The 58406-nt window shown below is 38.4% G+C and overlaps 3 protein-coding genes across 13 annotated transcripts; 1 reads left to right on the forward strand and 2 right to left on the reverse strand.

The window, feature by feature from the left end:
• The first annotated feature begins 2912 nt into the window (after positions 1–2912).
• Positions 2913–14466, forward strand: LOC107786944 (uncharacterized). Its single transcript, XM_075256462.1, has 3 exons — positions 2913–3279; positions 11660–11809; positions 13795–14466. The coding sequence occupies exons 1-3, from the start codon at positions 3049–3051 to the stop codon at positions 14104–14106; spliced, it is 693 nt and encodes a 230-aa protein (XP_075112563.1). The 5' UTR covers positions 2913–3048; the 3' UTR covers positions 14107–14466.
• A 417-nt stretch (positions 14467–14883) lies between these two features.
• On the reverse strand, positions 14884–25801 carry LOC107786943 (zinc finger protein BRUTUS). Of its 3 annotated transcripts, none has more exons than XR_012711126.1 (14): positions 25041–25801; positions 23442–23651; positions 21976–22170; positions 21439–21803; positions 20251–20479; positions 19749–19917; positions 18479–19654; positions 18175–18352; positions 17884–18076; positions 17653–17790; positions 16760–16994; positions 16578–16637; positions 15925–15996; positions 14884–15370 (listed from the first exon to the last, which is right to left on the reverse strand). XR_012711126.1 is itself a non-coding variant. In XM_016608458.2 (14 exons), exons 1-14 carry the CDS (start codon positions 25338–25340, stop codon positions 15209–15211), a joined length of 3699 nt encoding a protein of 1232 aa, XP_016463944.1. In that variant the 5' UTR covers positions 25341–25801; the 3' UTR covers positions 14884–15208. The 3 variants fall into 3 exon arrangements, 2 of the variants coding, with proteins under 2 accessions (XP_016463944.1, XP_016463943.1); XM_016608458.2 differs by having other exon boundaries at positions 17861–18076; positions 18175–18346; XM_016608457.2 differs by having other exon boundaries at positions 17861–18076.
• Positions 25802–27848: 2047 nt separating this feature from the next.
• Positions 27849–48269, reverse strand: LOC107810086 (uncharacterized). Of its 9 annotated transcripts, none has more exons than XM_075256464.1 (13): positions 48042–48269; positions 46781–46937; positions 46497–46621; positions 45470–45614; positions 44443–44684; positions 44186–44263; positions 30981–31306; positions 30794–30904; positions 30226–30713; positions 29022–29190; positions 28615–28854; positions 28370–28504; positions 27849–28200 (listed from the first exon to the last, which is right to left on the reverse strand). In XM_075256464.1, exons 3-13 carry the CDS (start codon positions 46600–46602, stop codon positions 28069–28071), a joined length of 2172 nt encoding a protein of 723 aa, XP_075112565.1. In that variant the 5' UTR covers positions 46603–46621; positions 46781–46937; positions 48042–48269; the 3' UTR covers positions 27849–28068. The 9 variants fall into 9 exon arrangements, with proteins under 9 accessions (XP_075112565.1, XP_075112570.1, XP_075112568.1 ...); XM_075256469.1 differs by having other exon boundaries at positions 44443–44664; positions 48042–48224; XM_075256467.1 differs by having other exon boundaries at positions 44443–44679; positions 48042–48224.
• Between the last annotated feature and the right edge of the window lie 10137 nt (positions 48270–58406).

Genomic DNA, 58406 nt, shown 5'->3' on the forward strand with positions numbered 1-58406 from the left:
AAGCTTGAGATGAGAATTCTCCAGCATTATCAAGGCGAATAGCCTTTATAGGATAATCTCGGAATTGTGCCCTTAATCGAATTATTTGGGCTAATAGCTTTGCAAACGCAAGGTTGCGAGATGATAGTAGACACACATGAGACCATCTTGAAGATGCATCTATTAGGACCATAAAATATCTAAACAACCCACTTGGTGGGTGAATAGGTCCACATATATCCCCATGTATACGCTCTAAAAAGGCAGGGGATTCAATATCAACCTTCATTGGTGATGGTCTAGTGATCATTTTTCCTTGATAACAAGCATCACAAGAAAATTCGTCATTTGTAAGAATCTTCAGGTTCTTTAATGGATGCCCACTCGAATTTTCAGTAATTCGTCTCATCATTATTGATCCAGGATGGCCCAAACGGCCATGCCAAAGCACAAAAGTATTTGAATCCGTAAACTTCTGGTTTACGATAGAGTGTGCTTCAATTGTACTAATTTTTGAATAGTATAAGCCAAAAGATAAAGTTGGTAACTTTTCTACAATGCATTTCTGGCCAGAAATATTCTTTGTAATACAAAGATATTCCCTGTTCATTTCATCTATTGTCTCTACATGATACCTATTTCGGCGGATATCTATAAAACTCAACAAGTTTCTTCGGGACTTGGAGGAGAACAATGTATTGTCTATAATAAGTTTTGTTCCCTTAGATAGAAATATTATGGCTCTTCCGGAGCCTTCAATCAAACTTATATTACCAGAAATTGTTGAAACATTTGCTTTTTCCTTATGCAAATAAGAAAAGTATTTCTGATCGTTGAATATGGCATGTGTTGTTCCACTATCAATAACACACATATCTTCATGATTTGTCTTTGATCCAAACATAATTTGAGGGTTATCCATATTCTTCAAAATAACATAAATAAAATATATTATAGTAAATATCATTATCAAAACATAACTTTTATTTATGTACAATAATTACATAACCATACTATTTATTACAAACAACACAAATTAAAATATTTACATTTCTACAGATTCACTACCGATTACATGACTTATTTCTCCTTCTGGGAGTGCAAAGTAATCAGCTACATCCAAATGCATGAAGTCTAAATTATCTTCAGAAATAAAATTTGCTTCAGCATTTTTCTCTGTCTTCTTCAGGGAGGCTTGATAAAGCTCAACCAGGTGCTTTGGCGTACGACAAGTACGTGATCAGTGCCCTTTTCCTCCACATCTATAGCATGCATTTTTTGCATTTGGCGCTTGCACCGCTTCATGCTTTTGTTCCTTCCTTTTCCACTGCTGGTGGTGAGGAGGCTTCTTTGGTGCATTATTATTACCATGATTGGGGTTTCTTCCCCGACCACGGCCATGACCACGACTGGGGCCACAACCTCTTCCACGCTTAACTTGGTGGAAGTTCGTCTCATTCACTTCAGGGAATGGACAAGAACCAATAGGTCGGCTTTCATGATTTTTCATTAATAGCCCATTATGTTGCTCTGCTATAAGAAGATGTGAGATAAGTTCAGAATACTTTTAAAATCCCATCTCTCGATATTGCTGCTGCAGGAGCATATTCGAGGCATGAAAAGTGGTGAAAGTTTTCTCCAACATATCATGATCAGTAATATTATCACCACATAATTTTAATTGGGAAATAATTCTGAACATAGCAGAATTATACTCACTGATAGATTTAAAATCTTGTAGCCTTAGATGAGTCCAATCATAACGTGCCTGTGGAAGAACGACCATCTTCAGGTGGTCATATCTATCTTTCAAATTATTCCACAGTATGACTGGATCTTTAATAGTGAGATATTCCATTTTCAGGCCCTCATCAAGGTGATGGCGTAGGAATATCATTGCTTTGGCACGGTCTTGGTTTGATGCCTGGTTTTTATCCTTGATGGTGTCTGCCAGACCCATCGCATCAAGATGAATTTCAGCATCAAGTACCCAAGACATGTAGCTTTTGCCCGATATATCCAGGGCTACAAATTCAAGTTTAGAAAGATTTGACATTATTTAGGAAAAGAAAGTTCTTACCTTAGATACTTTCAAAATATTTGCTCGAGATGGTAGAGCTTCGTGCTGATAACGTGTTATAAAATAAAGACTATAAAGTAAAGACAAGTATAGAGAGAAACTGATATATTATTCGAATTCAAACTGATGTACATAATGAACTGAAATCTCTTCTATTTATAGAAGAAAGGAAGCTGCTCCGTAAGCTGCTACTACAAGCTGCTGTGTAAGCTGCTACTACAAGCTGCAGTGTAAGCTACTATAAGCTGCTGTGTAAGCTGCTACTACAAGCTGCTGTGTAAGCTGCTACAAGCTGCTGTGTAAGCTGCTGCTATACCAGATATGGATAATCTTCTACTGAGAGCAATATTTATCCATAACGGAGTACTGAATGGATAAGCTTATTATATCCGGTATGGATAATCTTCTACCGGGGTAATGTTTATCCATAACCGGGTACTGAAAAGATAAGCTTATTATACCCGGTATGGATAAACTTCTACTGGGGGTAATGTTTATCCATAACCGGGTACCAAAGTGATAAGTTTCTTCAGAAAGCTTATTTCCAATATAGTACTAAATAGATAAACATATTTACGGTGGAGTTCCATATGGATAAGCTTCTTCAGGAAGCTTATTTACAACGGAGTACTAAATGAACATGCATAATATAATATATTTATAACAGAGTAATTTTACTCCATTTTAGAGAAGAAAATGGAGGAAAGGATCGGAGACGGCTAAAAGGGAAACTTTAATTTCTAGATAACTGGAATTTTGGGAAAGAGTGGTAAAAAAAGCATCGAGCTCAGTAAATTTTTCTGATTGGACACGCTTCACGGTTTCTTTCCTAAGGACAATTGCAGAAAAGCTTTATCAGTCACAGCTACCGTCTTTGACGAGTAGAAGGTGAAGCAGTGAAGAAAGAGAGAGAGAGTTATATTGTATTTTTTTGACAAGGTGAAGAAGAAAAGTATATATATAGAGAGAGAGAGAGGGGTAACATTGCAATGGAGAGAAAGCGAAAAACTGCGGTCGAACCAAGCCGTATAAGTAGTCGCCTAAAAGCCATAAGAGAAGAAAAAGGTATGAGTAAGCCGTTAGCCGTCATAGAAGAAAGACGTCGGAAGAGGAAGCCTAAATCAGCAAGGTATACTAAGCTCCCAAAAATCGCCGGGGAAAAAGGAACTGAAAGGAAGCCAAGAAAGATGACGAAGAAAAAGGCCATCACTGATAATGAGGTATATACTCTTTTTGCTAATTTTTATGCTTTTTTTTTGTTAATACATTGCACTAGCCAGTTCGGGTTCATGCCGGGGCGATCTACCACAGAAGCTATCCACCTTATTAGGAGGACGGTGGAACAATACAGGGATAAGAAGAAGGATCTCCACATGGTGTTTATCGATCTAGAGAAAGCGTACGACAGGGTTCCTAGGGAGGTCTTATGGAGATGCTTAGAGGCTAAAGGGGTCCCGGTTGCCTACATTAGGGCGATTAAGGACATGTATGATGGAGCTAAGACTCGGGTTAGGACAGCAGGGGGCGATTCCGATTATTTTCCGGTTATTACGGGGTTGCACCAAGGGTCTGCGTTCAGCCCTTTCCTATTTGCCCTGGTGATGGATGCTATAACGCATCATATTCAAGGGGAGGTGCCATGGTGCATGCTATTTGCTGATGACATAGTCCTAATCGACGAGACACGACATGGTGTCAGCGAGAGGTTAGAGGTTTGGAGACATACCGTTGAGTCCAAAGGTTTCAGGTTGAGCAGGACGAAGACGGAATACCTTGAGTGCAAATTTGGGGCAGAGCCGACGGAAGCGGGAGTGGAAGTGAGGCTTGATTCTCAAGTCATCCCTAAGAGGGGTAGTTTCAAGTACCTGGGGTCGTTTATTCAGGGGTCCGGGGAGATCGACGAGGATGTCACACACCGTATAGGGGTGGGGTGGATGAAATGGAGGTTAGCGTCGGGAGTCCTGTGTGACAAGAAAGTGCCACTGTTACTGAAAGGTAAATTTTATAGGGCAGTGGTTAGGCCTGCTATGTTGTATGGGACCGAGTGTTGGCCGGTGAAGATCTCACACATCTAGAGGATGAAAGTTGCAGAGATGAGGATGTTGAGGTGGATGTGCGGGCATACAAGGAAGAATAAGATTAGAAATGAAGATATTCGAGAGAAGGTGGGTGTGGCCCCCACGGAGGACAAGATGCGGGAAGCAAGACTCAGATGGTTCGGGCACATTCAGAGGAGGAACACTGATGCACCGGTACGAAGAGAGGTAGAGGGAGACCTAAGAAGTATTGGGGAGAGGTGATCAGGCAGGATATGACGCGACTTAGGGTTACTGAGGACATGGCCCTAAACAGGGAATTGTGGAGATCGAGCATTAAGGTTGTATGTTAGGGAAATTGTGATGTCTTTTTTACAGCGTACTAGAGTGAGACTAGCCAGTTGTGTATCTCTTATATTGCTGTTACTTTGTTTTTATGGTATTTATGTTATGTTATGGATTTAATGGTATTTTATGTTGTTTTATTATGAGTCTATTGATAGTACTAATATAGTGTCTCTTGTTGCCTCTTTGAGCCGAGGGTCTCCTGGAAACAGCCTCTCTGCCCCTCGAGTATAGGTAAGGTCTGCGTACTTATTACCCTCCCCAGACCCCACTTGTGGGATTACACTGGGTTGTTGTTGTTGTTGTTGTAGTGTTTGGCTAAGCTTATAAGCTCGTCAAATTACTTTATAAGCACTTTTTGGCTTATCTGCGCATTTGGTAAAATTAAAAGTGTTTATAAGTTCAGTGCTTATAAGCCAAAAGCCATAAGTTTGTCTACCCCAACTTATCAAATTTCAGCTTATAAGCACTTTAAGTTTGACCAAAATATTTATTATTTTATCCCTAAAATACTTCTTTTTAAAACAAACTCTTCGTATACCCAGTTCTTCAGTTGCATATTATTAATTTCAGCACTTTTATCCAAACACGTAACTGCTTATTTTTTAAATCAGTTTTAGCACTTAAAAAGTGCTTTTCAGCACCTAATGCTTATCGGCTACTCTAAATTAGCTAAGCCAAACGGGCTATAAGTATTGTGCATAAAGTTTAAGGGGTCGTTTGGTATGAGTGCCGGTATAAAAACTTAATACTCCCTTCGTTTCATATTAAACGAGGTAGTTTGACTCGGCACGAAGTTTAACAAAAAAGACTTTTGAAATTTGTGGTTTTAAAAGCTCAAGGAGTAAAAAGTTTGTGCGGCCATGACATTTGTGTGACTATAAAAGCTTCTCATTAAGGGGTAAATGGGTAAAATGAAAGAGTTTAAAGTTGAATTATTTCCAAATTTAGAAATGTGTCATTTGTTTTGGAACAGACTAAAAAGGAAAGTACCTCATGTAATATGAAACGGAAGGAGTACCATCTTAATACTTTGTTTGGTTAGCAAACCAGGTATAAGTTATCTCAGGATTAAAATTAACACCGGGATAACTTATACCTTATAGAGGTTGGGTAATTAGCACCAGTATAACTTATTGTTGGTGAAAATACAATTACAGTTGAAAACTAAAATGAAGAAAATAAAATATCTTCAGGCTGAGGCGCGGATATCTCGCTCTCTTTAAGGAGATTCAAGCCCACTGCAGCAAAGTCTTCACTTGTCCAGCAGTAATCCTCTTGACTTGTCTCCCCCAAAATACAACAGCCCGATCACGTCGTATGACTCGAACAAACTCTGGACAAGTTGTTGAGTCCAAAGCTCCACCAAGATGAACACCTTCCTTCAAAAAAGTAAAAACTCTCTTCTTCTTTTTCACAACTTTAACCTCACTTTATTGAAACACTCTCAATTATTTTTCACATACCACAATATGGAAGAAAGACTCCTATTTATAGGTGTAGAAATTCTTCCTTGAATTAAATTGGAAGAAAGTGGGGTAGTAAGTTATGAAATCATGGAGAACATGGGATAATTAGTGTGTATAGAGGTAGAACATGGGAGAAGAGTTACAAAAAAGTTATGGCCATTTTCTACATCATGGATAGTGGGAGTTATGTAAGTTATGGCTATTTTCTACATTATGGAGTAGTGGGAGTTATGACATATTTTATTTTAATATTAAAATGCTAAAATACTAACATTCCCCCACTCATTTTAATATTAAAATATATAAGAGAGTTTACTAGTTGAAAGGAAGACTATTATGCATAATGAAGGTGTGCTCTGCATTGAACCTCCACTTAGCAAAACAACGATCTTTACTCCAGAGTCAGTAGTGGTCTCAGACTTGAACTATGACTGCTTTAGGAAAATAAATTAACATTGCTTACACATAATAATCAAGGTGTTGACATGAGCTTTATTAGCCAGCACATTACGGCCTTGTGCTATCCCGATTTTCATGAGTGTTTTTGAGAACAAGCTCAATTCTCATAGGAAGCGGCCTACTTCCACACTCACATAGGTGAAATCTGTCAAGGGTGCTCCTGTAACTCTAACACCCCACTCATACGAGCTATAAATTTTCTTTAAGAGTTAATAAAACTCAACCTCGCAAATCATTACAGGATAAATGCACTCACACCATAGGGATGGAACAATAAAAAACAGTGCATTTCAAACCAAGCCATCAATGATTCATTCTTCCCATTGAACCTGGTTATAGAATCTCTAGTCCCCAGGTTGGGTTTCCTCTTATATGATTTATGAGCTTGTGGGCTTCAACCCCATCCCCGTCGATGTGCTCCAGACCCTTTCTCTTGCTAAGGCCTTAGTCAATGGATCTGCAAGATTATCACAAGATTTAACATAATCAACATTAATGGTACCACTTGTCAAATATGATCTCATAGTACTATGTTTTCTCCTTATAGGTCTGAATTTACCGTTGTAATAACGGTTTTGTACTCTACTAATAACATGCAGTGCTATCACAATGAATCAAAATAGGAGGAATTGGTTTTTTCAAAATAAGGAATTTGAAATAATAAATCTCTTAACCAATTCGCTTCCTCACTAGTTGAAGCTAAAGCAATTAGCTCAACCTCCATGGTAGAGTTAGCAATTATTGTTTGCTTTTTCGATTTCCAACAAATAACACCACCTTCCAAAGTAAAAATATAACCTGAAGTAGAACATGAATCACCAGATAAACTGTTCCAATCTACATTAGAAAAGCCTTCGAATACAGCTGGATATTTTTTATAAAATAAGCAATAGGTTTTTGTACCAAGTAAATACCTCATAACTCTTGTTATGACATGCCAATGTTCACTACTTGGCTTACTTGTAAACCTGCTAAGTACTCCTACTCCATATGCAATATCAGGCCAAGTACAATCAGTCACATATCTCAAGCTTCCGATTAAGCTAGCATATTACTTTTGATTTATCACATCATTGTCATTTTGTACAGAAAATAAGTGAACACTTGAATCAAAAAAGGTTACAACATGCTTGCAATCAATAAATTATATTTTTTCAAAATTTTCTCAACATAATGTGACTGGTCAAGGAAAATTCCATCACATGTTCTAGTAATTTTCATTCCAAGAATGAAATTTGCCTCACCCAAATCTTTCATGTCAAAATGGCTACTAAGCATGCTTTTAGTTTCTCCAATAACATTTATGTTAGAGCCAAATATTAACAAATCATCGACATAGAGGCAAACAATTACACGTGAATTATTTCAAGACTTAAGATAGGTGCACTTATCACACTTATTTGATTTAAAACCATTTTCAATCATGCAACCAAACTTTTCATGCCATTGCTTAGGTGCCTGTTTCAAGCCATATAGGGATTTAGTAAGTTTACACATTTTACTTTCTTGGCCTGCTTCTATAAAACCCTCAGGTTGATCCATATAAATTTCTTCATTTAGATCCCCATTTAAAAAAGCAATTTTTACATCCATTTGATAAATATGCAAATCAATATTGCAGAAGTTGCAATTAAAAGTCTAATAGATGTAATTCTAGTTACCGGAGAAAAAGTATCAAAAAATTCTAGGCAATCTAGTTGCTTAAAACCTTTAGCAACTAACCTAGCTTTATACTTATTAACAGATCCATCCGGTTTTAATTTTTTTCTTAGGACCCATTTGCACCCAATTGTTTTACAACGTGATGGTAAATCAACCAACTTCCAAGTTTTATTAGAAATTAGTGACTCCATTTCATCATTTACAGCCTCTTTCCAAAAAATAGCATCAGGTGACAATAAAGCTTCTTGTAAAGTAAGAGGGTCATTTTCAATATTAAAAACATAAAAATCAGGACCAAAATCTTTTTCTATTCTAGCTATTTTACTTCTTCTCAACTCAAAAGCATTATTTTCTTCATTTTGCAAAATTGAAGTAAAAGAACTAGGCAGAGACAAAAAATTATATTTATCTCTTTGACCCCCACTATTTTTAGACTCAAATGGAAATTTATTTTCAAGAAAAATAGCACCACCTGATTCTATAATAATATTCTCTTCAAGATTTAAAAATTTATAGGCTGTACTATTAGAAGCATAACCAAGAAAAGCACAAGTGGTAACTTTTTTACCAATTTTAGGATCCGTTAGCCTAACCTAGTATAAACAACCCCAAACTCTCAAATAACCCAAATTTGGCTTGTGATTTTTCCACAACTCAAATGGTGTCAATTTTGTTTTCTTATGAGGAACCCTATTCAACACATAACATGCAGTCAAAATAGCTTCACGCGACAAATTTAAAGGTGCATTTGACTCAATAAGCATGACATTAGTTGACTCTACCAAAGTTCTATTTTTTCTTTCAGCCACGCCATTTGATGCAGGAGAATAAGGTGAAGTAGTTTCATGAATTATTCTCAATGATCTAACAAAAGAATTAAATTCATTAGACTCATATTCACGGCCTCTATCACTTCTAATTCTTTTTATTTTTCTACCGAATTGATTTTCAACCTCATAGAGATAATTTTTAACATTTCAAATGCATCATTTTTATTTTTCATCAAGTAAACATATGTGTACTTAGAGAAATCATCAATAAAAGTGATATTATCTATTTCCTCCACGAGTTAAAATTCCTCCAAGTTCACAAATATCAGTGTGAACTAATTCTAACAATTCAGTTTTTCTTTCAACTTGAAGATGAGGCCTTTTAGTTATTTTAGCTTTACTACAAGCCTCACATTTTTTAAAATTCTTTTTAATCATTGGGATTAATCCTAAACTACTCATGATTCCCACATAACGATTATTAATATGACACAAACGAGCATGCCAAAAATTAGTAGAAGAAGGCATATAAACAGAACTAGAAGAAGTTTTATTCATCTCAACATCCAACTTAAACATCCCATTACATACATACCCCTTACCCACAAAAATACCCTTTTTCACTATTACATATTGATCACTCTCAATAATTTGTTTGAAGCCTGCATTGTCAAGAAGAAAACTAGACATCAAATTTTTTTCATTGAAGGAGTAAAGTACGTCTTTCAACGTTAATACTCTTCCTGCAGTAAACTTCAACTCGACCTCTCCCTTTCCAAGTACTTGGGTTGTGTGAGAATCACTAAGCATGATGGTTTTGGGCTCCTCAAATGGAGTATACACTTTAAACCAATCTCTATCATAGCAAACATGACGGTTTGCTCCAGAATCAGCCCACCATCCATCACCCATTTTCTACCATGTTAATGTCTGTTATCACCGCCACAAGTGGCTCTTCGGTAACGTTTGCCTGTGGTGTAGGACCACGTTTCCGAAATTTGCAAAATCGAGCAATATGCCCACTCTTGTCACAGATAAAGCATGGTTTCACAATTTGAACTTATTGATTCCGTGCTTGGTTGTTTGAACCATTATTCTTCTTGAGAGGTCTACCATAATTTTTCTTAAAAGTCTTCTTCTTCGGCTTCAAATAAGTATTTTTGTGAGTTTCAGGAGTAATATTATTTGAAGTAATTAAATTTACCTTTGTAGTGACGGGTTGTAGAGTGCTCTCTTCCGATTGCATAAGTGCATCTTGGCCTCTTGCCTCTTCTTCCATCCGAATCCGCATTATCAACGTCTCAAGTGAAGTTTTCTTTTGTTTGTGGCGTATAGTTTTTTGAAATTCCCTCCAAGAAGGTGGTAGTTTATCTATTATGTCACAAACAATAAGATTGTCTCCAATTTTAATATCCTCGAACCTGAGCTCTCCAACGATCATTATGAAGTCTTTAACTTGGTCTACTACAGATTTATTGTCCACCATTTGAAAACGAAAAAATATGCCTGCCTCCTCGGTATCATACTTACCCTGCAATGCTTTCCAAATTTTCTTTGCAGTAGAGTAAGTTCTATCATAATAATTATAAAAATTATCAGATAGACAATTAGGAAGATAATACCGACACTTGTATGATCATCGCTATATTTTTCAATTTTTTCTTGAAAGGCAATTAGCTCATCATCATTCATGGAGGAGTTGTCTACTTTGCTTGGATTCTTCTCAGTTAAAACGTAAGAAACATTGAGAAGACTCAAGTAAAAAAATATTTTACCCTTCCATCTCTTGAAATGAGTACCATTGAAACGGAATGGCTTGTTGAGATCTCCCACCTTGATATCCGCGGATTTTTCAACTGTAGCCATTTGAATCTCCTTAAAATTGTTGGTGAAAAATATAATTACAGTTGAAAACTAAAATGAAGAAAATAAAATATCTTCAGGCTGAGGCGCGGATATCTCGCTCTCTTTAAGGAGATTCAAGCCCACTGCAGCAAAGTCTTCACTTGTCCAGCAGTAATCCTCTTGACTTGTCTCCCCCAAGATACAACAGCCCGATCACGTCGTATGACTCGAACAAACTTTGGACAAGTTGTTGAGTCCAAAGCTCCACCAAGATGAACACCTTCCTTCAAAATAGTAAAAACTCTCTTCTTATTTTTCACAACTTTAACCTCACTTTATTGAAACACTCTCAATTATTTTTCACGTACCACATTATGGAATAAAGACTCCTATTTATAGGTGTAGAAATTCTTCCTTGAATTAAATTGGAAGAAAGTGGGGTAGTAAGTTATGAAATCATGGAGAACATGGGATAATTAGTGTGTAATTAGAGGTAGAACAGGGGAGAAGAGTTACAAAAAAGTTATGGCCATTTTCTACATCATGGAGTAGTGGGAGTTATGACTATTTTTTACATTATGGAGTAGTGAGAGTTATGACATATTTTATTTTAATATTAAAATACTAAAATACTAACACTTATACATTCTTCTTGCAAATTATGCAATTGTTATATTTAATACAACATACCAAACAATAGATAAAAAATAATCCCAGCATAACTTATCCCGGCATAAGCCGTATTTAAACCAAACGACCCGTAAGTCTTTCACGGCGCTTTAATATTGTTATTTAAATGGTTATTACTATTCTTTAGACCGTAGCAAAGTTTTCTTTATTTATTCCGTTTATTTCGTTTAATGAACAGGCCGTGAACATTCTGCTTTTTGTACCTTGACTTGACTAGTTGACTTACTAGAAATGCCCTATTCATATTCTCAAGCTGATATTTACTCTGTTTAAAAAAAGGCTATAAAGTTTGATCTTTTGATGTTTTCTCATTCATATTCACAGGTTAATGGTGTAGAAATTTCCTTGTTGACTGGTGACAGTAATGAGGCTTTGAGGGAGCAAAACTTCAAACTAGCATTGGATTTGAGTTACTTGCGCGGCAAAGTTGACTCAGTGAGTGAGTCCAGCTACTTGCGTGGTAAACTTGATGCAGTAAGTGATATTTCCACATCCTAGATGTTCTTACTTACACTGTTTATTTCCAGGGTTAAAATTACTCTCACCTTGTTAATGACCATTGCTTTTCTTGGTTTGGCATACTACCAGTATTAGTGTTTTAGTAAAAGGCTGACTTGTGCATACTAAGATTTTCGGTGAAACTTCTAGAATAACATTTAACAGATAGCGGGTGTCATAGTTCCGTCTTGATCTTATTGACCTAGTTGTTTGAAATAATTGCTTGTTGCATGCTTTCTCAAATCTGACCTTCTTACTTTGCTCTTGGATTTTCAATTTCCCTATTGAATATATTACTGGTTTCATCACAATTATATGTATGATCTTTCTGTCTCAACTCCTCGTGGTTGGAACCAGTGTTTTAAAAGGCGTTTCCGGGGCGAGGTGCACCAAAAACGCTCTGAGAAGATGGTGTGGGGGAAAAGTCTCAAGAGGCGTATGCCCAGCAATTCGGAGCGTATGCGCGTTCGGGGCGAAAGTCTCAAGAGGCGTATGCCCAGCAATTCGGGGTGTACGCCCGGGCGTTTGAGGCGCGTTTTTTTAGTGAGGCGCAAGCCCCAGACTTTTTCAAATTAAAACAAAATTTGTTGAATAAGTCCTTTGTATAATACCCAAATTCTCAAAATTCAGCTTACTAATTATTTAAAAGGGAACTGAAATGTATTAAATTTAAAAGTCGAGACCTTTTTTATTGATTGAAGCCGTAATTCATGGTCTTTCTCAATTCTTTATCTTGTCCGCTGGCATGCTAATATCTCCCAAAAGCAATGAATATTCAAATTTTTTTTACAAATACAAAGAGAACTCTATTCTCCTTCATAGCAGCAAGTTTAAAGTTCAAATTGCAGGTTAGTCATCCTTTTTGTTCCTCCACGTAGAAAACTTTATTCTTTTCGACTCAAGTTACTTGTGCTTCTAAGTGGCGTATAATAGATTGAATTGACTAGATTTTTGTGGGGATGGAACACACACACATATACATACATATATATATATACATACATATATATATACATACATATACATATATATATACATACATATACATATATATATACATACATATACATATATATATACATACATATACATATATATATACATACATATACATATATATATATATATATATATATATATATATATATATATATATATCACATATTTATAGTTTTCTTCAATTTTTATGCAATTTTACCTGTTTATAAATATTTACTATAATTATATTATTTTATAAAATATTAAAAATTAAATACCTATGGGGCTTACGCCTCGCTAAGTCATATGTAAAATGCCTCGCCTTGCGCCCACGCCTTTTAAAACACTGGTTGGAACTTGGAAATTGTTCAAATCCTTTCTTAGCTTGTTATTGCAAAACAGTAATGTTGGCTAGTTCTACTATCTGAAGATTAGCCGTTATGGCTTGTAATGTGCACATTTCCATTACTAGATGGGATGTGGTATGACTGTAGCTTTTCCTTTTAGGATATGATATACTGATTTATAGCAGTGTTTTTCTACCCTTTGTTGAAAGGAGACAAGTCATATTTCATTGTCATCTGATCCTTTCAGATATCTGGCTTTTGCTGAGTAAATTTAAGCATTTCTTGGATTTTGGTGTTTTAGCGGTGTGAGATTAATGTCCGGCATGTATTACTATGAGTCCTCATATATTCCTTTCTGAAGCTCAAGCTGTTGTGGTATTAGTCCGTCTATCTAAATGACTACCATCCATTTTCAACAGGCTAAAACCTTTATTATTTTGTTGAATATGTTGGACTATTGTTTCAAATTCTTGGGAGAGAGATGCTCTATTCCGAGGTTACATGTGAGCGTATAACTGTAATACGCTGTTCTTCAACCCTTCCCTGTCACAGCGCATTCTTGGAAAAGAAAAGGCATAAATTGTTAGGTAATGTTTCTTTTGCAAGATGTGAGGACCAACAATCTTACTTTTGCAGTATGAGTGTATGATGGGAAATGTGAAGCGGCATGCAGTTACAACATTTAACTTATCTGATCAAGCAGCTCCAGAAGCTCCTGCTTCTGCTCCTCCTGCTCCTGCTCTGGTAGCTGACCCTGCAGCTGAACCATTTATTGTTAATAGAAAGAAGCATGTCAGAAGGATGAAGGCAGTTACAGCATTTAACTTTTCTGATCAAGCTGCTCCAGAAGCTCCTGCCCCTGCCCCTGCTCCTGCTAGTGACCCTGAAGCTGAACCATCTATTGGTAATAGAAAGAAGCGTGTCAGAAGGATGAAGAAGAACTCATAGGAAGTGTGCTTCTCAGGTTTGGAATGGCTTCTCAGTCAGGCCTGAAGATCTTAGTCTATCCATTCTTTTTTGGTGTTGGTAATGTGTAACATTTGGCTAACATTAGCTACACTAATATGTATAGTCCTCGTGTTTCCTTTTCCCATGTTTTATCCTCTGAGTTCAAATGCAATCTAAAATGCATGTGAACATGGAAGTAGTCTACAACCCTTTTTGCGAAGAAGCTGCTTCTTAGTAAACCTTTATGGACCCCCTGACAGCAAAGACAGGGAGGCAAATTGTAAATGAAGTTAACTGACTGTATATTAGTACTCTTCCCCCCCCCCCCCAAATGATGATGCAACAGTTCTTGAATCTTCCAAGCCCATTCCCCCATGGTACGTTCTCGTCGATGCAGAGGCACCATGTAAAACTGAAAACAGTGGTGCTTAGCAAAAAGAAATATAAGATGCTTTGAAGATGATGTCAACTCCATACTCAAGATAAAATCCAGATGTATACTTTTTTATCCATGGGGTCAATTGATAACATGTAAATGAATGATACTGAATCAGTTCTACGGATGTTACAAGCCCTAGGTGGTATTCGCCTTCCTTCCACCCTCCAGTTTTTGGTAATCGAGCATCTTGTTTATATTCGGATGATTTAATACTATTACAATGTAACCCATTTTTAAATCTTCTGAAAGAAGCAAACTTGTTTGACAATGAAAAAATAGTAAAAAGAATAACATTGATTAGAGGTCGTTAAAGCAATTGAAACAAACGCGAGAATTACTTTTGGAGTAAAAATTATCATTGCAACTTTAAACGATAACTATTGAAACAAATTTATAGACTATACATTAGGTATATTAAAGTCAATCTAAGGCTCTAGGGTTAAACTCAAGACCACCTATGAATTTCCTGCCAAATCTAGCCACCGCTGAACTTAAGCTGGTAATAGATCCAATAGCTGTTAGCAAAACAGCTGCATGATAATATCCATTCCCTGAGAACTATGGCCTCCTCTTTGCCTACTAATATCGACACTAGGGGAAAAAGCTTAGTTCTCTATACATTATTTACAGGTGCAAAAGCTCATCGAACAGTGGAGAGAGTGCTCATTCCTCACTCCTCACTCCACCATTTGAGGTAGGGCAGCCAGAATATGTCGCAGGCGCTTTAACGACTCTGGTGTTGTAAGATCCGCAGGACCCACACTTATGATATAACCAATGGAAGCGCGCCCTGCTTTTCTGTTCACAGTCATTGCAAAGAATATCCTGAATTTGAAATATCATCATATTAGATGGAAGATTAAGGAAAAATACAGATACACCCCCAATGTATGATCACGCTATACAAATTCTAACATAGCACCTAGTACCAAATTATATAATGTCCTAATTAGAACAATTACCAAGCAGATCATCAAAATCAAGTACTATAATTTATGATTTTTTCCAAAATGACTACATTGCTGATATCGAGATCGAGACAGCTAGAAGACTCATAACAACTGCGGCAACAACAGCATCCATTTCTAGTAGAAAACAACACCACTCCTCTGGTTGCCAGTCTCTTCCGTTCATCCTAAACCTTTTTAAGTTTAACGGAGTAAACGGACGGAATAACTTGAAAAGATGACCAAATTATCATGCTATATATGTTTTCCATCTCACCAACATGCCAAAAAATCATGCTATATGTGTTCTCCATCCATCAACATTTTTAATCTTTTAACAGCCAACAATTTCTGATCGTTGTGGTACCAAAGATACCAATGCAAGTGCAGAAATGAAAGTAAAATGCACATAAAAGTTAATTTAGGCAAAACCTGCCAACGATTCTGGTACTCCTCTGGAAGAACCTCATTAGCCAGCAGAGCATCCAGCATTCCAAAATAAACCTGGCAAGTGTAATATTTATAGAAACTTTAGGGTACCACTCAAATGAGCAGTTAAAGTATCAAAATCTCTGAGAAGTCCGTAGCACCATATACCCTCTCAAGGACAACTTTATGAATTGCAACAGCAAAATGAATAGGAACACCCCCCAAAAAAAAAAAAAAAAAAAGAAAGAAAACACAACCCCCCAAGAAGGCACCTGAACTACCCTCCCAGGAAAGTCAAGAACAAGGAAAAGGAGAAATAGATACAATGAGGAGAGGCACCTCCCACAAATCAAAAAAATAATAATTGAATTTTAAAAAGGTGGAAACTCTTCATAACCGCTGTGTAATTAAATGTCAAAAAGTGATGGCCAACATGTCACTCGACAAAGAACAAAAAACGTCACAAATTTGTATGAAAGTATTGCTTATAGGGTAACATGGGGGCGAAAAAAGTACAGAGAGTGATGGGGTTTCTCTCGCTTTTGGCATAGCAGCTTCACCATCTTAAGTGCTTGAAGGCAGCAGCAGACTAAATTTTAAGTGCATAGTGCAGCCTAAAAGAATTAATATAAAAGGAGATCACTAGGAATTCTTACCGCCATATTACCCATAGATTTGCTGCATATCGGACAAACGTAGTTACTGCAAGCATATGCCTGGTAGAGAGAGCATGGTTCAAATTTTGGTGAGCTTAAATCAAATAAATCAGTTCCTCAAAATTCTTTAGAAGTCCAAGGATATATACGCCAGAGCACAAAGTACAAGATTGATTTTTCACCTGAAAGCAAGCTGAGTGCATGTAATGCCCACAACGCAGAGGTCTAACTGTAGCACTTGAAGTAAACAAAAACTCACAGCAGATGGGACAATTTATTTCTAAAGCCTTCTCCAAGCACTTGTGCTCTTTCAAACTTATTCCCAGACAGCAATTGCATTTCATGCAATGATAAAAATCAATTCCGAGGCCATTTCCAACACGACACAAGTTGCAAGAGGGGCAGTGATATACAGGCCTGATACAGAAAATAGGCATTCAGTAGAGGAAAACTGCCTATTCTCATACAAGTTTCACAGAGAAATGAAAAATTCAATCTCACTTTTCGCTCGAGAGAGTGGAAAAGGTGTTGTTAAGGTAGTTTGGTTCACATACTAGTTATTGTTGGAATTATAAGGCCATGATTGTATATGCATAGAATAATATTGAAGGTATTTTTATGCGGTGAATAATAATGTAGGTATTGGGTAAATAATAATACATAGAATGTTAGGATGGAATTACTTACTTTAAGAGCATCTGGGTCTTTAAATAGCTCATATTTATATTGCTAATACATGTATCCTTATTCCTCTTTCTATCACGCATAAAATAATAACTCCCGCATAACTTACTGCAGATATTATATAGTATTACCAACCAAAAAATGCATTAATTGTGCAGGGATCATATTTTTCTTAATGACATATGTAAGAGAAAAAATGTATCATCAGGTGATATTGTCGAAAACTACTATGGATCTAAGGTCATTAGCCGACATAAAAAGACCATGTCATTATTTATCCAGTAATTCAAGTACACTTAAATGATGCACTCAAATGGATAAACACGCAAAATAGGATGTAAACAACACATTTATGTCAATCTCTAACAAGAAGCTAAGTTGACTCGTCTACCTGTCATCGTCAAAGAATTTGCATATACTGCAAAAGTACTTTGACATGGAAAATCCATTGCATGAGGGTGTCGTGCAGCTAGGTCCAATTGCTTGAACTTTCAAACAACGCATGCACATCATCTCTACTGTTGCTTTCCTGAAAAAAAGGTAGACATGAGATGTAAAGAACCCAACTGCAACCTTAGGTATTTCTAGCTAAGATTTACCTATCCATTGAATGGTCGCTCACTTCATCATGGCAGAATCTGCATGTAAACAATTTTCCACAGCAAGCTGCACGAAGTTTGCAGTTTCTTTTGTAGTGCTCACATCCAAAAATCTGCTTCTCTGGATCTCGAAAGGACGGTGAACACCCAACATCTTCACTACAAGAAACTTCTTCTGTTGATGCTTGTGATTTCTGCTGAGAGGCTATCCAACGGCTGAGTACATAGAAAAACCATCCAGATGCGGTTTACTGTTTATTCATTTACAGAGTTTGCAACAGATAAAAAGAGCAAAAAGAAGCACTAAGACAAACCTAGTCATCAGATTTTGAATTAAATAAGATTTCCTTCTTGGATCAAGAGTTGAATCCCTGTTAACTTTTCTAATCTCCGACTCAAGTTCTGTTTGATTCATACGGAAAATGTCTTTCCAGCCGGGTTTGAACATATGGTCACTCTGGTCCAAGCCTTCATGAGAATCAACAACTGAACCTAGTATTTTTCAAGGAACAAATGTTACCTCCATTGAATGCATTAACGGTCAAGGCATAAATTAAGCTCTAAACTGCAGTTCCAAGAGCGAGATACACAAAGAAAAAGTGAGGGCATAACATTAACCTCGGTTTGTATTGCTAGTTTGCAAGGTTTCAGGCTGTGCAGATATTTCAGGAGTTCGTCTCCAACACTCGTTGAGCCATTCGCTGAACATGGTGTTTTTAGTAGCCTGCTTTAATGTGTCCATCATCTTATTCTGCTCATCCTGAGTAAGAGCAGAAGTTACCCAGGGCAACATTGATTGAAGTACTTCAGCTCCTGTGCTTCCAATTATACGACCAACAATGATGTCTTGCTCCTCCACAGAAAAATGTTTGCCAAACAGTGGCCACAACTCAAGTTCTTCTCTAAATATATGTTGATCCAGGCTTACTCTGATTGATTTACACATTCCTTGAACCTTTGTGGCAAGCTCATTGTATTTCCTTATGTGATCCCTATCACTTAAGCCCATAGGGCCATCCTTCAGCCCTTCATGAAGAGTCGAAAGATCATTGAGGGCAGATGAAATGTCTTCAAACAATTTTTCCTCCTGCTTATGGTCTAAGGTATAGGAGTGAGACACATTGTGGAGTGCTTCTTTAGATTCAAGTGCAGGGAAAACGATTTCATCCTCAGCATTGCTGTGGGCTCTGTACAAACCCCAAAGCAACCGGAATCTTCCAATGAACTGCCGAAGAAAAGCTTCATCACAGTCACTAAGCTTACTAGATTCAACATCAAGATACTCCAAATCTTTTCGTATCGCCTTGTGAAATTTGAATATTGTGTCAATAGGATGCACTTTATGGTTGGGTTGAGAAGAGATACAATCTGTCTCCCATATAAAGAGGCATGAATCAAGAGAAGGAGCGGTAGAGCTGAAGGTCAGCGAACGAAGAGATTTTGGAGTGGATATAATAGTTCGTCCGAGATTATTATCACTGACTCCCAATCCTGGAACACAGCATGGCTGATCATTGCAAGATATATTACAAGCATTTACACCCTTAGATGAGTTCGATGTATTTTCTTTTGTGCAAATTACGGCAAGGTTTCTTTTGGAAGGCCTCTTAGAATCATCAGTATCGACTGAGAGTAAACATAGACAAGGTGCTCGAATATAAGATTCTTCAATGTCAGTAAATCTTTTAACAGGGCAGCAACCAGTGACACTAGAAGACAAACATACACCATCCGTACGTCCTTTACATGCCCAACCAACAAATAAGGTTACCAAAGCAGAATCATGTGCTGAAGCTGCAAGGGCAGAATTCAATTCCATAATTCAGTAAAAAACACAGAAGTGCAGGCATATCAACTGCTCTAGCAACAAAACTATTTGGCTGAATACCTGCCAGCTGCAAATTTTTTAAGAAATTTCTGGCTTCATCTTCAGACAGTGATCCAACTAGCCAGGGTAGGACTCGCTCTATCAACTTCAATGGCATTAAACACAAGCTTTGGTACAACAGTTTCCTCTGTCTGTCCGGGGTAAAATGCTTCCGAGCAAGCGGAAGGACCTGGAGATGGAGGACAAGACAAATATGCTTTAGCTTTGAAGGACATTTTCGCAGGCATCGGTAGAAGTCATGCAATAGCTCTTAACAAAATTATACTAGAAAGTAGGCGTGACTCCAAGAGAAATCCATCAACAGTAAGCAGATCAAGATTCTGGAGCTTATTGAACCAACAGAGACAGTTCATACTTTTGGGGCTTACACCTTGCAATTTTATTCACCTTTGGCCATGGTAACGTACAATGAGACACATAAAAACTCTTTTTATCGGTAATGAGACACATAATAATTTTAATAATTTCAACAAGAACAATAAATTTATAATGAATCCCACACCTGAACTTCTTCATTGTAAAAGTGCCATTTGATTGTCTCAATAATTAAGTCCGCTTGCGAACATAATTTGGAGAAAAACTCAGCAGCTGAAGTGGAACTGATTTCTGTACTTTGAACGCTCTCAATCAGACAACGAAGCTCATTAAATTGACTTTCTTCTTCAGCATGCTCTTGGAAAAAGGAGAGTCCTCCATCTACAGCAGGAAATATGACCTTGTCCTCGGCAACACTGCCATAAGGTAAATCTAAAGGTTAAAGTTTCAGTTTGAAACAGGAACATAAAGCCCGCTTTTGATGTTGTGGATGTGAATTCTTATGTCAGCAACAGTAATTGCCCACATTACAGTTTCTAACATTAAGCACGATTAATAGTGCGGGATTTATAACTCAAGTAGAATGCTATGCAACTGTTGGACAGGATCCAAAATGTCAGAGAGGATCAAGATTAGCTCCATTAACTTATTCAAAAGAAGAAGGTCAAAAAGAATTACTTTACCAATATCTGGCAACCACCTTATTTTTTTAATTCTTGTTTTGCAACTAATGGATTGTGCTTTCACTTTTTTTGGGATAAATAACTAAAGATCTCTAATATTTAACAATCTGTTAAGAAACTTTCAGAAATCAGCAATTTTCTTGTCCCACTACCTCAGCAATATAGCATACAGAAGACATCCAAAGGGCAGTTTGTGACCAGCATCTAAACTCTTTAAGACTATTTCAGTGACACATCAACCATCAGTTTGACCCATTATACACAAGTAAATTTATGTCTTCATAGGCAACAAACAATTTCTTTTCTTTTCCCAAAATCTCTACTTTGCAGTCATAAAAAATAATAAACCATATTAGAATTTTATGACTAAATCCATTCAAGGAGAGTGTCAATGATATAGTTGCTTCAAGAAGCAACAAATAGGTGATCTGGTATAAGCCAAAAAGTATAGAAAAAGAGAGAAGTCAGTTTGCAGCATATATGATTTGATGAAATAGAGATCATCATGAAAGGACCAGAAGACTCATCTATTACATATCTATGCCTTTTCATTAAAAAGAGATTAAAATAAAAACGACAGCATGGAATACATAGAATCTTCAGTGAAATTTTAAAATTGCCTTTTTAATTTCATAATCTTTGTCGAATTTCTATATTTTAACTAATGAAACAAATTTTTCATAGACCAATACCTGTGAAATATGCAGACTTCAGCGATAAACTGAAGTTTCACATAGAAAGGTGCCAAATTAGAAAATTCTCCAGCTAACTCAATTCTTCTAGCCTCTGCTGCTATCTCCTCTAGCTCTCTCTTAATAGCATTATGCCAATGCAATACTTCATCTATTGGGTTTCCACGATCAGTATCACAAGTATCACCTTTTAGCCCGAATTTCCTTTTCCCAGTGCTGGAAGATTCACATGCACACTTTACCTTTCCTGACGCACAAGGGACTGTGACAGAGTTAAAATCCATAGAACATTCCAGCTCAGCATCGATATCATGCCCACTAACTGCAGTGACACACTTTCCACCTTCCATCCAGGTGAAAATTACCTTCAAAAGAAAGAAGCATAGCAAACAACACTTTCAGAGGGAAAATCAGAGAAAGACAAACGCGCACACCCACAGAGAGAGAGAGAGAGAGAGAGCAAAAATGTGGTTAGCATCTACACATTAACACGCACACAAACACACACGCAAAAAAAAAAAAAAAAAAAAAAAAAACCTGCTGGAGAAGCTTCTCTTTTGGAATAATCATAGACAAGCACTTGTGCATATTCTTGAGCTCATCAAGAGATATAGAAGCTGAAAGCCAAGGAAGGAACTTTTTCATCATATTGACAGGAATGCTACAAAGGAACTGCCAAACAAGTGATGCCTGCTCATCATTTGAGAACTTCTCAATGAGCAAAGGAAATACCTGTCAGGAACATTTGTTTTGAGTCAATAAACATGTAAACTATATGGATTTTCAAGGTTGCTTCTGATTTAATGAGATCAAAACTGACATCACACAGGACACAAGAACTATGCTACTTTGAAGCCCAAAAGAACCTAATAACCCAACGACTGACCAGTCATGTTACACAAGCTATATCTAGACACGTGTACTCTAGGGAAAACCCAACCCTTCTGTACGCAACCAAGCAATGAAAAAACAAGAAGAAACTAGGCTAACCAGTCCACAATGTCATCAATCCTTTCAGGCCAGTGACATGTCAAAAGAGTAACAGTCCCACACAAAACATACATATCTACCTGTTCTGAGAAGCAACAAAGCTCACTATCTGCAAACTTGACTTAATTAAGTGCAACGAAGCAATTTAAGGCATATCAGTGGAGAACAATACAGATCTCGTACGAAGTTTAGTAACTCTAAGTGTAAAAGGAAGCACACAGAGATGTTCATCCAAGTTCAGACTTGATATAGTAATAAAACTGTTCTAGGAATTTGTCTTAATTAGATTCTTTTTAGATGGAAAAACTCAAAGAAATAAAGTAAAAAGCTCATGACGAAAAGTCAACAGCAGGAGATCTATTTGAAACCTCAACAAATATCAGGCAACTATGACAAAAAATAGGTACTCCGGCCTTTTTGTTTGTCTGTCTCGTTCTTCATCTTCACCGGTCAAAATGGAGACTTGGAGTACCAAATTTGTACCATATGGAATATTTAAGGAGATCTTTTTCACCTCAACTTACTTTTAAGACTGAGGGGAAGAACCAACAATAAAAGGAGTATAGAATTCGTGTAGGTTACGCATGGGTTGCCCCAACTCCAACTCATTTTGAAAATGAGTTGTGCCCTTGTGCTGATGATCCACTAGTTGATTCAAAATTTAGGTGACCAACCCTATTAAACTACTGCTGAAACCGGTCAGGTGTCCAAAGCACCAGCACAAGACAAGCCATCACACCTCCGAAGGCTACACAAGTTGGGATTTGCCTTCTTTATGGTAGAATTCTGATAACTAAGATTGCTTCTCCGCTCAAGTCATCTCGCGGCTAATACAGATTAGGACATGGAAGAAATTGCATACTAGGAGAGTAAATATACTGTAACATCACTCACAGGAAAACAAATATAGTTTCTGATTTTGGAACAAATAACAGGCGTAACAACTGAGATGGTCCATGAAAGATGTGGAATCCTTAAACATGAAACTTAAGCAATGTTTCCTAGGAGAATACCTGTTCTTCCTCTTTCGACATGTGCTGACAAACAGAGGTTTGCAATGCCCCAGTACAAGATGCCAGCTCTCGTGGAAAACTTTCATAGTTATGCTTCTCAGAATTTAAGAGCTCAAAAAGGTGGTCGAAAAGATCACTTTCACCTTTATGCTCTAAGGAGTATGTTTGTGCTACATTCTTCACACGTATATCAAGAGCTGGAAAGATCACCTGCAATTGTTATAATCATGCTATCATTTGTAGCAAAGGAACACACGAGGAGACATTTATAAAAGTAGAACAAACTATGAAACTAAGAAACATGTCAACTGCAATATTATGAAAACTAAAGTTTCAACAGCTTATCAGGCATGACAAAAGAAATTCAATCATCCACGGTAGTCCTTTTTTATAATCTACAATGACTTCGTCACATGTTACACCAAGATGATGTCAACTTTACAAAGAAGTATGCCATTAAGTATCCAGAAAATCACCCAACTGTCTATAGAAAATGGAACATTTACTCCAGAAGTACAGTCGAAACAAAAGACCTCGTTCAATTTTTATGTTGGTCTTCCTACTCGTTCAAAAGTCTTCATTTTCTTTCTTGCCAAATGATCCAAAATGCACAAAGAGTGTTGTCTTCCAAATCGCGTCCTTCCTAATCTCTATTCTCTCTTCCCTCCAAATTTCCATAACTTCCCCAACTTCTTTTAGAATGTACAAGCCATATTAAACAAAGACTACAAATGACCAGACAAATACTTTGGAAATTAAACAGTATGGGGTGAGTGTCATATAGATGGAATCTACATATCTAAACAGGACTTTGACATTAACCTCAATATACCAAGCCAATATTGCTTAATCTTTAAAAAAAAAAAGAATCAAACAGACTACCAAATGGAAGTACACAAAATTGGCAATAACTAGCACCCAGGTTCACTATTTTAACCATTAGAAAATCATGGCATACAACATATAAACTAGGTCAATCTATCCCAACAAGATGTCAACCCTTAATTTTCAGTAGAAGAAGTATGGAATTTATATTCTAATTGCCATATTGGCCTGATAAAGGGATTGCTTTAATGTAAAAACAGTCTGTTGGGCTTGTTGAAGATTCTTTTCCTCATGAAACAAGGTACAACATACTTAGCATTAGCTATAATCAGATTGCTCAAAAAAGAACTTTCATGAAATGCAGCTAAGACCGTCATAAGAAGTGCCAAGAATTAACATCAACTCATATCTTAACAGTTCATTCGGGAAATGGAGTGATAAGTATTGATTACATTAAGATGATAGTGTTTGCCAAGTAGAAAACAGATAGACATTAATAGAAAAACACGTAACCAGAGGACTAGTCATAGGGAGACGCATAGAGCAGGGCAACAAATAACATGAAGCTCTCTAAAAATTCAACAGCAACAAAGAAGCACACCACCGGAAAATGAAAAGAGATTATAACAACTAGCAATTAGCTTAATATAATGACTTAATTAGCAATTCCGTATACAGAGAAGACAATGTCACAAGCTACAACTACGTTTGAGCAGCGAAAAAAATTAAATGCTAGTGGAACTGACAAAAAAAATAGAGATGTTAAAGTCGGACCTCATCCTCAGCATGGGAATGGTGCTTGTAAACTGATCTAAGAAAACGGTAACGCTTGAGCAACGGCTGTATGTCGGCCAATTGTCCAGTAGCATATGCTAAAGCCGAACGGTGAAGTGCGTCAAGCTCCAGCCGAATTGCCTTGTGAAAGAAGAGAAAAAACAGAATAGGAAAATCCTGCTTTGTACTCTCCTTGTCCAAAACTCCGCTGGAAGCCGACGTAGAAGAATCCACGGCATTGACTGCACCACCACATAAAACCGCTACTCCTCCACCTCCTTCCCTTCCCTGAGCCGCCATTCTCTACAGTTCCTAACCCTAATTTCTTCAAAATTCTCAACAATTCTCTGTCTCTCTACGTCTAAATGTGCAAAAAAAATGACTCTTTCTGCTTTCTCTTTTTATCCTTATGGTCCTCCGCAGGGAGAAAAAAAAAAGCAACAAAACACACACACACACACACTAAATTTTCTCTCCTCTTTCTGTGTGAATTCAGAGATTCTGTTGCAAGTTATTTTCTACTATGGAAGAAATTTGCATCCTTTTCCAGAAATCTCTACGTGCTTGACTATACGTGCATATATATACGTAGTTAATTTTTGTTTATCTATATACGTAATTAATTACTTACTATAAATATTTGTACACATAAATAAGAATGGAATTAGTAGAAGAAATTACATTAATTATTTATGATAAATAATAGTAGGTGTAATGGAATTAGATGGAGATTTGGTTCGACGGTGAAAGGAAGGATTCCTAGTTGTGGATGAGAACTGGTGGAGTACTTTTCAGCAGAGTTGACCCGGACCCACGTGGCGAAAGATATAGCCACGTTGGATTTACTTTGTTTGAAATAATGGCGTTTAAAGGTTAAAAAGGAGGGCTGATTTTGTCGTTTTATAGCAGGCCGTCAGATAATACCCACAAAATTAGAAAAGTATTATGTCATGAAAAAAGACGAGTGTAGAAAGATGTGTGGACGAGGAACAAAAAAGCTTTTTAATGGATGAGAATTTATTGCTGATTACTTTTATTTGGGGCATTTGCATCTATAACCGTTTTTTGTGTTACGTTTTAACTTGTGTCCATTTTGCAAAAAAAATTACAAGCGTACCCGCTTTTTCGCATAACTTCAGTATACGAGGCTGAAGTAGCAAAGGCAATCACGCAAAACTTCAGCATTCTAGTAGCCGGGCCTGAAGTTCAGCTCTAGAGCTGAAGTTTTTGTTTTGTAACTGCCGAAAGTTTTTGTTTGTTGCTTCAGCTCTAGAGCTGAAGTTTTTGTGTTGTAACTTGGAAACTTCAGCTCTAGAGCTGAAGTTTTTGTGTTGTAACTGGAAAACTTCAGTTCTAGAGCTGAAGTTTTTTATTATAACTGGGAAACTAATCACTACTGTTTTTGGTGTTTCGCGGTTGATCAACTAGAAAGAAAAGAGAACTAATAACTTCAGCTCTAGAGCTGAAGTTTTTGTTTTGTAACTGTCGAAGCTGAAGTTATTTAGTTCTCTTTTCTTTCTAGTGCTTGTGTGTTCCAGGTCTTTTCTTTCTTCTTCAGCTTCTGCTTTGTTGTCTTTCGTTTTGTAATTTTAAACTCCAGTTATTTCTTGCTTACTGAATTATTAATACTCTTGAATTCAAATTTTATTTTAAACAAGTTCCCTTCTAAACCTACTTGATAAATATAAAGAACTATCAATATATAAGTGTATTTAGCATAAATTCTTATTATGAGTAAAACAACAACTTTAAAGGTATTATATTACAGAATACATATGTACATTTAAAGCAAACATAAATTGTTTCAATGTGTGCTGAGTACCAAAAATAAATACGTACTACATAAAAGGTAAAAGTTAGAAGGAGGAGGAGAAAGGGGGCTAAAGTTATTTAAAAAGTTGGTACAAGTTGAAAGTTTAAAAAAAATGGGTATAAATTAAATGGGGGCAACCAAATAGGACACCCCGTACAATTTTTACCTTTTATTTTAATTAGGGAATATACTTTAGCAGTTTTTGAGGTTTGTTTACTGTTAATTGCATCATTTTAAACCATTTGACCTTAAATTTTGCAGAGTTGAGAGCACTCGTCGGTATGAACTCTTTTGTGCTAATTTAGTTAAATGGACAGTCCAGTGCACAAAACATCCCCAATATTCATACAGGATTCGGAGAAGGATCGCACCCTTTGAGGTATGATGCAAACAGTTTATCTTAATGGAAGCATTAATGATTGTTTTTACAACTATAAGTCACATGAAAACAATTTTACCATTATTTCAAGTTTCCATTTTATTTTGTGCTAATTTAGTTGGTTTTAATTTTATTTTATTTTAAAAGTTGTCGTTAGCAAACGACAAAAATAAACAAAAGAAATTCGAACAAATAAAACTTTCCATTTGGTCTGAAGAATGCATCTCATTTACCAAATGTATTCAACTCTCTTGGTCCCAAAACTGCCCAAACAAACGGGTTATTATCTGGCGAAATACGGAACTAGTAAATTACTAAAAAAAGCGCACCAAGTCAACATTGGAATCGATATAAGTCAGCAGTCCACTTAAATTACCAATTTCCTATGGTATTCAAGAGGCTAGAAGGACAATCAATATCCTTTTTTTTAATCTCTGAATTGAAAATAACACTTCTCTCTTTGGAAAAATTAATTTATAATTTAAGGCACGCAAAAAGCTTGTGCAGAGAGTGTGGAACGGAATAGAATGACCTACCAGCCTCTGTCTAAACAAAGTTATACACGTTCTCAAATATTAAAACTTGTCCAAAACGCATACGATACTTGTGCACCTAATTAGAAAGAAAGAATCAAAGTTGTCCCTTTCACAAGCACTGCGTTTACAATTTTCCGAGTAAATTATACATAAATAAATACATTAAGAAAGAAACTAAATATCAAGAAAAGGAATCCTATCAGAATAACTGTAATGTACATGTAAAGATTGACCAGCCCCAAAGAGAAAAAGGAGGTACCCGTCACTTTACAAGCTCTCATTCTGGTATTGGAAGTTTCTTTATTCCTTCTTCCCTATAATTCTAGTCACCAGACCAAGAGCAACGGTTCTTCCAGATGACCTGAGGGACACCCTTCCGAGAGCTTTACAATTAGAATGCTCGTCGATGCAAACCATCCCTTGCAAAACGACCTAAATCATCACAAACAAGCTTATCGAGATGAGTAATCTTTTTACTGTTAAACTAATGAGCCGATTTTCAACTTACACATGGAGGCAGAAGCACATACCTGCTTCAACCCACCCAAAGAAAAGAAAAGGAAATACACAAAATAAGCATGATAGTTTTTTTGTCAAAAACCTCAATGATAGCATTCTGCTTTGCCAGAAGACATCGAGGTGATTTCTTGGTCTCCTTTCCGGTCTTTGGATCAAGCAATGACAAAATCCTCACAACTCTTGCAGCCTCCTTAGCATGGTGTACAAGAAATTCCAACTGCACAGTTCCAGATATCAAGTTCTCTATAATCATTGACTATACATTAGACATGGCACAGAAATCTCTGAAAATTTTCACTGCAGCAATCCATTAAAGGATGGTAGTACCTGAGAGCCAATTAAAATTGGAATGGAATTGTCCAGGATGAGAACCTTCAGTTCCAAATGATTTGCAACTGGAACAGGAAATTCAGGGTGGCACAAGACACCCCCCTCCATCACGTGATTTGCATCAATACCTTGTAGGTTGATAGTGACACTGTCTCCTGCTTTTGCACTGTTACAAACCTGAGAATCACATTCCAAAGAACGCACTGTTGCCATTTCTCTCGATGGCATAACTAAAACCTGGACATGTTCACAACTCGGTGTTAAATACATAGATATTAGTCTGTCAAGTAAGTCAAAACAAATTTGCAAACATAAACCATTAGGTAAGAAATGACACCCAAAAGCATCTGTTACCTAGAGGAAGAAAGGGTACAAGAAAGGAATTTTTTACTAGTCTCCAGTACCTTATTCCCAGTTTGAAGAGCTCCCCTCTCCAACTTACCGCATATTGACACTTGTCCCTGAGACTGTGCCCTTACAACATCACAAATCGGCAATAAGAATGGCTTCGAGTAATCTCTTTGAGGAAGTTGGAGAGAGTCTATTGCATCCAATAGGCAAGGACCTTGGAACCTGCAAGTTTTGAAAGTCTTGTTCATACTTTATGAGTTTGTCAAGAATCAAGACAACAAGGGTACCTCGACTAATTTGTGTTAAGCCAACTAAATTTTTTCGATAAGCCAATATCAGTCAACTGCACCTCAATCCCAAATTAATTGGATTCAGACAATTGAATCCTCCATTTCCATTCCGCTCTATTCAAGTCTATTTCATTTCAATTCTAAATAATATCGGAAGCAGATTGGAGATTCTTAAAATTAAAAGTTCTCTAAATCTCAAACTTATCTATACAAGGGATAAAGTTTTCTGACCAAATAACACACTCTTGAAACGCATTAATCTAATGTAAGCATAATACAAGTATTATCCAAAAAAAAAAAAAAAAATGCAAGCACAATACAACTAAGCATTAATCTCAACTAGTTGGTATTGCCTAAATGGATCTATTATTTTCAATGTATTCCTTTCTTAGCTAAATCGGCACTGATTCTAGAGGTTGTAGGTTCTTTAAGACAATCCCTCATCATTTTATGTCTGCCTCATCCCCTTTCATCATCTTCAATCATTATCTTGCGCAACCTACTAACTGGTGCACATGGAGGTCTATGCAGGATATGGGGAATAATCTCACACGATATTCTATCATTTTGTTCTCTATGTGTTCTCTAGTGTTATTTGTCGAATGTGTCATCTGTAATCTGAATTACTGTATATACCAACAAGATTCATCTTATGGATTATGTTGGATTTTATTGGTCCAATATTCACTTCCATATACATTGTAGAACTACAATTACTAAGCAAAATTTAACTCATTGCACAATCATCATCTTAACAAGTAAATTAGACCTTTAGGTTATTTATATCTAGAAGAATTTCGCTATTTTAAATTTCAGCTACCTGTTATTTAAGAACTCTTTGTTATGCGTGATAAAGTTGAGAGATGTGACTAACATTAATTATACTAGTAAGGTTGTGCTTTCGTAGACCCACACACCCGTACCACAAAAACAGAGGGAAAAGGAGGATGTTGGCTAGTAGGCTAACCAGGATGACAACTGCGCTTCTGCTGGACCTGTCACCAAATTTTGGTTTTCCATGGCACTTACGGGAATCCATGCTACTGAAGAATCTTTAAACTTACAAGCACGGAGAAATGTGCCTAATTGTTTCTTAATTGCATTAAATCGTTCTTTGGAGTATCCCACTGCGTCCATTTTGTTAACAGCAATTATAATCTGATCCACCCCAAAGCTTTTGATAAGTTGTGCATGCTCCCTCGTCTGACCTCCAGTAGCATCAATACCTGCTTCAAATGCACCTACTGAAGCATCAATTACAAGAATTGCTGCATCTGCTTGTGTTGCCCCTGATATCATATTTGGGACAAAGTCCCTGTGACCTGGGGAATCAAGCAGAACAACACGGTAACATTTTGTGTTGAAGTAGGCAACGCCCACTGTCATAGTTATTCCCCTCTCTCTTTCTTCAGCACTCTCATCCAATGCCCAAGCGTAAGCAAACGACCCTTTTCCCTGATTAAATAGACAATAGACTTGTCAATAAACTTGTAAAAATTTGGAAATATCATACAAAAAGGATGAAGAATATTCACTTGTAGCTTGGCCTCTTTTTCATATTTGTGCATTTCTTTCTGGGATATCCGCCCCAAAAGATGTAGCAACCTTCCTGACAGCGTTGACTTCCCAGAATCCACATGGCCAACCTACATATTGAAAATTTTGCAACTAAAAAGCAGTGTAATATATATTAAATCAAGAAAATGTAAACGAAGGACTTACAATTGCAAGATTTAGCTGGTTGAAGTTATCTTTTATTCGAGGAGGTTGTACACTTTTCTGAGGCTTATTCTTTGAGCTTGATGTTGCACTGTCACTCTTTCCAGTATCCACACTGCAAGGCTTTGATGATATAGACATGTTCAAGCTGCTTGTAACACCATCATTTCCCCTAGTTTTCGAGGAAGAATCACTATTCTTCAAATCATCTTTTGCTAATGATGTGTATGAGCTTGGATGCGCTTCAGCAGCCAAATCTTTTTTAACTTCAGTACTTAGTTCTTTGCTATTTGATGGGACATTTAACTGTAAGACCTTGTCAGTATCAACTGAAAGGAGAGCAAGAAAGCAAATAACAGATGTCAAACTCTCCAAAAAAAGAAAAAAGATACAAAACGCATAAGAAACAGTTACACAACTTAGTATTCAATACAAACCTAGAAAAGGGTATTTGTGAACCCCAACCTAAGTTATCCAGGGAAAAGAAAAGGGGGAAAAAAGGTTTCATGAAAAGCACTAAATTAACAATTCCACGGATATACCTAAATGAATTCTAAGACTCATATTGGGTTTACAAGAAATTTAGGCTAATCATACTGAGTTTACTTGGCAAACCACAAGAAAAAACTTAAAACGCCATGTATTTACTCACTCTTCCAAGGAGAAGAGTAAGAAGATAGTGGTGGACAAAAAAAGTAAGGAGTATTTTGTGCAACCTGGAGGGAAGGAGCAGTAAATAATTGAAAAAACATGATTCACATCACTGTCCAGTTGCAATTCAGAGGGAACAACCAGACACCTTTGCTCTCTCACATAAATTCTCAAAAAAGAGAGATATCTTTTCGACTAGGAGGTCACTTGTAGGGAACCCTCCATCAAGGCTCCATCTTCGTCAATCAGGCCAATGGAATAATGGTTGCTGCATTAATTTATTGATAGGTTTTCAATGTCTTTGACTTATGTTTTGATGATCTAACAAACTTTGTCAAGGACCAGATGGGGAACCTGACACACTTGGGCTACACTGCAAGTTAATGGATTCCAGCTAAATGTGAACTGCTATAGCTTCAGGGGATAGAGAATCAAACAAGGACCTGATACCCTTGTGGTTCCCTCATAGCAGTACGAAGTCAATGGGACACAGCTAGAAGCGGCGTGACTGCCTGCACTATTTCTGCCTGCACTGCACTGTTTCCGGTGGTCACTTATTCTTTGACCAACTAAAGTGCTTACATCATTTCAAGTGATGTCATCAACGTGTATCAACAATGAGTTATATCAAAACATCACTTGAACACTTCAGTTTCTCATTCAAGCCTTTTGGAAAACAGAGAAATTAATTCTCACGAGCTTGAAGAACAAAGTTAAACGCTACTACGGACCAGTTCCTAAAGTTAGTATTTTGTTGTCCTTAGTTGTGTTGTAACTTTGTGATTGTTCTTATTGTATCTCCTAAGTTGCTTAGCAAGAAGCGTTGATTAGGAACCCTATTGTAAAATCCGTAAACTCTCTGTGTTTTTGTTGTGACTAGGTTTAGTCATAAGTTAAATTCTTTGTAATTAGAGAGTGACAAAGTGGCTTGTCGTAAGAGTATCACAAGTTAGTTAAGTTGAATTCTTTATAATGGAGTCATTACAAAGTGGCTTGTAATAGGTGTTTACAAGTTAGTGAAGTTGAAAGCCTACAGGTGTAGGTTGTGGTTTTTGTCCCTTGAGTTGGGATTTTTCCACGTAAAAATCTCGTGTCTTATTTACTTACTGTTTTATTAGCATTCTCAGTACAACCTCATAGAGGACCAGGTACTCTACTGTTTGGTAGACTCATACAAACTAACAATTGGTATCAGAGCGGGTTTCTCCTATCAGGCTAACACTTAGGAAGGAACCTTATGGCTGCTCCACCAAATTTTGAAGAAGGTCAATCTACATGCCGACCACCCAGATTTAATGGACAATACTATGGGTGGTGGAAAACAAGAATGCATGATTTTATCATGGCTGAGGATTCTGAGTTATGGGATGTCATATGTAACGGTACTTATGTTCCAACAAAGGTACTGGAAGAACTTCATTTTCAATGCCAAAAACCAGTAAAGAATACACCGACGCGAACAGGAAAGCTGTGGAGAAGAATGCCAAGAAGATTCTGGTATTTGGAATAGGACCTGAAGAATACAATAGAATCTTCGTCTGTGACACTGCTGATAATAGGCTAGATTTATATAATTTGGCGATTGTTTTTACCCCAGCTTTATCATGTTTCAATGTTATAATATAGTTAAATGATGAAAAATGGGCTATAATTGTGAATTTCACATGTTTCAGGAGTGAGGAGCTTGGATGAGGCTTTATAGCTGTGATTGGAGTTACATTGAAGCAAGAACAAAACCCCTTGGAGCTGAGCACGCGAGAAGACGAGGAAAAGAACAGATGAAATGCAGGCCTAGACTAGAGCGTCCACTAGCGCGACTGCGCTAGCCCAGATGGTCGAGGCAGAATGTTAGTCCACTAGCGCGGCCGCGCTAGTCCAGTTCCGGAAGACTAATTTTCAGGGGTAAACTTGGAAGTCTGGGGGGAAATTCACTTAACCTATAGAAGGTCAAGCTCGCCCAATGAGGTATTATGCAGCTTTTGATAGCTTAGTGCAAGAAAAGGAGAGGCAAGAGGCAAGGAGGAGGATTCAACATCAAGTTCTTCATTTCTTCCTTTTGTTTTTATGATTTGTGATGAATTTGATTATTGTAGTGATGAACACTAGTATGAGTAGCTAAATATTTATTCTAAGGTTTGATGGAACCTATTGAAGTATGAAGTTCTTGATTGTGTTAATATAGTTTGTCATTTTAATCTCTATTTGTTCAACTACATGCTTGTTGTAGTTAATTGACAGGATCATCAATTAGCTGTGCCTATTTAATGTGCATAACTCGGGAGAGAGTGCATATTTAGGTAATTGTTGAACAACACCACTCCCAAAATATATGAGGGATCAATAATTGTGGGTTTAAAGGCGGGATTAGGAATAATGAAGCCTTGGGTGCAATCTAAAGTGAGTTGTAATAAACAAAGCCCGCTAGCGTATCTCGGGAGAGTGCGTCTGGTAAATTATCGTGATTACTCGGGAGAGATTTACGGTAAGAGGAGTGCTCATGATTGATAGAGATGATTTGGTGATTCTATATTAAGCATAACCTGAAGGGATTCCATCAATAGGGGAAATTATAGCCTTAGAACCTTCTCTTAATTGTTACAACTAAATCATAGTTATTTTTAAGCTGTTTAATTACATTCATTCTTAGTTAGTAGAGATACCATCAATTGTTATTGACAATGTTTGGGAAGTTGATTCCGTAGAGTTTAGTACATCTAACGAAAGTAATTGATAGGTTAATTCCTTGTGGGTTCGACTTTGGGCTAAATACCCAGATTGTATTTGCAACGTCCGCGTATCCTTTTTATAAGGCATAGTTGGGCGTGACCAACTGCCACGGAGATATGGGAAGCTTTGCAAACAGCTCATGAGGGAACCACCCAAGTAAAACAATCTAAGATTGATATGCTTACTACCGAGTATGAACTCTTCAGGATGAAGGACGATGAATCTATTCAAGATATGCACACAAGATTCACTTCCATCATAAATGAGTTACACTCACTTGGTGAAACCATTCCTAGGAACAAGCTAGTGAGGAAAATCCTCAGTATTCTGCCTAGTCCATGGGAAAGCAAGGTGAATGTTATTACTGAGTCAAAGGACTTGCAGGAGCTGACCACAGAAGAGCTGGTTGGAAATCTGAAGACCTACGAGATGAAGAGGAAGATAGACAGTGAAAGAAGAGAATCAAAGAAAGAAAAGAACCTGGTAATCAAAGCTAATAGCACTCAAGTGAGGAAGACGGTGACATGGCTTACTTAACCAAAAGATTTCAGAAGATGGTCAGAAGAAATGGAGAAATGCTAAAAAGGGGCAGCTCTAGCAAACCAAAAAACTATGATCTCTGTCATAAGTGTGGAAAGCCTGGACACTTCATCAAAGATTGTCCTCTCTTGAAGCAAGATTTCTCCAAGTACAACCCTGAGAAAGCAGCTAAGAGGAACCCGGTTCCTCTCAAGAACTTCAAAAGAAAGAGATCTGCTGACCATGGGATGAAACAGGCTCTTGCTGCATGGTGGGATTCCTCTAGTGAGTCAGAAGATGAAACTGATGCTAGCGATAGTTCCATGATGGCAGTTGAAAGCGAGGAAAATGAATATGACTCAACTTTTGCTTTGATGGCCCAATCAGATGATGATGAAGACGATGACGACAAAGAGGTAAATTTCAGGGATGTTCAGAGAAATCTGAAATCCTACTCTCCTAAGAAACTTATGTCTTTAGCTAATGTATTGATTGATGCCTATCATAACCTTGTGGAGGATAAGGATGACCTGATCTTAGAACTAGGGGAAGCTGATAAAACAAGAGATGATCTCTTGGTAGAAATTGCAGACCTTAGGGAAACAATGGAAGGACTAGGAACTAAGTCTAAACCTGGAAATACTGGAAAAGAAAAAGAGATAGCCAGTGAGGAACACATTAGGCTTGAAAATGAGTTGAAAGCTGTGAGAACTAGGATGTGTGTTGAAACTGAGAAAAACAAGCACCTCCAAACTGAACTGGAAAGAGTAAAAATTGATCTTGAAAAGTCCCTAAAGTGGACCTGGCCCTCAGAAGCTATAACTGCCATGTACACTAATAATGGTGGAAACAGGAAGGGAATAGGGTTCCAAAGGGAGAAAACTCCTTACAATCCTCACACCAATTACGTCACTGTTCCTGATAACTGGCTTTGTACCCACTGTGGGAACAATGGGCACTTCAAAGAAAATTGTCAGGCCAGGGTTCAATCTGTTCAGAAAAACAAAGTGTTTGCTGAAAAAGTGACTACAAAAGAGGGACCAGGTTCCACTCAAAAAACGCATATTACCCGCATGGACTAAAAGAGCTCTTATTCATCCTCTTTCTTACTACAAGGGACCCAAACTTGCTTGGGTTCCTAAAACTAACTCTTGATCTTTTTGTGCAGGGAAAAGTGAAAGAAAGCGGTCAACAATGGTTCATGGATAGTGGGTGTTCAAAGCACATGACTGGGAACACCATGGACTTTCTTTCACTAAAAGCCTTGCAAGGAGGGAGTGTATACTTTGGCAATGGGAAAAAGAGGTACATTCTTGGAGTTGGAAAAGTCGGAAAGTCACTCACTCATTCTATTGAAAATGTGTACTATGTCAACGGCCTTAAGTGCAGTCTCTTGAGTGTCTCCCAGATCTGTGATAAAGGAAACAAGGTGGAATTCTTGTCCAAGATATGTACAGTTACTGATCTGGTAACCGGTGAAGTGGTACTTGTGGCCAAGAGATACAAGAACATCTATGTTGATGATTTCGAATCCTTACAAAGTGGTAATCTGAGTTGTCTAAAAGCTGTTGATGATGATGTTGAACTGTGGCACAGAAAATTGGGGCACGCAAGCTTTTCTCTTCTGAACAAACTAATTCAGAAGGACCTGGTCCATGGTCTGCCCATGTCAAAGTTCAAGGTGCAAAAAGTTTGTGATGCCTGTGCCAGAGGAAAACATGTGAAGTCCTCTTTTAAGTCTAAAAGGGATGTGAGCCCCTCAAAGCCACTCGAGCTTCTGCATATGGACCTATGTGGTCCTATGAGAGTGCAAAGCAGGGCAGGAAAAAGATACATTTTCGTGATAGTGGATGACTACTCCAGATTCACATGGACTTTGTTTCTCAAAACTAAAGATGAAACATTTGAGGTGTTTGTGGCATTTGTGAAGAAAATATAGGTGAAGATGGAGCTTGGAGTCGCATGCATTAGATTAGATCATGGAACAGAATTTGACAATGCCAAATTTGATTATTTCTGCAATGAAAATGGCATCACTCACAACTTCTCAGCTCCCAGAACTCCCCAGCAAAATGGAGTAGTGGAAAGGAAGAACAGAACTGGCAAGAACAATGTTAATCGACAGTGGAATTGCAAAGAACTTCTGGGCTGAAGCGGTCAACACTGCCTGCTACTTGGTGAACAGGTGCATGATCAGACCACTCCTGAACAAAACCTCATATGAGTTGTTGAATGGAAGGAAACCCAAGTTGACTCACCTAAGAATATTTGGGTGCAAATGCAATGTTCTCAATAATGGAAAGGAACAGCTTAGTAAATTTGATGCCAAAAGCGATGAAGGAATATTTTTGGGCTACTCTTCTCAAAGCAAAGCGTACAAGATATACAATAAGCGGACTCAATGTGTTGAGGAAAGTGTTCATGTTATTTTTGATGAGTCTTATCCATCCTGTGAGAAAAGTGCGGAAGAAGATTAAGATGGAGAACCCTTACTAGTCCCTGGTGAAGTCATTGACATGACAAATGGAAAGGCAGATATGATGAGCCAAGTAAAAGAGCTGAGTAAAGACAATGCTGCCTCATCTTCAATGGAACCAGCTACTTCAATTACAACCACTGAAGCTGAAGAAAGAATGGTTGACGCAGTTCAGGGTACTCCACTAGCATCTGAGAGAAGAACACAGGAAAACCAGTCAAATGTACCACATTCTCTACAAACGAACCCCAGACGTCTAACTGGAGACACAAAAGCTCTCATCCTCTTGACAACATAATCACCCCTCTAGATTCCAGAGTACAAACCAGGTCAAATGCCAGAAATTCACTTGCCTTCTCAGCCTTTCTCTCCCAAATAGAACCCGTGAATATCAAGGAAGCCTTGAAAGATGCGGATTGGATTACAGCCATGCAAGATGAGTTACATCAATTTGAAAGGAACAATGATCGAACCATTATAGGAACCAGGTGGGTGTTCAGGAACAAGCTTGATGAACATGGAAATATCACAAGGAACAAGGTCAGGCTAGTGGTTCAAGGCTAGAATCAGGAGGAAGGGATTGATTATGATGAAACGTTTGCTCCGGTCGCTCGCATGAAAGCTATTAGAATTCTAATAGCTTTCGCATCTCACATGGAATTCACCTTATTCCAAATGGATGTCAAAAGTACTTTTCTGAATAGACTTCTTAAGGAAGAAGTCTATGTGAAGCAACCTCCGGGGTTTAAATGTCATGAACACCCTGATTATGTGTTTAAACCGGACAAAGCATTGCATGGGTTGAAGCAGGCTCTTAGAGCATGGTATGAAAGGCTGTCAAAGTTCCTCTTGGAAAATGGTTTTAAAAGAGGGAAAATTGACAACACACTGTTCCTAAAGAAACGGGGAAGGAACCTGCTCATTGCTCAGGTCTATGTTGATGATATCATTTTTGGGGCAACAGCTGAGTCTCTGTGTGAAGAATTTGCAAAACTCATGGAAAGTGAGTTTGAAATGAGCATGATGGGGGAACTAAACTTCTTGGGTCTTCAAGTAAAACAGTCCTCAAAGGGTACATTCATTTGTCAGCAAAAATACATCAGGGAGCTCTTGAAGAGGTTTGACATGGAGGCATCAAAGGTAGGGGTGTCAATGGTTCGGTTCAGCCGGTTATTTTATAAAATTTGTACCATACCAATTTTTCGGTTATTCTATTATGTATAACCAAAATTAGACTTTTCGAAACCGTCCCAATCATGTCGGTTTCTCTTCGGTATCGGTACGGTTCGGTTAATTTTCGGTATTTTTTTTAATCATGTAAAATTCACCGGTAGAAGTAGAATGCAATAACATACACTATTTTATTGGACTTAGCAAAACTATCTAGACATTTTTACTGTTTAAAGGGTGATGAATTAAAAAAAAAAGATGGCTAGAGTATAGATCCATCAACTATTCTACAATAGCGTAAAAGAAATCAAACAAAGGCAAAGAAAATATAAATCACACGAGTTGAAAGAAATACCAAGCTGGGACTCAAGAATAAAATCTATAGAAGATTAAATATTCAAAAAGATAAATCCAAATTATATGAAAGGAAACATATTCAATACATTGTAGTTTGCTACTCATAATCGCTAGAATACTTTGTGTCTTGCTAATAAAGATACTTGAAATAACTTAGTTTAAGTAGAAGTAGCATAATAGGTTTTAAGAATTAGTATTTTGAGTTTAATTACTTGTTGGCTTGTAATAGTTTTCATAATTCCAAGGCCCAAAGAAAATTTAATGCATTATTACTTTTAAACTTACTAAATAAATATATTTTCTACATGTAAAATTTATTCGGTACGGTTCGGTATTTTTTCGGTTTATTTTTATAAAATAAAAAACCTACCCTAATTATCGGTGCGGTTACAGATTTATATAAAAACCTACGATTTCTTAAAAAGAAACTCAAAAATCGGTTCGGTGCGGTACGGTTTGGTCGGTTTAGTCGGTTTTCGAATATCCATTGACACCCCTAATCAAAGGTGATAGATACTCCCATTGTGACAGCCACTCGACTGGACATGGATGAAACTGGATCTCCTGTGAATCAAACCATGTATAGAGGCATCATTGGGTCTCTTCTCTATCTTACTGCCAGCAGACCTGATATTGTCTTCAGTGTGGGGCTATGTGCAAGGTTTCAATCAAATCCCAAGGAATCTCATTTGAAAGCTGCCAAAAGAATTCTGAGATACCTTAAAGAAACACAAGACATGGTTCTTTATTATTCCTCATGCGACAAGTTTAATCTCATTGGATATGTTGATGCAGACTATGTAGGTTATCTTGTGGACAGGAAAAGCACTTCTAGAATGGCTCACTTTCTAGGATCATGTCTCATCTCCTGGGGAACTAGGAAGCAAAATTCAGTAGCTCTTTCAACAGCTGAAGCAGAATATGTAGCTGCAGCATCCTGCTGTGCTCAACTCCTATGGATTAAGCAGCAACTGGAAGATTTTGGGGTACACACTGAGAGTGTGCCCCTTCTATGTGACAACATCAGTGCACTCAACATGGCCAAGAATCTAGTTCAACACAAAAGGACCAAGCATATTGATGTGAGGCATCACTTTCTGAGGGACAATGTGGAGAAAGGGTTGATCTGTATGAAATTCTGTAGAACAGAAGACCAAATTGCAGATATCTTCACCAAAGCATTAAGTAGGGAACATTTTGAAAGAAACAGAGTGAAGCTGGGGATGCTAAAGCCCAATTGAGGACCTGATTCCTCATCATTTGGCTATGAAAATCACCTTCAGGTAAAACTAGCTAAAAGTGTTTTCTGGTCAAGTCTAACTCACTTCAATATCGTTGCAGGTAAACACGCATAATGAGTATAGAAGCTGTAAATACAGTGCATGGACGATAAAAGAGGATTGATACTTTCAAATAATAGGTCAAGAACCTGGTTCTTGTACCTAAGGTGAGTAGTTCTGTGCATTCTTTAATACACATCTTAAAAAGGTACAAAAAACATCTGCCATGTCATCCACCTTTTCAGATCCTGCTATCACGTCTCTTCACTTCAAATCGTTCCATCTACCTCTGAAACGTTGCACTTCTTCATGCACAACCGCCGTTTCAGAACCGGTCCCTATCTCTCTCTTCATAATTATCCATCCTTAATAAAACCCTCTTCTTTTCTCCACAAACCATAAGTTTTCCATTAGAACTTCCTAGAGTACCTTCACTCCATCTTTTCAATGGCTGATACAAACTCCGACATCCCTGCCTCAGTCATCCCTGGTACTGAAAATCCTATGGAGTCTTCCGTCCCCTCTAAGTCTTTTATAACCACTCCTACTCTCCCCGCTGAAATCACTCCTCACCCAGATTCCCCGTCTCTCTCCATTTCAGAAACCCCTAAAATTGTTGATTCATCCTCTCTATCTTCTGAGGTTCCCACTAATCAAAGAACAAGGTCAAAGCAATGAGGTCGCAGAGGGTTCCGCTATTGTTACTGCAGATTCCGTAGTGGCAGTGGTGCCGATTGAGGAAGAAAATGATGGAACTATCTTTGTGGTATCTGTTGACGGTGTCCTTCATGAGATAATTTCTCAGAAAAACGAGGTACAAGGTATGGGGGAAGAAGGAGCCATAGCGACTGTTGAGGACGCTGCACTAGCAGAAACTACTAGGCCCTCACATGAGGCACCTGATCCCTCTCCATAGGACCCAGGTCAGGGGTCTCATTCCCAGGACAGTTCTGCTCTTGCATTTGCTGTTGCGCCTCTAGACATTCAAGCTCCTAAGATGAGGTCCAGTGATGAGGAGGATTTAGACAACCCGACTCTTGATGCGTTCATAATTAAGTGAAGGGTGGTGTCCACTCCTAAGTCTTCCACCAAGCGACCTACTACCACGTTGCAAGCTAAAGTGGCCTACGACTCTGCCCTTCAAAAGAGCCAAAAAAGTAGTAAGAAGCAAAGGAGGAGGTTGATGAAAGATAATGTGCCCATATGTGTTAAAGCAGTCCTTGTGGTAGAAGTGGAAGAGGAAACACCAGAAGAACCTGGTTCATTGGTGAGACGGTCCCAGAAGAAGCAGCAGCCTGCTTCAGTAGAGAGAGTTTCAACCCCCAGTTCCAAGTTGAAGGATGTTGTGAGTGAGTCCTCGATGTCTGATGAGGATGTGTTAATCAAGCCTAAGGGAAAAGAGAAATCAAGTGGTGGGAAGTCCGGCAAATGCAAGTCTGAAACTATTCATCAACCTGGTTCTGTGAAGAGACTGAGGAGTGAAGGCAGTTCCGTTTCAGAACGCCTAAGGCATCAAAAGGTTATGTTGGGTCGTACGTTTGACCCAGCAATCTCTGAGATGGCTGGTATGCGACAAGTTCTTGAAATGGTTGAGTTTCAACGATGGGCGCACCTATTCCAAATAGATGCACCTAAGGTATATGAGGTTCAAAGTTTCTTTGCTAGCCTTTTTCCCGTTGAGACCGACCACATTTGTGCTTTGGTGAACGGAGTAGATATCGTGTTCGATGTAAAGGTACTTGGGGAAATTCTTAAAGTCCCTACAGTTGGTGTGTCCGGTGTGAAGGATGTGTGTCAGTATAATTTCCGAAACACCGTGGTAAAAGACAATGCGAACCAAAAGGGGGATCAGATCCACAAAAAGGCATTACTCCCTGTTTATCAACTGCTTTTCGAATTGGTAAACAAAGTTCTATTGCCTCGTGCTGAAAGAAGGTCCATGACTTCTAAGTCTGACCTGTTTTTGATGGAACAACTCTGGATATCTTTACTCTTGTAAGTCTGTCTGCTATTATGATTGAACACATGCAAAAGGTAGCAACCTTCAAGAATGGTAATCATGGCCTTCCCTGCGGGTTTCTGCTTATGCGAGTGTTTAAGTTCTTCGAGGTGCCATTGGGGCAAGGCAAGGTAGGGACTAAGAAGCAGACTTTCTCAAAGACAACGTTGGAAGAATGCGAGTGCATAGAAAAGAATAGGGGGTAGGAAGTACATCAACCGTCTCACAGTTCATTAATGCTCAAAATAGTGCAACTGAGGAGATTCGCCGGTTGAAGGCTAGGAATGCTATCCTGGAAGGTCAGCAAGCCCAAGGGGTTCCGGCGTCAAATGATGAAGTAGCTCGTTTGACAAAAGAGAATGTTGATCTCAGGGCGCAAGTAGAGAACTTGAAAGTAGAACTGCTCAATGAGCAAAAGTCGACCAATGCCCGAATAGACCTAGTTCTCCAAACACTTGTTGCAGCCCTCCCAGCCCCCTAAGAACCCCTTCAGTGACCAGTTTCTGGAATGTTTCTTTTAAATTTTCTAGCTGATGTTTTGTTTTCTTTTTTTTGATGTGGTTGGGATGAAACAGTAATGCTCCCGTCTTAACAGTCCAATGTTGCCTTTGCTTAAAATCTTTGTCTATATAAAATTTATCCTCTTTTATTGTCTCATTGCTTGAATTTTAAATTATCTTCTCTATCATGTTGTGTGCACATATGTGGCATGAGTTAGCTAGGTTGGACTTCTTTATGTTGTTTGACTGTTTGTGTCTTTTTAATGATGCCAAAAGGGGGAATAAATAAAGTATCGAGATAAAGATAAAAGTCAGGGAGAACATGATTCCAAAAGGAAGGCATAAAGTCAGAGGGAACTTATGAGTTCCTGTTACTTTATCTGGTTCTCTTGCTCTAAATACACGTTATCAATGTTTAAGTTTCTCATCATCAAAAAGGGGGAAATTGATACGTTTTCAATGTCTTTGACTTATGTTTTGATGATCTAACAAACTTTGTCAAGGACCGGATAGGGAACCTGACACACTTGGGCTACACTGCAAGTTAATGGATTCCAGCTAAATGTGAACTGTTATAGCTTCAGGGGATAGAGAATCAAACAAGGACCTGATACCCTTGTGGTTTCCTCATAGCAGTACGAAGTCAATGGGACACGGCTGGAAGCGACGTGACTGACTGCATTGTTTCTGCCTGCACTGCACTGTTTCCAGTGGCCACTTATTCCTTGACCAACTAAAGTGCTTACATCATTTCAAGTGATGTCATCAAGGTGTATCAACAATGAGTTATATCAAAACATCACTTGAACACTTCAGTTTCTCATTCAAGCCTTTTGAAAAACAGAGAAATTAATTCTCACGAGCTTGAAGAACAAAGTTAAACGCTACTACGGACCAGTTCCTAAAGTTAGTATTTTGTTGTCCTTAGTTGTGTTGTAACTTTGTGATTGTTCTTATTGTATCTCCTAAGTTGCTTAGCAAGAAGCGTTGATTAGGAACCCTCTTGTAAAATCCGTAAACTCTTTGAGTTTTTGTTGTGACTAAGTTTAGTCATAAGTTAAAGTCTTTGTAACTAGAGAGTGACAAAGTGGCTTGTGGTAAGAGTATCACAAGTTAGTTGAGTTGAATTCTTTGTAATGGAGTCGTTACAAAGTGGCTTGTAATAGGTGTTTACAAGTTAGTGAAGTTGAAAGCCTACAGGTGTAGGTCGTGGTTTTTGTCCCCTTGAGTTGGGATTTTTACGTGAAAAATCCCGTGTCTTATTTACTTACTGTTTTATTAGCATTCTCAGTACAACCTCATAGAGGACCAGGTACTCTACTGTTTGGTGGACTCATACAAACTAACATTTACTGATTGTAGGTACTTTCTATTCAATTTCTAATTCATATTTGCAGTTAACTAAAGCGAGTGCAACCTCCACCATTGGCTCCACGGACTTCAATTCTAGAAGCACTCTTTCCCTAACAAGAGAACATCTTAAGGAAATAGGACACAAAATAATTGAATCAGAAGCATGAATAGAGTACCTTTGGGACGTAATCTGGATGGTATTATTCCACTCAGTACTGAATCATCTGGAGACTGGGAGTCAAACTTGAAAGGTACTGCACCATCATTAGCATATGTGAGAAAATGAATTAAAAGCAAAGATGGCCAAATACTGAACAGGGATAGAAGTATGATAATGTAGCAAACACAATTTTTCAAGCAAAGGGGAGGGAAAAAAAGGAAGTGCACAATTTATGTCTATAGACTGGCATCCTGGGCTGGAGCATGTGCAGACCTATATCAATCTTGCAATGGCTTTGAGAACAAAAAGCTCTGTGTAAATCATGAAACTGTCCACACATATTTCCAGGCTTGTAGAGGTTAAAGCAGTCTTCGGTCTTAAAAGAGTAATTCTGTGCTTCAAAATTTACAGCCTTTTTTGGTTTCTGAAGCAGCAGTGAAGCAAACAGAGACTTGGCCATTACAGATGCTCCAGAATCTTTACATATGCCACCAACTGCATGGGAACCATCTACTCTATGAAGCAGCAAGCAGACCACACATGAAACAACAAACAAAACAGATAAAACCTATATATAATGATGTAAAAATAGGTATGTTGTCCATATAAGATAGGGACCCTTGATAACTTTTAAAATAGGCAGACTAAGAACAGAGTGAGAAAATGCCCAAAACCTTCAAATAAGAATTGCTCTGTAAAAGGTAGATAAATAAAGCATGAAATAACATTAAGAGATGGACTACCCATGTAATACTTCTATTTCCCTAGCCTCCAAAGAGAATGGTTTCTCATGTTCTGTAATATGCTTTGGTGCATAGAGCAAGTAAGCAAAGCAGTTCACATGTTTACTAAATGGCAACGACAAATTTCAGAGACAGCATACAAGTGCAGCAGTAGCTATAAATAAACCATGAAACAACATCAAGCAGAATGCGACCAAAGGACTACCCACAGGAACAGTTCCTCTTCCCAGCCCCAAAAAAGAAAATGCTTTCTCATGCCCTGGCCCATACTGCTAGTATTCACAAGTGTACTATAGGGTAGTACCAAATTTCATAGAGAACATATATAGACCAGCAGACAAGTTAGCTATAAGGATGAAATAACATCAAGGAGAATTGTAACCAATCAAATGGAAACAGACAGTTCCCCTCTCACTGGCGCCCCCAAAAGAAAATATTTTGCAATGAAGATGGAAAATACACTTAGCAAAGCTGTATATAAGTGTGCTAAGCATAGTAACAAATTTCACAGAGACACACATATAGAGAGACTGAGGACAGGTTCATGAGTTGCTAACCTGCATTTTTCGACCAATGGATGACGAAGGACTCCACATATATCACATGCATTCATAGTATCTTCATTATCAAATGTGCAAATGGGACAACGCCAAACCCCAGCATTAACCAACTCCTGTTTTGACCTTGTTTCTGGTGGCGTACCTGTAGAAAATTAATAAAACACATATTGAGTTCTTCAAAGTTCTCTAGCATTTAAGGGTGTCACTATTTCCAGGACCCAAGATCATGGTATTCAACCATAAACGTTTAACTATGCAAAGAAGAAATCTCATTGATATTTCCTGTGTTCTCTCATGTAACAGTCTAACTGGCTGAGAACTTAATGGTTCAACTGATTTATTTGTTATACCGATAAGCATAGTAGAAATAATAGTACTACTTGCAAGCTTAGTGTTGTGCGGAAAACATCGCATTAAGGACCTCAATATAAATGGTCAGGAAGTTGCATAGGATATCATTATCTGTAGAAGAGTACCAAAAATTTTGGGATATTCTAGCATGGAAGGTAAAAATTGAGACGCAGGGGATGTAACTTTTTGAGAGTCCTCCAAGAAGTTAAACAATCATATCTAAAGCCTGGAAATAGTTTAGAGTAGTTTTTTAAGTATTTTTATCCTTCTACGAATCCCAGTGAGTAGTACAGAGCAGCCCCACAGAACAACTACATGTTCTCCACCAACCTACTTCAAGAAACATAGTCAACAACGGAATGATAACCCATTAATGGTGGCTGTAACAGTTCAGAGAAAAATAACACTATACAGCAAGCCATTGCAGTTTAATGGACAATACTATGAATTTCTACCTTGCAGAAATGAGTTTGGAAGTAAATAAAATACTTCTATTCAAATATGACATCGACAAGGGTAAGTCAGCATTACAAAAAGTAATCTCAGTATGATTAATGCCTTCTGCTATTCTTGTTAGTTAAGGGTTTAAGGGGAGATGGAACGGAATTATGCAGCCCCGAGGTCTTAAGCATTGGGAATCTCTCAAGCTCCCTAGAAAGACTGAGGTACTCACCATCTTCCTCTGCATAACCATACCCATCATCATAGTCATAACCGTAATCTTCATAGTCATCAAAATCTTCCTCGTAATTAACTCCATAATTTACCTTACGAGGCATGGTGATCTTTCAGCTATGCCTAAAAATCATGTACTTGAATGGTCATTGTCTTAATAAATCAAAAACCAGAATATCAAAGCTGTGACATAAATGTGTAATCCCAGCAATTCCAACAGTAAAACAGAACAAAATTTTCCTTTATCACGCTGAAATAAAGTTGAATAAGAATGTAATTTACCTTGAAGGTGATGACTTCATTTGGAAAACATCTCCCAACTGATTTAAGGACCAGGAAATCCTATCCGGTCCGTGCAGAAAAATCCATGAAGTCCATGCAGAAGCCAGGAAGACCTTCTCTGTTTGTGCTGAGTGTGGGAGAAGAATATTAAAGTTTCCTGTCCAATCAAAGAAGTGACTACATTGGAGAAAAAAACAAATTAAGTTTATTCATAAAGTTCATCCTTTCTCTGCTCAACAAGTGACTCAGCTTTTCAATCCATTGAAACAAGCTCTCGGAAGTAAGATAGAAGAATTATGAATTCCAATAAATTTGCTTTACGAGTATGATTTTCAATGGATGAGCAATGTCATATACAAGGTATATCTGCCAGTTTCTGTGTTTATCCTCAGTATGTATATGGATGTCCATACGACATGTCTCCTTTTACTGTTTGTTTCAATTCCTTGGAAGAGCCGTGAAGTTTAAAAATAGAGTTGACTAAGAGCCCCAATATAGTAGAATCCACCTAGCTTGTCACCTTAGTAGTTACAAAAGTATAAGACCCAATGGCCACTAGCACACTAGAAACATGAAAAACTTAAGGGGATAGTTAATACCACCATCGGGATATCCAAAGGATTGTTATCCCACATCGTTAATACCCCATTGTCTTAGCTTATACCCATAAAAACAAACATGGGATAAATAAAATACCAAATTCTATCACAGGATTATAATCCTAATCCCGATAACCAAACTACTGTTTAATATGTCAGAAAATATCTTCAGGAAAATAAGTAAGTCACTTTCTGAAAAATATTCCAGTGTTTGGTTTCAACAACAACAAACTCAATATAGTCCCACACGTGTTTGGTTAGTGAACAGAAAATATTTCAGTGTTAAAAAATTTGATAGTTTGATGAAATCTTTTAGTATTAAGGGGTTGATAAACCGTAGTGTCCGACCGTAAAAATTTGTCTAGCCAATGCAAGATCTAAGATAGTCCCTAAAGGACATAATTAGCTCAATGTATTTATTTTCCAGTAATGAAAATAGTAATATACTGAATAGCAAGAAAACACAATGCAGGGGTACTATAGGCCAGATATGTTGTGATTCAGTTTAATGCTCGGAGGGTAAAAAGGTATAGTAAGTAAAATTCAAATTAAACGACAAGAAGCAGAACCGCGTAACAAGTAATTAGGAAGAAACACACACTATTGACAGCATAAAATTACTAAATTTGAAGAGGGAAATCAACAATGGTTTGGGTTCAGACCTTTAGTAAAACAAGGGCGTCAGATGGTGAGCGGAGTATAAAGAATTTCGAATCGTAAGCTTACTGCTGTCAACTCCGGCCAAGAACAAGAATCAGAAAAATACAGTGTTCGAGAGGTGTGATTTTGCTGTAATCCCTGGACAAACCTTTCTTGCTTCCTTTATTTCGGTTTTATGCCTTTCTGTTTCTTTTAGTTTTGGGAAATTTCCTAAATACTGAACCACGGGTGAAAAAGGAGAATAGCGCGGTTAATTGAAAATAATTAAACTTTTGCTCTCAGTTATTAATAAATCTGGTCTTGTTCCTTATAATAGTTAGCCATATTTAATATTGTTGGGCCAAACGCACACGCAAGTATTGTCATGGGCTGCTTTCCAGACATGCCCCATGACCCCTTGGCCGCGCCCCATGGCGGCCTAGCAAGCCTCACAATGCCTAGCGCCATGGTCGGCCCCGTGGTCTTGGCTGCGCCAAGTGACAAGCGCGCATGTGCCTCTGTCGCCCCACCGATGCCTCTCGCCAGCGCCCAAGGGCTGGCCAATGACAACAGCGCCGCGCGCCCTGACAATGCCGCGCGCGCAGATCCTGATGCCTCGCCAGCGCCCAGCTGCAGGCCCATTCCAACAGCGCCTCGCGCACAGACCCTGATGCCAAGCACCAGTGCCCAGCCTCAGGCCAGCACATCAAGTGTCGCGCGCGCCCACAGCAACGCGCGTGCAGACCCTGACCCGCAAGACAAAGATGCTGCCATCGGACTTAGTTTTTCCTTGTAATAATCTAAGTCCTTTTCATTGTAATCATAGGCTAGTTTACATCATTTTCATTTTCAGTGTGCTTCTACAGCTTTATTAGGACTAGTCTTGTAATGTTGGTTTATTTTTTTAAGCATTATTAAGGGGGACCAAACAATCAAACATTTCAATCAGCATTTTCTGGTGTCTCTCCCCCTCGACACCACATCATTGTAATCATCATTTTCATTCAGCAATAAAATCATCATCATCATTCAAAACCCAATTCTCTCTCAGCTTCCGCAATTGCCCACGACATTGGTTTTCCCGCACGGCACTGACAATCTAGTCTAGCGTGCGGCGAGGACCTCATTGGCGGACAGCAACCGCACTGACATCGGTTGCTTAGCCTTACGTTGCCCTTCCAAAGATCATCAGGAAGGCGTTGCGTAACAGTTGGTATCAGAGCCTAGGCTCGACATCGGACGAGGGAAAACATTTGCCATCATCACCATTTCTGACCATGGTGAATCATGGGGAGCGTCTAGCATCCCTAGAAGAGACGGTTGACCGATTACGACCCATCGTAGAAACGGTGCCTGATCAAAGCAACAACCTAGTGCAAAGGTTGGACGACCTGGACCGCCGAATGCGGCAGGCCGAAAATGACATTGCAAACATCAGTCGTGACTCCGACGAGAACCGACAAACGGCAGCCATTGAAACTGCCAACATCCATGGCAAATTTGAGGACCTCCAACAGGAGCGTGCCGATGATTTAGCCCATCAGCAACATGAGGCAGACAGACTAACTGCCATGCAGCAAACCATAAACGACTTGACTGACAAGCTCAACGTTGTCAATGCTGCCTTACAGAGCCTACTTCGAGAAGGCGATCATCACATCAAGGGTGCAGCAAACCTCACCCCCATTCCACAAAAGCTTAAGATACCGGAGCCAAAGCCATACGACGGATCCCGGGATGCTAAAGAAGTGGAAAACTTCATCTTCGACATCGAACAATACTTCGATGCCGTGGGCCATTTGGAGGAATCCAAAAAGGTAGCGACTGCTGCCATGTATCTTCAGGGCGATGCCAAACTTTGGTGGCGAGTCAAACACGAAGCCATCAAGGCCGGTGAAGATACTCTTCAGACATGGGACGAATTGAAGGTAGCCATACGCCTGCAGTTCTTTCCCGAAAATGTGGAATACAATTCCAGGAGAAAGCTACGGGACCTCCGCCACACCAGATCAGTGAGGGAGTACGTGCGCGAATTCTCCGCACTCATGCTAAACATACGCGACATGGGGGACAAAGACAAACTCTTCGCATTCATAGAAGGTTTGAAACCTCATGCCCGTATGGAACTACAGCGACAACGGGTAGACACCCTGCCCAAGGCCATTCAAGCTGCAGAATGCCTTGGCGACTATCATTTGGGAACTCAGAACGACAGGCCCCAGCCGTCTGTCCGAGGGGGATTCAACGGGCACCATCCCAGCAATGGTGGCCCAAGCAAAAGTGGGGGAGATCGGAGTGCATCCAAAACTAAGACTCATCCCTCCAACAGCAACAGTGTTGCATCCATCAATAACAATCAGGGGAGAAAGCCTCCCTCAGAATGCCGTCATTGCGGCGGGGCACATTGGAACAATGAATGTCCAAACATCAAGGTCAATGCTCATCAGACTGTCGAGGATGAGACAGATGCATCAGACACATCAGAAGACAACCAGGTAGGCGCCTTCAATGCAATTGTTGGCTCTATCCCTCATGCCTTAGCGGGGACCAGTGCATGTCCTCCTAAGAAAACATCAGTCCCGATCACCAGGAAAGGGAAAGAAAAGATGGACGAAGGACCTCCTAAGCAAGCGAGGACCCTAATGTTCGTCGAATTGAAAGTGAACGGCAAGCCCCTTCACGCACTGATAGACACGGGTGCCACCCATAACTACTTGTCATCAACGCAAGTAGAGCGCCTAGGTCTTGTGGTACAAAAGAGCAAAGGCCGCGTCAAGGCTATCAACTCACCACCTCAGACATTGGGTGGAACAGCTACAAATGTCCCAGTGAAACTTGGCCCATACAAAGGAAGCATCGACCTGCGCATCGCAATCATAGATGACTTCGACATCATAGTGGGTTTGGAGTTCATGAGGCAAACCAACACCATTCCAGTGCCATATGCCAACATGCTCCTAATGATGGGAGAGAAAGGGGCCAAGCCCTGCACCATACCATGCTTTCCCATAAAGATGGTCGCTGAAAACATCTCGGTCATGCAGTTGGAGAAGGTAGTCAACAGACATGAACCTCAGGTTCAGGCTATCATTCGCAGCAACAATCAACCATCATGTCATCGGCCTCAAAAGACTGGTGACGCTCATCATCGTGTGAAGACTTGTCAGCCATGCCACAAGGACAAGTCGGATCACTCATCACAGCCGGGACCCTCGCAGCCATCACATGTCCCTCAGAAACCATGGGAAAGTGTTTCCCTCAGATTCATCACGGGATTGCCCCAAGTCGGCAATCTTGCATCCATCATGGTTGTCATAGATCAGTTCTCAGACTATGCAACTTTCATAGCAGCCCCGCAAAACATCTCAGCAGAAGATACAGCTCGACTCTTCTTCTCGCACATTGTCAAACATTGGGGCCTGCCCAAAAACATTGTTAGTAGGCGCGACTCACGCTTCACTAGCAACTTTTGGACCCATCTCTTCAGGTGCTTTGGGTCAACATTGAGTCACAACACAGACATCCATCCACCATCGGATGGCCAGACAGACCGGTTCGATGACATGCTGGAGGAATATCTCCGCAACTTTGCAACCGGATCACAGAAGCATTGGGTGAAGCTCCTGGATGCTGCTCAACTGTGTTTCAATTCTCAAAAGAGCCATCATACAAACAAGAGCCCTTTTGAAATTGTTACCGGACAGCAACCGCTTCTCCCGCAGACGGTGAATGCATCAACCATGCCGAAATCTCCTCGAGCTGCCAACTTCTCGAGCGAATGGGAGCGTAACATGGAGATAGTGCGGAGCTATCTCACCAGGGCCCAAGAGCGGGCAAAAAGGTTCACCGAACAAAAGCGTTGCTTTTCCCAACATCAACCAGGGGACAAAGTAATGCTACGCATCCCAAAGCAGTACTTGTTTGCAGAAAGGACCCATGACCCTCGCCTGCAACAAAAATACATCGGGCCCCTGTCCATTGAAAAACGCATTGGGGAGTCCACATACCAGGTAAAAACTCCATCCTGGTGGAAGATCCATCCAGTCTTCCATGTCAGCCGCATGAAATCATTACTTCGCTACAACAGCAAGCTCAAACAACAGAGGGGCGCAGACCTCCCATCCAACAACCATCAGAATCATCATCATCATCATAAGGCTCCGAGGACGGCGCCAACTCAGGTGGGGGAGAATGTCATGGGCTGCTTTCCAGACATGCCCCATGACCCCTTGGCCGCGCCCCATGGCGGCCTAGCAAGCCTCACAATGCCTAGCGCCATGGTCGGCCCCGTGGTCTTGGCTGCGCCAAGTGACAAGCGCGCATGTGCCTCTGTCGCCCCACCGATGCCTCTCGCCAGCGCCCAAGGGCTGGCCAATGACAACAGCGCCGCGCGCCCTGACAATGCCGCGCGCGCAGATCCTGATGCCTCGCCAGCGCCCAGCTGCAGGCCCATTCCAACAGCGCCTCGCGCACAGACCCTGATGCCAAGCACCAGTGCCCAGCCTCAGGCCAGCACATCAAGTGTCGCGCGCGCCCACAGCAACGCGCGCGCAGACCCTGACCCGCAAGACAAAGATGCTGCCATCGGACTTAGTTTTTCCTTGTAATAATCTAAGTCCTTTTCATTGTAATCATAGGCTAGTTTACATCATTTTCATTTTCAGTGTGCTTCTACAGCTTTATTAGGACTAGTCTTGTAATGTTGGTTTATTTTTTTTAAGCATTATTAAGGGGGACCAAACAATCAAACATTTCAATCAGCATTTTCTGGTGTCTCTCCCCCTCGACACCACATCATTGTAATCATCATTTTCATTCAGCAATAAAATCATCATCATCATTCAAAACCCAATTCTCTCTCAGCTTCCGCAATTGCCCACGACATTGGTTTTCCCGCACGGCACTGACAATCTAGTCTAGCGTGCGGCGAGGACCTCATTGGCGGACAGCAACCGCACTGACATCGGTTGCTTAGCCTTACGTTGCCCTTCCAAAGATCATCAGGAAGGCGTTGCGTAACAGTATACGTGTAAAAAACCCCTCTGTATGAGCCGTAATGTTCTAACCCACAAACACTTGTGATTAACTATTAACTAAATTAGATTATCCTAATTATCTAAACAATGATTAAATTTAGAAGTATTTGACTCTAGACTGATTAAAATAAAGAAAAAATAAATAGTGAACGTTGAACAAAAGAAGAGTAAATTTTTATGTTATCAATGTGATGAAAACGATCTATGATTATGGTCCTATTGTATTCTTCAATTGAATTGACTAATTAATTTATCTAGTTTATTGATTGACGGGGTTAATATTGCTCATAAGAATATGTCGAGTACTCGTCTATTCAAGCTAACCTTACGCTTATATGTCTATGGAATTAGAACTAACTGGAACAAATTTATAATTCATGTAAATGAACCAAGGAAAGCAATTAGGTATATGTCTATTCTAACCGAAAATTTGTTCCCCGATGCCCATGTTCAAGAACTTGCTCTACTCAATCCTATAAGCAATCTTGAATTCTCACTTTCAAGTTCAATTCTAGATTCATAGATAGTATTCAATTGGTGATCAAGCAATTAAATAATTAAGCGCAAGATTAAATAAATAAACTAATATGATAAATCAAGAAACCAAAATCAATATTCGAATAACAATAGTCTTGAAAGAACCACAACCCTAGAACGTGAAGTTTAACTCTGCATAGACATGGTAGCCAAATAACAAATCATACAAAGAAACATAAAAATTATTAAGTTTGGTGGAAAAAGATGAAACTCGGCCTTCACGGCAGCTCCTCGCTCTCCCTTGGTAGAATTCCCTTCAAAAGTATGTTAGATGACCTAATAAAAGGGGTGTTTTTGTCCTACATATTGCGTACAAAAGTCGTGGGCCAAAGTTTTCCTTTTTCTAATCTGACTCAGCTTCAGGGATTGATGCTGGGTATATGCTTCGCATCCACCTCGTTCTCCACTTCTTCAGCTCCGCATGCTAGCATCCACCCTTTGTTCCTCCATCTCTGATGTGCCCGGGTGCGTATGCTAAGGCAGATGCTATGGTCCGACTTCACTGCCAAGTTTACACGAAATATGATTTTTTTTCTAGGTTGGATGTGTCAATGCGACACATCCAACATCTCCTCCTCTAGCTAGAACACCTTTTCTTCATATTTTGCACCTCAAACACCCTAAATTATCACATATAACTCAATTAGTCATAAAATCGATAATTAAACCATGTTGGGCATTTTAAAGATCAAATAGCATCAAAAAGTAGTTAAAACATGAGTAAAGTAATATTAAAACATATAGAAATATGCCCAACATCAAACATTCAATTAATTAAAACATATATTTTGAATGAGAAATGTGATAGTTGGACTGATATGGAGCAAAAAGTAAGAATTTAACATTAAATATTAGCAATTAAAAATTTAGTGCTTATTCATTCGTTAAAATTATGAAGATTCATAAGCAAATAATTAAAGTTGCATAGATCAGTTTATGAAATGTCCCCCTAAGAGATAAGAAGTGTGTATGCTAATTAATTAAAGATTAAGTATATTTAATTAAACTAGTTTTTTGACACGTGTGTTGCACATGTATATCGAGTGAGGTACTATACGTTTTCGTAAAAGAATATCAATATTATTTAAATAAAATTTTAAGTAAATAGTTATGCATGAATAATAAAATATAAAGTTTTATTAAATAATCAATATTGGTGGTGAAAATCAATATGATTAAAAGTATTAGAAGAATTATTGATCAAAATGATATATGCGAGAATATAAATTAAAATTAAAATGTTATGCCAACCCAAGTTGATTGACACAACAGTGATAATAATTTTTCGACAAATACAATTGTAAAAATCAAATTAGTTCATAGTTTGTCTCACCATGTATAAAGAAAGACAACTAATATTTTTTACTTTAATATTTTATTAGTGACTGGACGTTAATTTTCATTGTCTCTTTTTGGTCCTATTCCTACATATCTTTGCTGATTTATCTTCTCTCAACTGCAATTGCATCAATATTTTCAAGTTCATGTCTTTCATGAGCAATTTTTATTTTTCTTAACTATCTTGACAAGAAAAGTGAACTCTTTGGATGTGTTTGGTATAACGGAAAATGTTTTCCATGGAAAATATTTTTCAAGAAAATATTTTCTTGAAAAATAAGTAGTAATTTTATTCATTTTTCAGTGTTTGATACGCAAATTAAGGAAAATGACTTCTCAAGAGTATTCATAAATAATTTAGATATAATAAACATGAATCCATAAACTTTCAAACCAACAACCTTCCGGACCCACAAATTTCATAAACTTTTAAAACCGCGGAATTTCGAACCCGTAAACTTCTAAACACATAAAACTCCGAACTCATAATTTTGGAACTTGTAAAATTTTGAGCCTTTAAACTGATAAATAATAAAATTAAAACTGAAAAATATATTTTAAATTATTTTTTTCGGGGGGGGGGGGGGGGGGTGAGGGGAGGAGGGAAGGGGAGTAAAACGAAAAAAAATAGAAATTTAAATTACAAAAAAAAAAGTAAAAAAAAAAATTCTGTGCGCCAGGGGGGCAGGTGGGGAGGATTGGGGTGGGTAGTGGGTGGTGCAGAAAAATGAAAAACAGAAATTTGAAATTGCAAAAAAAAAAAAAAAATTAAGGTAAAAAAAATAATGGGGTGGGTGGAGTGGAGTGGAGGGGTAGTAAGGTGGGTGGTAACAGAAAAACTGAAATTTGAAAAGAAAAAAAAAGCCTTTTTGGAGAGGAAATGGGGTGGGTTGGTGAGGGTGGGGAAGGTTGAGAAGGAATTTTGGAAAATGTTTTCCCTTCTCTTGATAAGGAAAATATTTTCTTCTAATTGAAGGAAAATAAGTTCACAACTAAACACCAATGGCCGGTAAAAGATATAACGGCTATTATTATTACCGCTAAAGCCAATTTGTATTGCCGCTAAAGGTCTTATATGTTGTGGTGTGTTAGTGTTAGTTATTAGTTAGTGGAGCAATTAGTACAACTAAGCAACAGTTGTAGAAGTTAGTTCGTTAGCTGATTTTATTTTCCTCATTTTGCTTTTGATTCTCGTTTGTATATAGTGGACACTCCACTCACTTTTGATTTTGAGTGAATTGAAAAATCTCCAGATTCTTCGTCTGTCTCTCTCTTCATCTCTTTCTTCGCTCTGACCTCCTATGGCATAGAGATTCAGATCTGTTCATCATCGAAGCTCAATTGAGCTTTGAGCTACTGTTTCATTGAGAATTCTAATATGGTATCAGAACGAGAAGCATGAATCTGGACTCGCCTCTCTGAATCTGTTAGTTCTAATTTCATCAGTCTCGATTTCAACTAGATCGCATACATGCAAGTTCATTTTTCATCAATTTCAAGCTATAATTGTGAAGAGGTTATATTATGTTTTTGAATCTGTAACCACTTGAAAATTGTTGTTAGATTTATAATCGCTAGATTTCAATCCTTAATTGTTTAGAAATTTTGTATTGAACGAGATGACTATTGTCGAAGACGATGATCAATCAACATCGTCTATGGCCGAGTCTCTTAATCAGTCAAGTGTTAATATCAGTAGTCCTTTGTACATGCATCCATCTCATAATCCATGTTAGTGAATAATAAGCTAGGATTTATCAACGGGGAATGCAAGAGGCCAGATCTTGATTCATCAAAATTTCGATTATGGGAGAGATGCGATGACATGGTCACTTTATGGATTCTGAATTCCTTAGCCAAAGAAATTGTAGATAGTGTTGAGTATGTAGTAGATGCAGCCAAATTGTGGAAAGAATTTGAAGATCGATATGATCAAACAAATGGAACAAAGATGTACCAGGTCCAAAAGGAAATCAATTATATATCCCAATGAGCCCTTGATATCGCTGGTTATTACACAGAGATAAAAAAAACTATGGGAGGAACTCAAAATTTGATTGCCAAATTTCATTGCACTTGTAATTGCATATGTGAAGCTAAGGAAAGCATGCACAAAGCTGAGCAGGATAGGAGGTTGATACAATTTCTCATGGGATTGAATGAGACATACACTGTGGTTCGAGGCAGTATATTGATGATGATTCCTCTTCCTACAATTACCCAAGACTTTTCTTTACTAATTCAAGAGGAAAGGCAGAGAGAAATCAAGCCAAGTGGTCATTTGGCTCTAGAATCATCAGCCTTGAGTGTTGGCACAAACAGAAGACCTAGATCGTTCAAGACAAACTATTCTCCTAGTAACAATCACAACAACAGGAACATACCTTTTTGTGATTATTGTAAGAGACCGGGGCACACCAAAGAGAAATGCTATAAGCTTTATGGATACCCTCAAAGTTTCAATAAGAATCAGATTCCAAATGTAAATCAAAACCAGACCTCCAATTTCAATCAAAATCCTAGGCAAAATTCCAACTACAATCAGAATAATAGGTTCAATACAGGAAATAGAGCAGTGGCTAATGCACATGTAGCAACTACTGACACACAACCTGCTGAGACTGAAAAATATGCTACTCGTGATAATGCTCAAAGTGTGAGTCTCACCCAAGAGGAATACATCCAATTGGTGAATCTACTGCAACAATTTCAATCATGAGAAGAAAGAGACTGCACAACTAGTGCCAATATTGCACCACGAACAACAAACTTTGCAGGTGTTATAGCTTGTACTTCCTCAATTGATTTGGGTAAATCATCATGTGAATGTTTCAAAAACAAAGTTGACTCATGGATTATGGATTGAGGGGCATCAAACAAATTGACCTTTAACAAATCCTTATTAACCAACATAATAGCTTTACCCTATCATTTGTTAGTTGTACTTCCAAATGGTTACAAGGTAAAGGTGACATAAATTGGTAGTGTGATGCTCACTCCAAAGATCACTCTATACAAAGTGATGTTTGCTCCCTCCTTTAGATACAATCTAATCTCTATTCATTCATTGGCCTCTCATCTCAATTGTCTTGTTGCTTTTGTTAAACACTATGGTATACTGCATTCCCCTTTAATGAAGAGGCTTCTGGTGATTGGTAAAGTGAGAGATGGGTTGTACATCCTGTGCCCAAGTTGTTTGAAGAGGAACACTACAAGTCCTGCAGTAAAGACTACTCATGCCCTGCCCACTAGTTCTACTTGTTGCACTTGTAACACACATTGTCCCTCACATTTTATTGTAAATAGGCCATTACATTTCAATAAGTGTGTTTCTTATTGTTCAGTTGTAAATAGTCCATGTGCACATATTGAAGAACAACATCCCTTTACAAGATCATATTTTAGGGTTCCTAGTATATTCTCTCATTTTTGTGTTAAAGGTAATACAGATGTGTTGTGGCATAATATACTTGGATA

Source organism: Nicotiana tabacum, chromosome 6 (genome assembly GCF_000715075.1).
Source record: "Nicotiana tabacum cultivar K326 chromosome 6, ASM71507v2, whole genome shotgun sequence".
NCBI classification, from domain to species: Eukaryota; Viridiplantae; Streptophyta; class Magnoliopsida; order Solanales; family Solanaceae; genus Nicotiana; species Nicotiana tabacum.

Bases quoted from the DNA above. Each gene is read 5' to 3' on its own strand.
- LOC107786944 (XM_075256462.1), top strand. From the start codon at position 3,049: ATGGAGAGAAAGCGAAAAACTGCGGTCGAACCAAGCCGTATAAGTAGT. The intron at 3,280-11,659 runs GTATATACTCTT...TCATATTCACAG, and splicing joins AGGCCATCACTGATAATGAG to GTTAATGGTGTAGAAATTTC. The intron at 11,810-13,794 runs GTAAGTGATATT...TTACTTTTGCAG, and splicing joins TGCGTGGTAAACTTGATGCA to TATGAGTGTATGATGGGAAA.
- LOC107810086 (XM_075256464.1), bottom strand. From the start codon at position 46,602: ATGCCTCGTAAGGTAAATTATGGAGTTAATTACGAGGAAGATTTTGAT. The intron at 45,615-46,496 runs GTGAGTACCTCA...AATTTTCTACAG, and splicing joins TGGTTATGCAGAGGAAGATG to GTACGCCACCAGAAACAAGG. The intron at 29,191-30,225 runs GTTAGCCTACTA...CAAAACTTGCAG, and splicing joins GAAGCGCAGTTGTCATCCTG to GTTCCAAGGTCCTTGCCTAT.
- LOC107786943 (XM_016608457.2), bottom strand. From the start codon at position 25,340: ATGGCGGCTCAGGGAAGGGAAGGAGGTGGAGGAGTAGCGGTTTTATGT. The intron at 18,353-18,478 runs GTTAATGTTATG...GAAAAATACTAG, and splicing joins AACTAGCAATACAAACCGAG to GTTCAGTTGTTGATTCTCAT. The intron at 16,995-17,652 runs GTAGACGAGTCA...TTTCTGTATCAG, and splicing joins AAATTCTTTGACGATGACAG to GCCTGTATATCACTGCCCCT.